This window comes from Bombina bombina, chromosome 4 (assembly GCF_027579735.1).
Source record: "Bombina bombina isolate aBomBom1 chromosome 4, aBomBom1.pri, whole genome shotgun sequence".
Taxonomy (NCBI): Eukaryota; Metazoa; Chordata; class Amphibia; order Anura; family Bombinatoridae; genus Bombina; species Bombina bombina.
The window spans coordinates 660,766,910-660,838,998 of NC_069502.1; positions in this window are offsets into that span (position 1 = coordinate 660,766,910).

Below are 72,089 nucleotides of genomic sequence, written 5' to 3' on the forward strand. Positions count from 1 at the left end.
TTGACCTGTGCTGGCTCATCCTATCTCTAACCTTCCTGGTAGTCTCGCCTAAGTATATTAAGGAACATGGGCATTTGATCAAATAGATCACATACTTGGATTCACATGTAAATAAACTATTGATAGTATATCTTTTCCCACTATGTGGGTGGTAAAATTAATCTCCTCTAATAATGGAATTACAACTCGCACAATTAAGGCATGGGTAACTACCTGTGACTTTCTTACCAATATAAGTTTGTTCAGCTTTACGTTTTGGACCTATATCAGTAGTGACTAGATAATCTCTAAGATTTTTTTACTCTTCTATGTGCTAACATTGGGGATATTTTAAATTCAGGGATATCTTCATGACAATCACGTAGTATATTCCAATGTTTATTAATAGTGATGTCCCGAATAGTTCGCCGGCGAATAGTTCCCGGAAAACATAGCTTGGGAAAATCGATAGCTAGGCTAGTGTATTCAGTGTCCACTACAGTCCTGAAAGACTCATCTAATCTCTGCTGTAAGGACAGCACCCCAAAAATCCCTTTTTAGGGCTAGAACATCAGTCTGCTTTTTTTTTTTTTTCCTGTGTAAACTAATTGCAGTTGCCTGCCTGCCAGCGTGTGTGTCAGGCTCACAGCGTATACTGTGCCCACTTGCCCAAAGCCACCACTCATATCTGGTGTAACAGTAGTGTACATTTAAAAAAAACAACACTTTTTTGACTGTGAAATAATAGCAGTCAGTTTCCTTTACGTGTGTGCATTTCAGGGCCTTCCAGGGCACAGTGTCACACCAGTGCAACTCATATCTGGTGTAACAGTAGTGTACATTAAAAAAAAAACTAGAAATTTGACTGTGAAATAATAGCAGTCAGTTTCCTTCACACGTGTGCGTTTCAGGGCCTGCCAGGGCACAGTGTCACACCAGTGCAACTCATATCTGGTGTATCAGTAGTGTACATTAAAAATAAAACTAGAAATTTGACTGTGAAATAATAGCAGTCAGTTTCCTTCACGCGTGTGCGTTTCAGGGCCTGCCAGGGCACAGTGTCACACCAGTGCAACTCATATCTGGTGTAACAGTAGTGTACATTAAAAAAAAAAAAAAAATTTTTGACTGTAATAGATTGAATAGCAGTTAATTGTCTGCAAGCGTGTGTGTCAGGCCTACAGCGTCTACTTTGCCAACTTCTGCCAGTACACAGTGCCACTCATATCTGTTGTCACAGTAGCTTGCACGCATAGTACCACTAATCGAAAAAAAAATGACAGGTAGAGGCAGGCCACCCCGCAGGGGCCGTCGTGGTGCTGTGATTCCCTTTGGCCCTAGAATAATGCCCAGTGTTCAGAGGCCATATACCCTGAACTCGAAAAGTTCTGAGGACATAGTTGACTGGCTAACACAGGACACCCAATCTTCTACAGCTTCCGCTCGGAACCTTGACGCACCATCCTCCTCCAGCTTAGCTTCGGGCACCTCTCAAGTTACCACTCGCCCGCCTGCCGCCACCACCAACACTAGCACCCAGCCGCTTCACTTGATCTGTCAGAGGAGTTATTTACACATCCATTGGAAGAAATGAGTGATGTGCAACCATTATTGCCAGAGGATGTAGATAACAGGGATATGTCTATCAGGCAGCATTACACGCATGGACGTACGGTGTGATGATGATGATGTTGTACCCGCTGCTGCTTCCTTTGCTGAGTTGTCAGATACAAGTGAAGCGGTTGATGATGACGATGCATCCGTGGATGTCACGTGGGTGCCCGCTAGAAGAGAAGAAGAACAGGGGGAAAGTTCAGATGGGGAGACAGAGAGGAGGAGGAGACGAGTTGGAAGCAGGGGGAGGTCGTCGCAAGGAGCTAGTGGCACAGTCAGACAGCATGCATCGGCACCCGGGGTTAGCCAGACAGCACGCCAATCAACGCATGCTGCTGCCACCACCAGAATGCCGTCATTGCAGAGCTCAGCAGTGTGGCATTTTTTTTGTGTGTCTGCCTCTGACAACAGCGATGCCATTTGCAACCTGTGCCAAAAGAAACTGAGTCGTGGGAAGTCCAACACCCACCTAGGTACAACTGCTTTGCGAAGGCACATGATCGCACATCACAAACGCCTATGCGATCAACACATGAGTACAAGCAGCACACAAACTCAAAGCCGCCATCCTCCTCCTGGTCCAGCATCTTCAGCCACGTCAACCACTGCTGTCCTCCTTGCCCCCTCTCAACCATCCGCCACTTCGTCTCACGCCTTGAGCAGTTCCTGCTCATCTGCCCACAGTCAGGTGTCTGTCAAGGACATGTTTGAGCGTAAGAAGCCAATGTCACAAAGTCACCCCCTTGCCCGGCATCTGACACCTGGCTTGTCTGAACTCTTAGCCTGCCAGCTTTTACCATACAAGCTGGTGGAGTCTGAGGCGTTCCAAAAATTTGTAGCTATTGGGACACCGCAGTGGAAGGTACCCGGCCGAAATTTCTTTGCACAAAATGCAATCCCCAACCTGTACTCGATTGTGCAAAAGGAAGTAATGGCATGTCTGGCACACAGTGTTGGGGCAAGGGTCCATCTGACCACTGATACCTGGTCTGCAAAGCATGGTCAGGGCAGGTATATCACCTACACTGCGCATTGGGTAAACCTGCTGATGGCTGCCAAGCATGGAATACGTGGCTCTGCAGAGGAGTTGGTGACACCGCTAAGACTTGCAGGCAGGCCTGCTGCCACCTCCTCTACTCCTCCTACTCCATCCTCTTCCATAACCTCCTCGGCTGAGTCCTCTTCTGCTGCTGCGTCTTGCTCCACATCAACGGCACCCCCCCAGCTCCCCTGGTACTATTCCACATCCCGGATACGGCAGTGTCACGCCGTCTTGGGGTTGACTTGCCTGAAAGCAGAGAGTCACACCGGACCAGCACTCCTGTCTGCCCTGAACGCACAGGTGGATCAGTGGCTGACTCCGCACCAACTGGAGATCGGCAAAGTGGTTTGTGACAACGGAAGAAATTTGTTGGCGGCATTGAATTTGGGCAAGTTGACACATGTGCCGTGCATGGCACATGTGTGTAATCTGATCGTACAACGCTTTGTGCATAAGTACCCAGGCTTACAGGATGTCCTGAAGCAGGCCAGGAAGGTGTGTGGCCATTTCAGGCATTCCTACACGCCCATGGCACACTTTTCAGATATCCAGCGGCGAAACAACATGCCAGTGAGGCGCTTGATTTGCGACAGCCCGACACATTGGAATTAAACACTCCTTATGTTCGACCGCCTGCTCCAACAAGAAAAAGCAATTAACGACTATTTGTATGACCGGGGTGCTAGGACAGCCTCTGCGGAGCTGGGAATTTTTTTGCCACGTTACTGGACGCTCATGCTCAATGCCTGTAGGCTCATGCGTCCTTTTGAGGAGGTGATTAACCTAGTCAGTCGCACCGAAGGCACCATCAGCGACATCATACCATTTGTTTTCTTCCTGGAGCGTGCCCTGCAAAGAGTGCTGGATCAGTCCGTAGATGAGCGTGAAGAGGAAGAGTTGTGGTCACCATCACCACCAGAAACAGCCTTATCAGCATCGCTTGCTGGACCTGTGGCAATGCTGGAAGAGGATTGTGAGGAAGAGGAGTCAGAGGAGGAATGTGGCTTTGAGGAGGAGGAGGAAGACCAAACACAGCAGGCGTCCATGGGGGCTTGTTGTCACCTTTCGGGGACCCTTGGTGTTGTACGTGGCTGGGTGGAGGAAGAGACCTTCAATGACATTAATGAGGACAAGGAACGGGACATGGCTAGCTTGGTATCCAACCTTGTGCAAATGGGGAGTTTGCGGTTGTGCAAATGGACTGTTTGCGGTTGTTTGTGGTGCGTTAAACGGGGAGTTTGGTCTGTCACTATGAAGCAGGCATAACCCTTACACTACCTGATCAATACAACATCATACCTAATGTTTTAAAGCACGTTATTCCAAACAATTTAGGAATGTTTGGTTTTAATCCATAAAGGGCATAAATCACCTGACTCTGCATCAACTATGTAATTTTCCATGGGAGTTTTGCCATGGATCCCCCTCCGGCATGCCACAGTCCAGGTGTTAGTCCCCTTGAAACAACTTTTCCATCACTATTGTGGTCAGAAAGAGTCCCTGTGGGTTTTAAAATTCGTCTGCCTATCGAAGTCTATGGCGGTTCGCCTGGTTCGCCCGTTAGCGAACATTTGCGGAAGTTCACGTTCGCTATTTGCGAACGGAAAATTTTATGTTCGCGACATCACTATTTATTAAGTATCTTATGGATTCGCTCACTATAGGGATTAAATTGTGTTACAAATACCATACGTTTGGTATCTTCCATTTTCTTTTTTCTTGTCTCTCCTGTACCTATCTCTAACATCTTTTCTTTCAATAGTTCCCTAGGTTATCCTTTGGATAAACCTATTTAGGGATCCAATTTTGCCCCACCATATTCCAAAGACGTCATCTATGAAGCGCCACCAAACAGTGTCCATTTCTCTAAAGGTTTCATTTTCATAGACAACACGTTCCTCAAACTCACTCATAAATAAATTGGCATATGATGGCGCGACATTGGACCCTATAGCAGTCCCCTTCTTTTGGACATACCAAGTATCTTGAAACAAAAAATAATTCCAATACAGTACTATTCAGAGTAAATTTTCAATAAAATCACACTTAGACTCTGTAAATCCTTTGTTATTAAGGTTTTTAGTTATAATTCCTATGCCTGTCTCATGCTTTATTGCTGTGTATAGACTTTTAACGTCCATGGTAAATAAAATTAAATTTATCAGAACTCAATACTAAATTCTTAGCTTTATTCAAAAAAATCTCAGGTGTCTTTTAAATATGATGACATCTTAATCACCTCAGTTTGCAGTATCTTATCCAAAAACTTTGAAATATTAGTGTATACCGAATCTACACTGGAGACTATAGGTCTCCCAGGGTTTTTTTTAGTATCTTTATGGATATTAGGTACTGTATAAAATATGGAAGTTCTAGGGTATTTACTAGTCAAATAGTCTACAAGTTGTTTATCAAGGTGACCATGCTTTAAACCTCTGTCTAAGATAGTTTTTATTTCTCTTTGTATTTCAACAATAGGGTTTTGCAATAACACCTTATAAGTATCAGGGTCATTCAGCTGTGAAAGAATTTCTGAGATATAATGTCCCCTGTCAAGTACCACCGTAGCACCCCCCTTGTCAGCCCCCTTCAGTATGATATTGGGGTTCTTTTTTAGACTCATTACTGCTTGTCTATCAGTTTTACTAAAATTGTTATTACCCTTATGCAAATATTTATCAAAGACTTTATAATGCTTAGCTTTCGTTTTTAATTTATCCATTTCTTTATTAACCAAGTGACGCCGGCACCCGGGAGAGCACAGATTCTTCAGCAGCGTCCCCTTTGGAAGCAAGCCAAGAGGAAGGACTCAATTCTCAGTATGACCTGATTAACTTCTGGTAGTATAACTATAAAATCAAAATAGTATCCATTCAATAGAGAACAAGATACTTATTTATCAGACTTGTGTTGTAAGTATCATGATAAGCAAGATCTGATCCTTCTTATAACCATTTGGTCTCCAGTGCAGATGATAAACCTCCCCCCCCCACTCCTCCCCCCCCCCCAAACTCTATGTATAATTAAAGTAAAACCAACGGCCACTTTGATTCTAGTCTGGGTGTGTAGTACCTTAGGATTATAGGAGGGTATAGGTAAGGGTTAAACAGGCGTGCGGCACCATAATAAGTAAAGATAAGGTGAAGTGCAGAGTAACAGTATTATAAATAAATTGGGGAATAAATAGTATAATTCCTCAATATTGCATAACTATGTGTATATCAATAGCATATTTTAAGAGTCCGTAGATATAATGTACCTTAGGTGCGAGATAAGTAGCAAGTGGGCCATATGAAAGGTCCTGAAACAGTTAATAAACTTGGAAGATCTGTTTTGGTGGTTCATGGGCAAATCGCACAGCTAGAGTTTGGTTTTAAGGGAGCACTATACCAGTGCTTTTTAATGGCTTGGAGTATGGCATTGAGCCGAAACATGTCAGCCGACTCTGTGTTCTTGTTTGGGGAACCCTGTTCAGTACCCCCCCCCCCCCCAAAATGTATGCTGAATATTACTTGTTTTAATCTTTTCTAATAAATGTGGGTTTTACACAGATCCGGTGCTCATTTTCAACTTTTTCTATTTCCATATACTAAAACAAGGCAATGATTATACCTCAGGTAATACTTAGCTTTAAATATATTTATACACTGGCACGTAGATAGATTACAGTAATCACACACAGAAGGGACTTCATTTCATCACATGACTAACACTTTGTGGAAGATGTTTCAGCAAATCTCATCACAGCAGGAACAGGACAATGGTATATTCCCACAGACGCCGCACAAGATGATGTTGAATCTTCAGGTTTTTTTGGGGGGGGGCGGGGATTTCTTGTCCTGAGTGTTTAGTTAAATATTGGCTAACAGTTCAATAAAAATTTTAAATTAACCTGCTTCTTCCTTCTCACCAAATCACTCTGTGTACAGTTTTTCTGCGCTCTGCCTTTCTCTGTTTTGCCTTGGAAGACAGTAAAAATTATTATTTTTCAACAAACAGTTATGTTGCTGCATATTGTTTACAAAGTTATACAAAACAAATATGAACTAGTCTTAATAAGAGTTCTAATAATGTGGTTATATAGCTGAGAAGAAAAATAATATTATAAGATACTATCAAGACCAAAGTGTTCACAGTAGAAAGGCAAACAAGCCTTAGTTTTATACAAAATCTGGTAGTATGAGTATATATTTTATTCTGCACGCAACAAAAACAGATTTAATATCTGCTCATACTTTTAACTGTTTGGTATTTGTGTACAGAATTGTGAAAAGTTTCTATCCCTTACATTATTTTTTGTTAAAAAGCATACCTAGATAGGTACAGGAGCAGCAATGCACTACTGGGAGCTATCTGGTGATTGGGGGCTACACATGTAAGCCTTTTGTCATTGGCTCACCAGATGTGCTCTGGTAGCTCCAAGTAGTCCATAACTGCTCTGGAGCTAACTTTAGCTATGTGATTAACCCCTTGTAGGGCTGATCACATAGTTATATGGTAGGAGTAATATAATAATCAGATGCTCTAACACACTTTTATAAATAGTTATTTTTATAGTGCAAACCCTAAAATATTAAAATTTATGGCTGGCTGTTACCTTTTCACCTATTAATCCATCAGAATTCCTGTTCTATTTGCAGGGTTTTCAGATTCAAAGCCATTCTAATCAATCAGAAAAACACTTTGCCAGCATTTTTTTTTTAAAGAGACAGTCTACACTAAAAATGTTTTTGTTTAAAAAGATAGATAACGCCTTTACTATCCATTCCCCAGATTTGCACAACCAACATTGTTATATTAATATAACATTTAAACCTCTACATTTCTGCCTGTTTCTAAGCCACTAAATAAAGAAAAAATATGGAGGGTCTCCAAATATGCCAAAAAATATCTTTTAATGTGAAAATTCAAGACATAGCAGGGTCAAAAAAACCACAACGTTTTGGGGCACATGCCCCTTAATCATGTGTTAAACAACTGAACAGATTCACCTGTTTAAATTGGCTCCTGGGACTTAAAGGGACAGTCAACTATAAATTAAACTTTCATTATTCAGATAGGACATTTAATTTTAATTGACTTTCCAATTTACTATTATCATCAAATTTGCTTTTTTCTCTTGGTGTTCTTAGTTTAAACTAAACATAGGTAGGCTCATATGCTAATTTCTAAGCCTTTGAGGGCTGCCTCTTATCACATGCTTTTTAAATCTCTTTTCAACACAAAGAGACAGAAAGTACAAGTGGGCTATATAGATAACACTGTGTTCAGGCACAGAAAGTTATTTAAGATCTAGCACAATACAATGCTAAATTTAAGACAATAGATAATAAACAGTCACAGTCATGTGATCAGGGGGCTGGAAGAAGGTTCCTAGATAGAAAGTAATCACAAAGGTAAAAAGTACATTAATATAACTGTGTTGGTTATGCAAAACTGGGGAATTAGTAATAAAGGGATTATCTATCTTTTAAAACAATAACAATTCTATGGTTGACTGTCCCTTTAATCCTTACATTCTATATACAAAACTTCTATTGTATCAAATAGCGCCATCTAGTGAAATTAATATAGGCAAATCTAAAAAATACAAAACAACTATGAAGCCTCCAGAACATATTATGATACTCTAATATAGTGCATAAACTTAATTAGAGTTAAGATTAATATTTAACATTTATAGATAAAAAAGGGGGTCACTTTGAATTAATGGACCAATTAGTTGTCAACAGTAATCAATATTAATAAAATACTAACCAATCAATATCTCTATTCATCCCCTTCGGTTCCAGGGTATCGAGATGGAAAATCCAAAAGGTCTCACGCTGTTTCAGCAATAGATCCCTATTGCCACCCCTTCTGGGAATTTTAATTTTCTCTATAACCTGGAACCGAAGTTGACTAATTTGATGTCCAGCTGATAAAAAATGATGTGCCACAGGGGCTGTTATAACATTGCACCTAATATTACTCTTATGTTCAGTAATGCGGTCGCGGACCCTCCTAGAGGACTCCCCAGTATAGGCCTGCCCACATGGACACGTGATAATGTATATCACATAATTGGTGCTACATGTAAAATGCTCTTTACAATAATATTTACGGCCAGTGTGGGAATGTAGGAAATATGGGCTTCTGATAATTGAGTTGTAATTAACGCAACCAAGGCAGGGAAAACAGACCAAATTTTTCTAAGTAATGTAATGTTGGGACAGAGTCTTGCCAGAACCAATGTCAGCTCTTATTAGAATATCTCTCAAGCTTCTACTCCGCTTTTATGCTGGCATTGAAAATTGACAAAACTCTTCCACATCTGGATTACACTTACTCAATACATCCCAATGTTTACGAATAATACTAGACACATCTTGACTCTGTCTTGAATATTTGGACACAAAAATGATTCTCTTCACGTCTTTTATATTTTTAGACTGCTGTGGCTTTAAGAGGGAATCCCTATCCATAGGTAATATATTTTTAGACTGCTGTGGCTTTAAGAGGGAATCCCTATCCATAGGTAATACTGTTTTAATGGTGTTTGATATTAAATCACTAGGGTATCCCCTTTCCAAGAATTTTTGCCCCATTTCAGAGAGTCTAATAGGAATTTTCGACTCCTCTGTTACAATGCGTTTAACCCGCAACATTTGACTTTTGGGCAATGATTTAATCAAAGACGGATGATGGGCGCTATTGAAAAACAATAGATTATTCCTGTCAGTATCCTTCCTGAATAAATCAGTCTTGAAACCATATCCATCTTTAAATATTGTCACGTCCAAAAAGTCAATGCGTACCTCACTGTAAGATAACTTAAATTTAATATTGAATGTGGAATTATTCAACTCTGCAATGAACAGCTCAAGGTCTCCAACGTCGCCCAGCCATAACCCAAAAATATTGTCAATATAGCGCCATCAGGTGGAGCCATACCGACAAAATAACGGGTTTTCAAAAACAAACTTATCCTCAAACAGATTCATAAAAATATTGGCATAATTAGGGGCGACGTTGGAGCCCATGGCTGTACCCTGTAACTGTAAATAAAAACAGTCCTCAAACAGAAAATAGTTATTATGCAATATGATCTCTAATAGTTGCATAGCAAACCAAAAATGTGCCCTTGAATAAATGCCACTAGATAATAGAGCATGTTGTACAGCCCCTAATCCACTGACATGTGTAATAGATGTGTACAGACTTGCAGCGTCAAGACTGAACAAAATGAATTTATCAGTCTGAAGCTGCAAGTCATTGAGTGTCAATAAAATCCATTGTGTCCCTCACAAATGTACTTGACTGCTCAACCAGGGGTCTCAATATCTTATCCAAAAATATGGACACATTAGAAAAAATAGAATTGGTCCCGCTACAATTGGACGTCCTGGTGGAGCATTCAAGGACTTGTGGATTTTAGGCAAGATGTATAAAACAGGAGTGATGGGATCCTTCACTGTCAGAAATGTGGCTGTTTTATCATCAATAATACCATTGTTCGATGCAAACTTGATGGTCATCTGTATTTCCCTACCAATTTTAGTAACAGGGTTACCTTGAATTACCTTATATACATTACCAATATGCAACTGTTGACAAATTTCATTTCTGTAGTCTACCTTATTCAAAATGACTGTAGCCCGCCCTTATCAGCTGGCTTCAAAATCAATTTCTCATTAGTTTTCAAAGCTTTAAGGGCCAGCTGGTCAGCAGAAGTAAAGTTAACTAGTTTTGGCTGCTTATTAAATTTTTGATGGTATACTCTAGATTGCAATTTATCTAAATCTGATAAAACTAGTTGTTCAAATGTTTCTATACTATGATGAATATTAGTTGGATAGAACAAATTTTTATTGAATAAAGCCAAATTCTTAATACTAATTGGTTTACATATAGATGACATAGTATCCATACAGAGGTAAATCACACTTTTTCTTACCCTTCAAATTGCCAACTAGAGATGATAAATTATTTTTACTAGAGTCCTTGTAAACAATGTCCATCCAATTATCGTGCCAAAACTTCAATCTAATACTCTGAAAAAATCTATGTACTGTATGTCCTTCCTAAGATTGAAAAAATTGCAATCACTGTAGGGACAAAAAGAAAGGCCTTTTTGTAGAATCGCGGACTCTCTCTCATTTAAGTGACAATCCGATATATATTTACAACGATAGATTGTTGCGAGATCTGGTCATTCTGTTCGTTGACACTTTGCCGGTTTTCTGTGTTACCTGACAGTGCGGATCAGGTCCGCAAGACCTCGCTGAATGCGGAGAGCAATACGCTCTCTTTATTCAGCATTGCACCAGCAGCTCTTATACGGAAATAAGGTACCTCTCCAGGAAGCCGGTGTTTATCCTCTTATACGGAAATAAGGTACCTCTCCAGGAAGCCGGTTACACTGAGCACAACTTAATATTTAAACCAATTTTCAATAACACTCTAAGATAATCACATGATAGCCTAACAGTACTGGTACATGAATGTGGTTTAATTGACATACCAGGAACTTGCCATGTTTTTTTTTTTTTTTTAAATGAATTAGAATAACTAGGTACCAACGGATTGTTAAAGGTTAGCTTCAAGATAATGAGGCAGGACTACAAAGGTGTCTTATTGGGAGATATGGAGTGCTCTTTAAATTGATATTGTAGTGATGCACTGTTCTTAATCAATATGAGGGAGTATAGAATGAGATGGGAACTCTGACCCTTCAATATGGGATACATAGTATGACTGTTTTTAGTTTTGTAGTATTAAGTATGGGGGAACAAACAATCTCCTACAGTAAAAAAAAAAAAAAGGGGGAGATCTAAATTGCCCATACAGGTAACATATGTAATATCAAGATACAAGCTTGGCTTCTTCACGGGATATTATCATAGTGAGTGTTCTAAACACTGATTGAGGTCTTCTAAAAGTGTGATAAAGAACTGTGAGACAGGGTTTTTGAAATATATCCTATAGGTGTAAGTAATAATAGTATGTAGGAAATGTTTTGCAGGAGGCCTTAATATTTCACTGGGAAGGGGTAATGGGAGCATTATATTTCCTTTGAAGGTATATGAATATATGGTGCCAGAAGAGGAATGTGGAGAAAAATAGAGTGTGCCCTATGAAATGATCCTCTTAAGGATCAGTTAAAATGACAATGGAAAGTAAATAACATGGTATAGTAGAATGAGAATATCATAATACAGCATTTACATTACATTTAAATAAAATGTCCTACCAGAAGTGAGGGTATCATAAGACAACAGTACAATAACATAAACAACTAAACATATAGAACAGCTCCCTTATATATAAATACTTTTGGATCTTAGGGTTCAGCAGTAAGGTTATAGATACAGGTGGTCCCAACTAGGACTGTTAATAATAGCATATATGGTAGCAATATGTTTTATAGGGCTGGGTCCCAATGACCACTCCATATTCGGGCTGTGTGGCCTTCATGTCGAGTGAACTTATTTACTAGAACAGCAATAAGGGTCAATTAAATACAGGCAGCTAGCAATTACCCTACTCCTAACTTGATTCAGGGGATCAGCGTTCCCCAGCGATACCATGTCCAGATGGCAGTGATCATTAAGGGAGAATGAATACAGGGGACCGGAATCTTATTTCCGTCATCTGTCCCATAATTCTCATACCAAGTTGTGGGTAAGAAGCAGTGTTGCCCCCGCCAAAAAGGGTTTCCCTGAAGAGTTATCTCCGATCCCAGATCTGAGAGTAAAGTGTTTTGGCCTCTCAGCTGGTGGTAGGTAGTGAAAGGTCCGATCTGTTCTAGAGTTGTCCTGAGACCAATATATCTTGGCTTTCCTAAATGCTCATCTTGGGTGCAGTGGTCTCTATGTAGGCTCTCTGCAGCAGCGCTCATCAAAGGAAGTTCCTCTGGAAGCTGTTCGGTCTCGCAGTTTACTATATCTCCTGCCGACTTCATAGGGAGATCAACAATGTGCGGTAGATGCTGGGGCCCCTGAACACCTCCGCTGCTGTTACTATTTTCAGCTGGGCTTGGGACTATCTCTGTCGAGGTTACATTTTGGTCAAATTGATGGCCACAGTCCTCAATATGAATTGGGAGTCCGGATGAATCTGCAGTCTTACAGCCATGAGGGTGGAAAGATGGCCGCCGCTTACGCAGTGTCAGAATAGGCCTCCGATCCTAACTTGGAGTTGTAGCTCCGGTAGTTAAATTTAGCCTTCACCAGTTGCTAGATAGGAGTCCAGGATATACTCAAGGAATATCTCTAGGTTCAACTCTGTTATAGACAGTATATAGAGTTGATTATAGGTAAGTCAGGACCAGAGCAACAGGATTATGCGACCATACTTGTGTGCTGCGGACTCCGCACCCCCACCTTCATTTTTACCACAACTAAACACCAGGGGGTCAGGTGGTCCAGTTAGCATGCAAGGTGATTTTAGCTGACCATGCCCTGTCCGCAGCACTCTGTCCATCCCATTGATGACTTGAGAGAGACTTGAGAATCCTAACAACAGCAAACGGTCAGTCAAGAACTTAAGGGGTACTCACTCGATATGAAATAATTTCTATGTGTTGAAATTTCATATGATTTATAAGTGCTAGCTTAAAGTCACACTGAACCCAAATTTTTTTCTTTTGAGCATGCAATTTTAAGCAACTTTCTAATTTACTCCTATTATCAAATTCTCTTCATTCTCTTGGTATCTTTATTTGAAATGCAATAATGTAAGTTTAGATGCCGGCCCATTTTTGGTGAACACACTATGTTGTTCTTGCTGATTGGTGGATAAATTCACCCACCAATAAACAAGTGCTTTCCATGGTCCTGAACCAAAAAATTGCTTAGATGCCTTCTTTTTCAAATAAAGAAAGCAAGAGAACGAAAAAAAATTAGAAAGTTGCTTGAATTTCAAATTCGGGTTCAGTGTCCCTTTAATCTAAATAAAATGTGCTGCATAAATAAATATATATTTATTGAAAGCAGCACATTTTATTTAGTTAATTATATTTCCAAAATGCAAATCACTCACATTAGCAGAGCTATCAATGTTTTGCTGTTTCTAATGTTATTTTTTGTGCCGAAGCTGATACATATGATATTTAAGCATCTTATATTACAATGTCAAAGTGTTTATTGTTCCTTTAAATCACACATTTAAATTATTAAATATGTATTTAAAGGGACAGTCTAGTAAAAATTAAACTTTCATGATTCAGATAGGGCATGCAATTTTAAACAACTTTCCAATTTACTTTTATTATCAAATTTGCGTTGTTCTCTTGGTATTCTTTTTTTTAAAGCTAAACCTAGGTAGGCTCATATGCTAATTTCTAAGCCCTTGAAGTCTTCCTTTTATATCAGTGCATTTAGACAGTGTTTTACAACTAGACAGTGCTATTTCATGCGTACTCTATAGATAACATTGTGCAAGTCTGTCTAAAGAACTGACATAAGGGGGCAGTCTGCCGAGGCTTAGATACAAGGTAATCACAAAGGTTATGCAAAACTAGGGTATGGGTAATAAAGGGATTATCTATTTTTTTTTATTTAAAATGCTGGAATAGACTGTACCTTTTAAATATGATCATCATAATGTTAGTTTATGATAACAATTAAGTGTTTGTTAAAAAAAATGATACAAATAAATTTACTCAAAATAATCTAAAATTGTCAAAGGAATGTGTATGAAATAAGTGACTAACTGGAAAAAAGCCTGCCTTTATACACAGTGGACAGTCATCAAAGCTCAGTTATTTAGCCCACGTCTCTTGTTTTTGCTTTAGCTGCATATCTTTAGTTTCAGTGAAAAGCTGTTAAAATCCTTGTGAAAATATCCTAGAATCATCTGAAAAATTCCTGTTTGTTATAATTTGTTTTTATTTGTTTAACTAGACTAGATGTCGACTCCCTGTTATATTGGTGACCAACTTGAACAAAATTCTAATAGATTAGAATGGCTTAGAAAAAGAAGCAAGAAATCATCTAAGCTGCCATATGTATAGGGACAGTAAAGTCACAATTAAACTTTCATGATTCAGACACAGACAGCATGCAATTTTAAGCAACGTTCTAATTTACTTTTGTTATCAAATTTGTTTCATTCTGTTAGTATCTTTTGTTTAAAGAGACATTCCAACCAAAATTGGAATCCACATGGATCCTTTTGAATTTTGAATAGAAGCATTTGTGCTATATACATGTATTAGCAAAAATGCTTCTAGTAAAAGCTTTAGCTGTTTCAAAAGTGTATTTAAGTATGCACCGTGCACCAGCATTTTAAGCACAGCACTTGTTCAGAGAACCTAAGGTGCTTGTACCATCTGGTAATGACTCAGTTTGTTAATTGCTGACATGATACAAGCCCAACTGGCTCCATGAGCAGCTGTAGTATTTAAAATATTGGTGCACAGAGAATATCTAGTTATGCCTCACATGCGCGTGCAGAGAAAAATGTTAACATTTAAAAACAGTTATAACTTTTACTAGAAACATTTTTGCTAATACTTGTATATTGCAAACATGTTTCTATTCAAAGATGTAATGCATCTATGTGCATTTACATTTTGACTGGAATATCCCTTTAAGAGTAAACCTAGGTAGGCTTATAGGACTTTGCATGTATTTAGCAGTCTATGGCATCAGTGTGTGCAAACTGGTGCCACAATAATTATGTTCCAATGTGTCTACTCTGTCTTGTATTTATTTATTGTACCCTCTTTATGGTGCTACAGAATCTGTTTGCACATTACAAATAAACACTATAATAAGTAATCACATTGGAATTCCAATGAACTGAAGCATTTGCTTGAAGAGGCAGTTTTATTGATGTACCACTAGATGGCATTGTATCATTATATGCAGTAGTAATAGACGTGAACTAGCTCATTATAATAGAAGAGCTTCCTACATATTGCTATATTTTGGATGTTTATATACACCAACCTTCAATGTTTAGTGAGTGCTTCCTTCACTTTTGTCAATTTCTGATCACAACATTAGCTCTGGTAGTTTCCATGCAATGTGCTAACGTGGCAGCTCTGGTATGTGTGTAATAATTGTCAACACTAAATTGACCTTCATAGAATATTAGATATCTGTGATATTTATATGTGGTGAAATAAGGTACCCTTGACAGATTACTGCATCACACCCCTCACATTTGCAATATCATCATCGTCATGGTTCACTACTCTTTTAAAAAAAAAATAATCTAGTCCTGAGTAATCAGGTTAAACAATGAGTATTGTGGATGAGCAAGCACAGTGTTAAAACAGACCCCACCCATTGAATATTTATTAAGAGAGTCACATTGTGGGTTCATTGGGTGTTAAAGGGACAGTTTAATCAAAAAAACTGTCCCCTTTAATTTGTTTTCAATGATCCACTTTACCTGCTGGAGTGTATTAAATTGTAAAAAGTATTTCCATTAACCTTATATTGGCAACCCATTTGATTAGGTTGTGGCTTCAAAACACAAAATCAGCTAATTCATATACACAAATAAGCCTTAAAAAAGCAAATCTCATACATGTTATACTCTGCAGCTGGTAAAAAAAAGTTATTGGAAACACATTAAAGGGACAGTCAATACCCATGACAACTTTATCCGATACCTTAGATCAACAAAAAAAAAATGAGCCTGCACCGCATCCCATCTTCAATAACACTAACGTTAGGTGGCTAGTCTTCAATGAACATTTAGTTTTCAGAGGTAGATATGGCCGCCAAACTCCCCCCACTGTTACGTAGGAGGCTTCTTCTCTAAGTCTTCAGCCAATGAGAATCAAATCCTCAGCTAGATTCTTTAGCCGCGTTCACGGAGACACTTCTATTTCTAATAGCGAGCGTACTACAATTATATAGCGCATGCGCATTAGAAATAGAACAGTGTCCCTGTGAACGAGTATTGATTAAAAACAAGAAGGGGACGGAGGAGGAGGGGGAGGAGTTTGGCGGCCATATCTACCGCTGAAAACTAAATGTTCATTGAAGATTAGCCACCTAACATTAGTGTTATTGAAGATGGGATGCGGTGCAGGCTCATTTTTTTTGTTGATCTAAGGTATGGGATAACGTTTTCATGGGTGTTGACTGTCCCTTTAAGGGAAAAACTATTTTATAGTATACTGTCCCTTTAAGAAAGGCACAGAGCTGGGTCTTTCATTTAGGATTGATTACACTAGAAAGGTTGCAGTTAAAGGACCATTAAATATAGTAGAATTGCATAATAAATAAATGCATAATAAAAAGACAATGTGATAGTAATTTCAAATGAGTTGTACATTTTTTTCTGACACATTTCAAAGTTAGTTCTATTATCCCTCCCCCTGCATCATGTGACAGCCATCAGCCAATCACAACCTGTTGGTGCTTTACAAAGAAATAATAATAATAATATACGTACATACGGTGAAGTCTTGCACATGTTCAATAGGAGCTGGTGCCTCAGAACATCTATAAATATTGTGCACATTTTGATAATGGAAGCCGATTGTAGTTTCTTAAAATTATGTGCTCTATCTGAATCATGAAAGTTCAATTTTGACTTTAGTGTTCCTTTTAAGATTCATTAAAATGCGCAGGGTCTCAGGATTTACTTGGAGAGGGGATGGGATTGATTCATCAGTGGTTAGGGTTAAATGCAGAGAAAGATTTCATTTTACTGTTATGTAACCACATTTATTACTGTAGCAGCCCAAAACAGTTTCCCGGAATTTTCAAGTTAATGTATATATATATATATATATATATATATATATATATATATATATATATATCCAGTGCTCTACACAGTGCCTGGGAAGGGTAAAAAACAGACAGAAAGTGCTTAAAAAAGCAATGGTATTAGAACATGAGGTCCACCACCTTTTCCATCAGAACCTTTGATATCAAGTTTTGCACTCCTACATTTTATGGTCCACCTTTTTATTTATATATATATATATATCCCTATGCACTCTCCTATCCTTAGACCTAACAGAGACTCTCCAAGTCTTATGTTAACCAAAAGTGGTAACTGCCTTAGAGAGCCCAGATTCACAAAGGTTTGGATGAGGTTCAGAGAGCACAGCTGCTAGACACACTTAGGCCCTTCAGCATTGTTTTCACTGGGGAAACTAGGTAGGACACACCTAGTTACCCATCATGTGGACACTTGGGATCACCATTCTCTCAGGCAGGCAGCTTATAGGGTGGCTATGGAAGTGAGGACTGGCATAAAAAGGGAAATAGAGGAAATGCTTGAGCTAGGCATTATTTGCAAATCACAAAACCCCTGGGCCTCACCTGTAGTGTTAGTCCCTAATAAAGACAAAACCACTAGATTCTATGTGGATTACAGGAAGTTTAATTTAGTGATCACCATAGATGAATTAATAGATAAGCTAGCTGGGGCCAGATTCATTAGTATTATGCATCTAAACTGCTGTTGGTATTGGAAAACACCCTTTCCCCAGAGGCACAAGCGAGATCAGCATTTGCCACTCCCTTTGGACTTAATTAATTTAAAGTAATGCCCTTTGGTATGAAAAATGCTCCTGCCACCTTTCAGCGGTTAGTTAGTTAACCACTTGTTAGAAGGGCAGGAGGGATACACTCAAGCATACCTCGATGACTTTGCAGTATTTAGTGATACTTGGGAGGAACATTTAACACACTTAGTCAGTGTACTGCACCGCATTGCGGCAGCTGGGCTAACCATAAAACCTGATAAGTGCCAGCTGTGCATAGCAGAGGTCCAAAATTGGGGACATAGAGAGGGCGAGGAAAGGTATGCTCAGAGCACAGTAAAAGTGATAATGGCTTGGCCACCCCCTAAAACTAAGAAGCAGGTTAAGTCCTTCCTAGACATGGCAGTGTAGTATAGGAAGTTTGTGCCCCAAACTTCGCGCAAAAAAACTCACTGACCTCTCTAAAAAATCCCTCCCACAGAAACTTATTTGGACACCTGGCAGTCAAGAAGCTTTTGACTTAATCATAGAAAACAGATCTTTTGCGCTTAAACAGCTAGACACTTTCACACTGGAGTTATACTGACTAACTATGATAAGTGGTGTGTTAAAAGACGTATAATAAAGTTACACTCTCTTCACTTTGAGGTAATAATAAAAAAAACTCTCTTTACTTAATAAAAAACAAGAGGTTTTACTTAATTAGTAAGATCAATTCCAATTACACATTAAAAAATAAACATAAAAAATTAAACATTAAAAACCACTGGTGGTGTAGGATTATACCAATTTTAAAACTTGTAGAATATCTAAGTACAATGATTAGCAAAATAATATATAAAGTGCAATTTTGCAACTATATAAAGGGCATCTAATACATGCGCAAGTAAGACAAAACGTATCTCCACTGTCTGTTTTTAACAAACAACAAGACATATATAAGAGCAAATAAAAAACACTCCTATTAGGAGAGAACACTAAGGCCTAGATTTGGAGTTCGGCGGTAAAAGGGCTGTTAACGCTCCGCGGGTTTTTTTCTGGCCGCACCATAAAATTAACTCTGGTATCGAGAGTTCAAACAAATGCTGCGTTAGGCTCCAAAAAAGGAGCGTAGAGCATTTTTACCGCAAATGCAACTCTCGATACCAGAGTTGCTTACGGACGCGGCCGGCCTCAAAAACGTGCTCGTGCACGATTCCCCCATAGGAAACAATGGGGCTGTTTGAGCTGAAAAAAAACCTAACACCTGCAAAAAAGCAGCGTTCAGCTCCTAACGCAGCCCCATTGTTTCCTATGGGGAAACACTTCCTACGTCTGCACCTAACACTCTAACATGTACCCCGAGTCTAAACACCCCTAACCTTACACTTATTAACCCCTAATCTGCCGCCCCCGCTATCGCTGACCCCTGCATATTTTTTTAAACCCCTAATCTGCCGCTCCGTAAACCGCCGCCACCTACGTTATCCCTATGTACCCCTAATCTGCTACCCCTAACACCGCCGACCCCTATATTATATTTATTAACCCCTAACCTGCCCCCCACAACGTCGCCGACACCTGCCTACACTTATTAACCCCTAATCTGCCGAGCGGACCTGAGCGCTACTATAATAAAGTTATTAACCCCTAATCCGCCTCACTAACCCTATCATAAATAGTATTAACCCCTAATCTGCCCTCCCTAACATCGCCGACACCTAACTTCAATTATTAACCCCTAATCTGCCGACCGGAGCTCACCGCTATTCTAATAAATGTATTAACCCCTAAAGCTAAGTCTAACCCTAACACTAACACCCCCCTAACTTAAATATAATTTTTATCTAACGAAATAAATTAACTCTTATTAAATAACTTATTCCTATTTAAAGCTAAATACTTACCTGTAAAATAAATCCTAATATAGCTACAATATAAATTATAATTATATTATAGCTATTTTAGGATTAATATTTATTTTACAGGCAACTTTGTAATTATTTTAACCAGGTAAAATAGCTATTAAATAGTTAAGAACTATTTAATAGTTACCTAGTTAAAATAATAACAAATTTACCTGTAAAATAAATCCTAACCTAAGTTATAATTAAACCTAACACTACCCTATCAATAAAATAATTAAATAAACTATCTACAATTACCTACAATTAACCTAACACTACACTATCAATAAATTAATTAAACACAATTCCTACAATTAAATAAACTAGCTAAAGTACAAAAAATAAAAAAGAACTAAGTTACAGAAAATAAAAAAATATTTACAAACATAAGAAAAATATTACAACAATTTTAAACTAATTACACCTACTCTAAGCCCCCTAATAAAATAACAAAGCCCCCCAAAATAAAAAATTCCCTACCCTATTCTAAATTAAAAAAGTTACAAGCTCTTTTACCTTACCAGCCCTGAACAGGGCCCTTTGCGGGGCATGCCCCAAGAATTTCAGCTCTTTTGCCTGTAAAAAAAAACATACAATACCCCCCCCCAACATTACAACCCACCACCCACATACCCCTAATCTAACCCAAACCCCCCTTAAATAAACCTAACACTAATCCCCTGAAGATCTTCCTACCTTGTCTTCACCATCCAGGTATCACCGATCCGTCCTGGCTCCAAGATCTTCATCCAACCCAAGCGGGGGTTGGCGATCCATAATCCGGTGCTGAAGAGGTCCAGAAGAGGCTCCAAAGTCTTCCTCCTATCCGGCAAGAAGAGGACATCCGGACCGCATTCCGATCAGCCAATAGAATGCGAGCTCAATCTGATTGGCTGATTGGATCGGCCAATCGGATTGAACTAGATTCTGATTGGCTGATTCCATCAGCCAATCAGAAAATTCCTACCTTAATTCCGATTGGCTGATAGAATCCTATCAGCCAATCAGAATTCGAGGGACGCCATCTTGGATGACGTCCCTTAAAGGAACAGTCATTCGTCGTTCAGTCGTCGGTCCGGATGGATGTTCCGCGCTGGAGGTCTTCAGGATCCTGCCACTTCGCTCCGGATGGAAGAAGATCGAAGATGCCGCTTGGAGAAGATGTTTGCCGGTCCGGATGTCCTCTTCTTGCCGGATAGGAGGAAGACTTTGGAGCCTCTTCTGGACCTCTTCAGCACCGGATTATGGATCGCCATTCCCCGCTTGGGTTGGATGAAGATCTTGGAGCCAGGATGGATCGGTGATACCTGGATGGTGAAGACAAGGTAGGAAGATCTTCAGGGGATTAGTGTTAGGTTTATTTAAGGGGGGTTTGGGTTAGATTAGGGGTATGTGGGTGGTGGGTTGTAATGTTGTGGGGGGGGTATTGTATGTTTTTTTTTACAGGCAAAAGAGCTGAAATTCTTGGGGCATGCCCCGCAAAGGGCCCTGTTCAGGGCTGGTAAGGTAAAAGAGCTTGTAACTTTTTTAATTTAGAATAGGGTAGGGAATTTTTTATTTTGGGGGGCTTTGTTATTTTATTAGGGGGCTTAGAGTAGGTGTAATTAGTTTAAAATTGTTGTAATATTTTTCTTATGTTTGTAAATATTTTTTTATTTTCTGTAACTTAGTTCTTTTTTATTTTTTGTACTTTAGCTAGTTTATTTAATTGTAGGAATTGTGTTTAATTAATTTATTGATAGTGTAGTGTTAGGTTAATTGTAGGTAATTGTAGATAGTTTATTTAATTATTTTATTGATAGGGTAGTGTTAGGTTTAATTATAACTTAGGTTAGGATTTATTTTACAGGTAAATTTGTTATTATTTTAACTAGGTAACTATTAAATAGTTCTTAACTATTTAATAGCTATTTTACCTGGTTAAAATAATTACAAAGTTGCCTGTAAAATAAATATTAATCCTAAAATAGCTATAATATAATTATAATTTATATTGTAGCTATATTAGGATTTATTTTACAGGTAAGTATTTAGCTTTAAATAGGAATAAGTTATTTAATAAGAGTTAATTTATTTCGTTAGATAAAAATTATATTTAAGTTAGGGGGGTGTTAGTGTTAGGGTTTAGACTTAGCTTTAGGGGTTAATACATTTATTAGAATAGCGGTGAGCTCCGGTCGGCAGATTAGGGGTTAATAATTGAAGTTAGGTGTCGGCGATGTTAGGGAGGGCAGATTAGGGGTTAATACTATTTATGATAGGGTTAGTGAGGCGGATTAGGGGTTAATAACTTTATTATAGTAGCGCTCAGGTCCGCTCGGCAGATTAGGGGTTAATAAGTGTAGGCAGGTGTCGGCGACGTTGAGGGGGGCAGATTAGGGGTTAATAAATATAATATAGGGGTCGGCGATGTTAGGGGCAGCAGATTAGGGGTACATAGGGATAACGTAGGTGGCGGCGATTTGCGGTCGGAAGATTAGGGGTTAATTATTTTAAGTAGCTGGCGGCGACGTTGTGGGGGGCAAGTTAGGGGTTAATAAATGTAATACAGGGGTCGGCGGGGTTAGGGGCAGCAGATTAGGGGTACATAAGTATAACGTAGGTGGCGGTCGGCAGATTAGGGGTTAAAAATTTTAATCGAGTGGCGGCGATGTGGGGGGAGCTCGGTTTAGGGGTACATAGGTAGTTTATGGGTGTTAGTGTACTTTAGGGTACAGTAGTTAAGAGCTTTATAAACCGGCGTTAGCCAGAAAGCTCTTAACTCCTGCTATTTTCAGGCGGCTGGAATTTTGTCGTTAGATTTCTAACGCTCACTTCAGAAACGACTCTAAATACCAGCGTTAGAAAGATCCCATTGAAAAGATAGGCTACGAAAATGGCGTAGGGGGATCTGCGGTATGGAAAAGTCGCGGCTGAAAAGTGAGCGTTAGACCCTTTAATCACTGACTCCAAATACCAGCGGGCGGCCAAAACCAGCGTTAGGAGCCTCTAACGCTGGTTTTGACGGCTACCGCCGAACTCCAAATCTAGGCCTAAATGTCTTATTAAGTGTCTCTTTTGAGGCTCCGTTATATATCTTTTTAGATGAGTGTCTTAGAACTCAAAATTTGGTAATGTTCCAAGTTAACAGGCTCCAGTCTGATCAGAATGTGACAGAAAATTCCGTAGTACAATTCGATATCAGAGCAGCTTCCTGTTCAGCTGTTGCTGGAAAAAAGACACTCATGAAGAAACACCTATAAAAGAAGTAAAGGAGCACACTAGAAGTATCTTGATAAAGGCTGAGGCTGAAACGCATAGATGGTACTCAAAGGTCTGTTGTTTGCTTGACGAATCTAAGCACCACCATTTGCTGTAAGGAGATCATGTGAAAAAGTGACGTCACAAACCCAGAAGAAGTCGACGAAAGACACGAGGAGAACACCAACTTGAGCCACTGAACCGCTCCGTAGAAGACAGCTCCCACTAAATACCTAGATCACACAGGAAGGGGGGTAAATGGTCTGTCAAATACAGGTTTATACCACTACACAACAAACACCCAAAGTGGAAAAAGAGGTAAGTCATCTGTGAAGAACGGAGGGAAGGTGTACACTTGAAGATACTCTGATATCGAATTGTACTACGGATTTTTCTGTCACATTCTGTCACAGACTGGAGCCTGTTAACTTGGAACATTACCAAATTTTGAATTCTAAGACACTCATTTAAAAAGATATGTAACGGAGCCTCAAAAGAGACACTTAATTAGACATTTACTGTTCTCTCCTAACAGGAGTGTGTTTTATCTGCTCATATATACGTCTTGTTGTTTGTTAAAAACAGACAGTGGAGATACGTTTTGTCTTACTTGCGCATGTATTAGATGCCCTTTATGTAGTTGCAAAATTGCACTTTATATATTATATTGCTAATCATTGTAAAATTGGTATAATCCTACACCACCGGTGGTTTTTAATGTTTAATTTTTTATGTTTCATTTGTAATGTGTAATTGGAATTGATCTTACTAATTAAGTAAAACCTCTTGTTTTTTATTAAGTGAAGAGTTTTTTCATTATTGCCTCGAAGTGAAGAGAGTGTAACTTTATTATACGTCTTTTAGCACACCACTTATCATAGTTAGTCAGTAACTCCAGTGTGAAAGTGTCTAGCTGCTTAAGCGCAAAAGATCTGTTTTCTATGATTATACTTGTAATTTGAGTAGAACTGCAGAGAGCTACTCCATTTGTCTTTTTTTGCCCGACACTATCATCCTTTAACTCCTACCCTAATTTGCTTTACTGGTTTAAGAAGCTTTTGACTACCTGAAATGTGCTCCTGACTTTAAGTAAAGGTTTGCAGCACAGAAAAGATGACTCTAATTATGGGTTGGGAGCTGTACTAAGTCAGGTAAATGAGAAGGTTGAAGAACTTCTTCTTATTTATTTAAGAAGAAAACTGCTTGCACTGGAAGTGGTCTATGCCACTGTGAAGAAAGAATGCCTAGTCATAGTTTGGGCATTACAGAAGCTGCCACTTTACCTGTACGGTTGGCAATTTACTGTAATTACTGACCATAATCCCCTGCACTGGCTACATAGGGTGGCTGGCGAGAATGGCAAGTTACTTCACTGGAGCTTAACTCTACAGCAGTAAGAATTTACCACACAAGAAAGGACAGTAAACATGGTAATACAGATGCGTTATCACACCAAGGGGAGAGCTCCCTTTGATACGCAGCTGGAATGGCTTACGTGCCACCTCCCTTTGCATCTCTTATTTGGGTGAGGTGTCATGAAGACCTCATGATTTAGCTGTTAAAGGATGCTTTTTTTAGCTTGGGTGCTAAAAACATTTGTTTCTTCAGAAGAAATGTGTTCCTGTGTTTTGTTTTTTAGATAAGCCAGAACCCTCAAATAGTTTGTAAGATCTACAAGAGAGAACTTTATGGCCTAGGGTCAGTTTATTGCTCCAACCTGTTAGCACAGAGTGATAGAACACAGTACCTCTATCCAGGCACTAACCCGAGGTCATTGACAAGACAACCAGCCTTGCAAATAAATATTCTTTTATAAGTCATAATGCCTTAGAACAATAAAGAATGCAAAATATATGTTGTTTGGTATCAAAATGTTCCCTGTGGCCTAAAAACTGTATTGGGCTAGCAGGCAGGTAAATTTAGGATTTGCTCTACTTTAGAATGTAAGGTCATAAATGCTGGGAGGAGGACAATCTCACCCACATCCAACCCAGAGAGGCTGGCTTAGGAATCTGAGTTGATTTTCTTCTGTATAAAGTGGTGAAATCACGCAATAATATTGCCATTCTACATGGGAAGCTGTTCATAATAGATTGACCATATTTTTCAGTTTCCATTTTCCTGGAAGCAGCCACTATAGTTATTAGGTTCTGTTATTTCTCCTTTTTATTTTAAAAATGGTTGTACAATTTTATTTGTTAACATATTTTCTTAATAATGCACTGACTTGTTTTTTATTCATAATAAATATTCCTTTATTGAGTTTTGCCTTTGACTAATATTTGAACCATGCTACTGAAATAGATAGTATTAATACTGTGTTTTTAGATACATTTTTACTAAATTGTATTTTTACTAAGATTTCCCATAAAATAAATCTTAAATGGTGGCAGCTTAGAGATAGTTTAGTGTGAGTAGAGTTAAAGGGGCGCTTTGGGCATTTTTTTTAGGTCTAGAACAGACTAGAGAGTGTTGTTAACCCTTGCACCCACTGAACTAAGTCACAGGCTTGCCTGGAATTACTAGACTGTGACAAATTGGTTAAGGTGGAAAGGGTCTACTAACCCTTTCTGTGCCAAACAAGTGACTGGTGCAGGGTTGCCTAAGCCTGATTCATCACAATTTAAAAAAATAATAATATATATATATATATATATATATATATATATACCCTTATAACAGGCCATTAAAAAGGCATAGAGACCCTATGACCTCTTGTTTTAAAGCCCCTAAACATCTCTTTAAAATATAGCCCCTATATACATTTTAATTAACAAGGTTATAGTGATCACCTGAAGTGAATGAATGTCCATTTATTTACATAGAGGCTCATGGGAGCCCCTATGTGCAAAGCTACGTAACTAAACTAAATTCCCTTATTTATATGAGGATAACACCTTCTTTTTACAACAGAGTTTAGGGGGGGCATATTACACTCACTATTACTTATAACCTTGTTTATTAAAATTGTAATAAAAAAAATAATTTCTTTCTAATGACACGATGAGTCCATGGATCATCTAATTACTATTGGGAATATCACTCCTGCCCAGCAGGAGGCGGCAAAGAGCACCACAGCAAAGCTGTTAAATATCAACTCCCTTCCCTCCAACCCCAGTCATTCTCTTTTGCCTACGTTAGAGTAAGGAAGTGGTAAAGTTAGGTGTCTGAAAAGATTCTTCAATCAAGATTTAATTATTTTATTTGCAGTACTAGTATTTGCTGTTTTTTCCTCCAGGGTGTAGCTGTCATTTCAGTCTCTTCAGTAGAGCATTGGTGGCTTTTAAGCAAAGAGAACTTGTGGGACATAATTCTCAATGTGCCTCCCTTATATTTAAATAAATGTGCTGCCCTTATTATTACTTTTCCACAGGTCCATGTGAGGGAGAGGACCTCTCAAACCTAGTGAGCTACCTTGCTGCCAGGCAGATTTTATGAGGTAAGTGCTAACTTTATTTTCTTAAGCAGTATTAAGAAAAAAATACTTATGGCACTTTATTATTTCCCTGATATGGGACTTTGACTACATTACACTTAGACGTGTTTTTAGGGTATTATTTAAGGCAGTATATTGCAGGCAGGGACTTGAGGAGACTTGGCTCAATGTTTGTGACATTTCTGTTAGTTATTAATGGAGTTTCACCGGTAATGTCATATAGACGTTATTTTTGACACGCCCATGATGGGCGGGGCTCGTGTGGCAGTAAAATTAGCAGTTATGCACTTATTATTCTCTCCCTTTCTGTATACGGAGGAGAGAATCAATGTGAAAAAAATTGTGATAGTGGTGAATAAATGTGGTGGTGAATTCTTTGATCTGTAAATGTTCGTATTGGTCTTCAACAATATGTGCAAAAATATCCTAAAAACCTGTGGAAAAAAATGAACAATACTGCAAAATATAATCCCACAATAGAATCAAATACAGGTAATAAACTTACTTTGGTTAAGTCGACGCATTTCGGCCTCTGTGTTAGGCCTTTATCAAGACCTTGATAAAGGAGTCTTGATAAAGGCCTAACACAGAGGCCGAAACGCATCGACTTAACCAAAGTAAGTTCATTACCTGTATTTGATTCTATTGTGGGATTATATTTTGCAGTATTGTTCATTTTTTCCCACAGGTTTTTAGGTTATTTTTGCACATATTGTTGAAGACCAATACGAACATTTACGGATCAAAGAATTCACCATCACATTTATTCACCACTATCACAATTTTTTCACATTGGTTTTACAACTTTGCCATCACTTTTTGGATGTTTTATAAGTGAATTTATATTGTTTTTTTATTGAATTTCCATTGATCTTCGAGTTTATATTTTTTCCACATTTTTTTCACTTGTTGATTCATCATTTTTATTTCAAACCATCACGGATATTTAGGATATGACTTTATATGACAATTAATTGGACTTTGTACCCTGTATGGACTTGCCGTTTAAAAAACAGGACAACCATTACTCCAAGACATTTTGTACTATATATGTTTTTATCTGTTTTTATTTAATTTTATTTAACTATTGTTACATGGATCCATGTTATACACTGTAATTTTTCTTGACATGTATTAAATCATATATTTATGTATATTACACATTAATATATCAATCTAATTTATAACCCCATCACCTCAGCCTTTATTGGCGCTCACCTCCTCACTACATTAACTATTTATTTTTGAGTCCACCCCCTGAGGGGAGCTAGAGGTATTTTGAAATTAGCGCAGGGTCCACTCACTACTGCTGTTTCTACGGAGGAGAGAAACATTGCAACTGGCTATTTTTTTGTCATAAAACGATCATATGGCATTATTTGTACAGCTCTGTGTACCTCTGCTTTTCACATTCACATATTTACCAGTATCAAGCAAGGTAGGCACCTCAGCAGAGCTATAGCTGAGGTGTAGTGGCTGTTTTTATTTTTTGGTAACCTTATTGTATTTCATTAATAAATAAAGCTGTTCCGTTTTGCATTGCATCAAAAATGAAGCAGTTTCCTTTTAAAATTTAAAGAAACAGTAACGTTTTTTTCTGTTTCAAATTTTTATTAAATTTAGATATTTTTAAAGAAGATCTAGACTCTGTTATAGATTACAGATGTCCTTTATGTTTGAATGCTAATATTGAATGTCCAATTCCTTTTTGTTCCTCATGTGTTGAGAGAACATTACATTTTAAGGATAGACTTTTTGAGCCAATATTGTCTAGGACGGATGCTGTGCAGGAGTCTTCTGACAATATTAAAAAAATGCTGCAGTTTTCTCCTCAGGTGTCCCAAATTTTATTACCCATTAATACAGTGCCATGCACTTCCTCTCAAGCTCTGTCTGGAGTTTCTTTGCAAGACATTGCTCCCCTAATGTCCTCTGCAGTTTCTGATGCGTTATCTGCTTTTCCAATGCTACAGGGAAAGCGCAAGAGGAAGAGTAAAGATTCAGTGTGTAAGGTTTCTGACAAGGTTGTGACTATCCCGAATGTCCCCTCCCATAGGCAGGGGCGGTTCTACACAGGGGCCCACAGGGGCCAGTGCCCCGGAGCCAGTGCCCCTATAAAAATGTCCCTGCCCCCCCCCTGAGCTGGCCACTGAGCTGACTGAAAAATACCGTACAAGATCAAGGCTATTTATCTGCTTCCCTGTCCCTGAAACACTGTCTTGTCAAAGACTGGGGTTAACAAAGTGAAGTAAAACTTGTGCCCCCTCCCCTTTCAGAGATGTGCTACAGTTCCCGGGTTGTTGTGGGGACGGGGCGTCTTACAGCTGCAGTCTGCAGACAAGAGTTCCAGAAGTGTCACTGGTTGGTTTTGCAGACGTTCTCTCTAGCCTGTACACTGTCAGAACAGAAGAGATGTAAGTCTGCCCTCTCACCTCCACAAATCTATAATGACTGCTGGAGTGTTTTCCTTATTTTTCTAATGTATGTAAATAATTATTTGACACCATCTTCATTGAATGTGATATATGAACTATATATCACTAGTTAAGTGCATAGACTTCTTTTATTTATTCTCTTTTTTTCTACTCAGTGTGTATGTATGTGTTTATGTATGTGTATGTGTATATATATATATATATGTATGTGTGTGTTTATGTGTATGGATTTGTGTGTGTGTGTATATATATATATATATATATATATATATATATATGTGTGTGTATATATATATATATATATATATATATATATGTGTGTGTGTGTGTATGTACGTGTGTATGGATGTGTGTGTGTGTGTATATATATGTGTATGTATGGTGTGTGTGTGTGTATATATATATATATATATATATATATATACACATATATACACATACACACACACACATACAGTATATATATATATATAAATTTGTTTCCGTTTTTTAATGTGCCCCCCTGATTAAACACTGGCCCCACCTTGGCCCCCCCAGTAAAATTTGTCTAGAACCGCCATTGCCCATAGGTCTGAAGAGGAGGATTCTTCGTTAGCATCTCATGGTGATATCTCAGATTCAGATAGTGTAATTCCTTCCTCTGATGTTGAAGTTGTATCCTTCAGGTTTAAGCTAGAGCTTTTAGTTTACTACTAAAGGAGGTTTTGGCTACTTTGGAAGACTCTGACACTACTGTCGTTGTCAACCCTAAGAAGTCTAGTAAATTTAACAAGTATTATGATGTACCTTCCATGCTGGAATGTTTTCCCGTACCAGATCGGGTTACAGAAATTATTGTTAAGGAATGGGAAAAACTGGGTATTTCTTTTTCTCCTTCTCCTATTTTTAAGATGTTTCTCATTGATGACTGTTTCAAGGAGTCTTGGCAAAGAGTCCCCAAGGTGGACGGGGCTATATCCACTTTAGCTAAGAGAACTACTATTCCCATAGAGAATAGCTATTATTTTAAGGATCCTATGGATAAGAAACTGGAGGGTTTTCTTAAAAAGATATATGTTCACCAGGGTTTACTATGGCAACCTGCGGTGTGTATTGCTACCGTCCCTAGTGTGGTGGCATACTGGTTTGATGAGTTGTCTGATTCTATTCAAACAGAGACTCCTCTTAAAGAGATCCAGGATGGGATCAAGGCTCTTAAATTGGCCAATTCTTTTATTTCTGAATCTTCCCTTCAGGTTATCAAATTAAGAACTAAGATTTCTAGTTTTGCCATTTTGGCTCGCAGAGCCTTATGGTTGAAATCTTGGTCTGCTGATGTGTCATCTAAATCTAAACTTTTTGGCTATTTCTTACAAGGGGAAGATCTTGTTTGGGCCAGCTTTGGCTGAGATTATTTCTGACTTTGCTGGAGGAAAAGGACATTTCCTTCCTCAGGTTAAAAGAAATAAGCAGAAGGGACGTCAGAGTAATTTTCGTTCTTTTCGAAACTTCAAGGGTAAACCTTCCTCTTCCCCTACAAAACAGGAAAAAGCCCGCTAATTAGTCAAAATCAGCATGAAGGGTCTGCCCCTGATCCGGTACTGGATCTTGTGGGGGGGGGGGGGGGGCAGACTTTCCTTTTTTGCTCAGGCTTGGGTTTCGGGATGTTCAGGATCCTTGGGCGATAGACATCATGTCCTAGGAATACAAACTAGAATTCAAGACCTTTCCCCCCAGGGGCATATTTCTGCTCTCAAGATTATCTGCTCTTACATTGTGTTCTTACATTGTGTTTTAGATCTATCCAAAATGGGGGTGATAGTTCCTGTTCCAGTACAAGAACAGGATTTGGGATTTTACTCCAATCTGTTTGTGGTTCCCAAGAAAGAGGGAACCTTCAGACCAATCTTGGATCTCAAAAGTCTAAACAAATTCCTCAGAGTACCGTCCTTCAAAATGGAAACTATTCATTCCATTCTTCCTTTAGTTCAAGAGGGTCAATTTATGACAACAGTAGATTTAAAGGATGCATACCTTCATGTTCCCATCCACAGGGATCATCACAAGTTTCCGAGGGTTCTCATTTCAAGACAAACACTTCTAGTTTGGGGCTCTTCTATTCAGCCTTGCTACAGCTCCCAGAATTTTTTTCAAGGGTTCTGGGATCTCTGTTGGCAGTGCTCCAGTTACAGGGTATTGCAGTGGCATCTTATCTGGACAATATTCTGGTTCAGGCCCAGCCTTTTCAACAAGCAAGCTCCCACACGGAGATGCTCTTATCCTTCCTGCAGTCTCACGGTTGGAAAAGAGTTTCTTAATTCCATCCACAAGGGTAGTCTTCTTGGGAACCATAATGGATTCCATATTAATGAAGATCTTCCTGACAGAGGTCAGAAAATCCAAGATTCTAGATGCTTGTCTTTCTCTTCAATCCTCTCCTCAGCCATCTGTGGCTCAATGTATGGAGGTAATTGGTCTGATGGTAGCCACCATGGACATTATCTTGTTTGCCCGTCTCCACCTCAGACTGCTGCAGTTATGCATGCTCAGACAATGGAACGGGGATTACGTGGATTTGTCTCCGTGAATTCTTCTGAATCAGATGACAAGAGATTCTCTTCCTTGGTGGTTGTCTCAGGATAATCTCTCCCAGGGAACCTGTTTTCGCAGACCCACCTGGGTAATAGTGACAACGGACGCCAGCCTGATAGGTTGGGGAGCAGTCTGGGGCCTTCTAAGGGCTCAGGGGACATGGACTCGGGAAGAGTCTGTTCTCCCTATAACATTCTAGAGCTAAGAGCAATCCTCACTGCTCTTCTAGCCTGGCCTCAGTTAGCTTCTGCCCGGTTTATCAACATAACCTCAGACCTTTCACCCGGGGGAATGGGAACTTCATCCGGAAATGTTTTCCAACTTGATTCTCAAATGAGGACAACCGGATTTAGATCTCATGGCATCTCATCAGAATGCCAAGCTCCCGAGGTATGGGTCAAAGTCCAGGGACCCTCAGACGGTTCTGATAGATGCTCTGGCAGTTCCTTGGAACTTCAGTCTTGCATACCTATTTCCTCCGTTCGCTCTCCTTCCTCGAGTCATTGCTCGGATCAAGCAAGAGAGAGCATCAGTGATTTTCATTGCTCCGGCGTGACCTCGCAGGATTTGGTATGCAGACCTAGTGGAGATGTCATCTCTTCCCCCTTGGAAACTTCCTCTAAGGAAGGACCTTCTACTTCAAGGGCCCTTCCTTCTTCCAAATCTAGTTTCTCTGAAGCTGACTGCTTGGAGATTGAACGCTTAATTTTATCTAAGCGCGGTTTTTCGGAGTCGGTCATTGAGACCATGATTCAGGCTCGCAAGCCTGTTACCAGGAGAATTTACCATAAGATATGGCGCACATATCTGTATTGGTGTGAATCTAAATGCTACTCTTGGAGTAGAGTTCGGATTCCTAGAATTTTATCTTTTCTCCAAGAAGGTTTGGAGAAGGGTTTATCTACAAGTTCTTTGAAGGGTCAGATTTCTGCCTTATCTATTTTGTTACATAAATGTCTGGCAGAGGTACCAGATGTTCAATTGTTCTGTCAGGCCTTGGTTAGAATCAGGCCTGTGTTTAAACCTGTTACTCCTCCCTGGAGTTTTAATCTTGTTCTTAAGGTTCTTCAGCAGGCTCCGTTTGAGCCTATGCATTCCTTAGGTATTAAGTTGTTATCTTGGAAGGTTTTGTTTCTTGTCACTATTTCTTCTGCTCGTAGAGTCTCAGAGCTCTCGGCTTTACAGTATGAGTCTCCTTACCTTATTTTTCATTCAGATAAGATAGTTTTACGTACTAAGTTAGGATTTCTTCCTAAGGTGGTTTCAGATCGGAACATTAATCAGGAGATTGTTGTTCCTTCTTTATGTCCTAATCCTTCTTCTCATAAGTAACGTCTTTTGCACAACCTAGACGTGGTGCATACCTTGAAATTCTATTTACAGGCGACTAAGGATTTTTGTCAGTGTTCTGCTCTGTTTGTAGTTTTTTCTGGGAAACGTAAGGGACAGAAAGCTACGGCTACTTTTCTTTCTTTGTGGCTGAAGTATATAATTCTTTTGGCCTATGAAACTGCTGAACAGCAGCCTCCTGAGAAGGTTATGGCTCATTCTACTAGGGCGTTTTCTTCTTACTGGGCATTCAAGAATAAAGTTTCTGCGGAACAGATTTGCAAGGCTGCAACTTGGTCCTCTCTTCACACTTTTTCTAAATTCTATATATTTGATACTTTTGCCTCGGCTGAGGCTTCTTTTGGGAGAAAGGTTCTTCAAGCAGTGGTGCCTTCGGTTTAGGTTCCCTGTCTTGTCCCTCCCGTATCAACGGTGTCCTCTAGCTTGGGTATTGATTACCAATAGTAATTAGATGATCCGTGGACTCATCTTGTCATTAGAAAGAAAACAAAATTTATGCTTACCTGATAAATTTATTTCTTGACACGATGAGTCCACGGCCCGCCCTGTTTTTTTAAGACAGGCTTTTGTCATACCTGATAAATTTTATTTATTTCTTGACACGATGAGTCCACGGCCCGCCCTGTTTTTTTAAGACAGGCTTTTATCATACTATAAACCTCAGACACCTCTGCACCTTGTTGCTTCCTTTCTCTCCTTTTACTTTGGTCGAATGACTGGGGTTGGAGGGAAGGGAGGTGATATTTAACAGCTTTGCTGTGGTGCTCTTTGCCGCCTCCTGCTGGGCAGGAGTGATTTTCCCAATAGTAATTAGATGATCCGTGGACTCATCGGGGCCTATCTATCAAGCTCCGTATGGAGCTTGAGGGCCCTTGTTTCTGGCGAGCCTGCAGGCTCGCCAGAAACACCAGTTATGAAACAATGGTCTAAAGACCGCTGCTCCATAACCCTGTCCGCCTGCTCTGATGAGGCGGACAGGAATCGCCGGAATTCAACCCGATCGACCCCCCTGCTGGCGGCCTGCAGGGGGCGGCATTGCACCAGCAGCTTTCAGCTATGTCTGTCGGACCGACAGACATTTCATAAATAGGCCTCATCGTGTCAAAAAAGAAATTTATCAGGTAAGCATAAATTTTGTTTTTTTCATACTTTTCGTTGCAGGTTTCTTACATATCATGATATATACATAATATAATGATATAGTTTGAATCTGCTGGGTCTCCTGGAAAGAAAAAGATTTATAAAATGTGTCAGCTTCTCACTGAAAAATGGCCTGAGCAGCATCTAAGGACTGCAAAAAAGATTAACATTGGGGTGAAAATGACTCAGCAGTTAAAGGATTTATGTTCAATTATTGAATGTCAGGGTGGAGTAAATGCACTAAGGTGTTTACCTGGGATGTCTCAGTGCATAAGCTATATGTTTTATTTGTTTCATTCTTTTTCATTCTCTGCTCAGAGGAAATTTGATAGATGGAGAATTGAATAAAGACACTTGGTCACTGTCAGTATTATGTTCCAAAGTGATCTAATACAAATATAAGAAAAGGAAAAAACTATCTATACACTGTAAAAAATACCAAAGTATCTGAAAAGTGAAGTGTATACCAAATGTATGAGTGTTTTAAGGAGCTATCTTATTTATCACCAACTATATGAAAATAAGACTTACTCGGTGTGAGGATCTTATCTTAATACATAAATGTTTGACTAATACACGAGAGAGGGAGCCATAAATGCTTTGCCATTCCTATCAGTATTTGTTCAAAAGTGCATCATGTGGATTTTCACAGGGTTGTCAGACCTGAAGTCACTCCGCAATCCATTTGAAAAGCTTTTCACTCTATACAGGGGCCAAGTCCACAAAGGCATTTTAGTTCTTTAGAAACATTATGTGCATTATTACAGGATGATACCAATAGATCTATACTTAGCTTGGACCTATTGAAATCCAATTTTAACCTTTACAGGGACATTAAACACTAAGGGACAGATTACGAGTGGAGCACTAAATATCGCTTTAGTGAAAGCGATATTTGCTATAGGAGCCTCGTTTTCATGATGTGAGATGCAGCAAAGGGGGTAAGTAGTGCAGTGATGGCAGCAAAGTGTAAATATACATGTATATGATTATATACATATATATGTGTTAATATGTGTATATACACATATTAACACATACATATGTATGTATTTAAGCATATACATATATATTTACACTTTGCTGCCATCACTGCACTACTTACCCCCTTTGCTGCATCTCACATCATGAAAACGAGCAAATATCCAGTTCCCATAGACCACAATGTAAAGGGACTTTTCAGTGGCGTTTTTTTTTTTTTAACACATTTTTTATTTGGGGGCATTTGGGGCACAAATTAACCTCTGATCTCTGGTTAGTTTTATAAGTGCTAATTGCTACAGCGAGTTTGTGGAAGCAATAACCAGCCACTTGTAACGGCTGGTTAATTATTATGCGCATGCAAACGACAAATTTGCCCATTTGCGGATGAACGATAATTTACGCTATACTTTGTAATCTGGCCCTAAATAAATGCTAGATAGAATGAAGCATTCAAAGAAAAGACACGTCTGAGAATAGCATGTAGATATTGTAGTGTTATTGGTTGTTAAATATTGACAAAATAAGTGTAAAGTTTTTGTGTCTTTAAAACAATGGGTGCGACCATGTTGTAACTTAGGTTACCTTCTCTGAGGTGGCCAGTTAGAAATAGGTCGCTAAAATGTGTAACCAATGACTGTGTGGAATATAACAGCTTTCTGCACTTCCATTTCTAACAGCAAATGAGAAGCTCACAGTTTCAGAATAGAATTATACGAAAAAGGAGACAGAATAAAAAATGAAAGTATATTGCAGACTTTTTTTTATATGTATACAATTGATCAATTTATATTATCATCTCAAGGTGTTTAATGTCCCTTTAAGTGGAAGAGTTTGTCTTTTCACATGGAATTAAAATTGTGTTGTTGCACATCAAAAAAACAGAAACATCCATAGTCCTGGAAAAGCACATTTTTTTATCTTTGTGAACCTGCCAAACTGTTACTGAAAAAAATAGCTTTTTACTTTCTGATTGATAATTAAATGGGAACAATAAAGGGACATTTTAGCAAATACAACTTTTATTCATAGAGGAATGTAATTTTTCACTACTCATTGTGAAGCACTATGGGCCAATGGAGCATAAAATTGCAAATGGTATGGGGTGGTAACATTTCTGGAGTGCAATCCATACCACGTCTATTTTTACTCTGCTACTGTATAGCAGCAGCAGGCAATACTCAAATCAAGTTATCCTTAAAGCAGAGAGACAAGTACAAAGGATCATTAGAACTGATCTGGTTCATGACCGTTCGAAAGCACTACCCAACTTTAACACAAGTTTTCAAGGTGTAACTTTTGTTACAGAATTTAGTACTCAGTATACAGAGATCTGCAAGATTGTTTAAAAACATTTTAATTTTCTATCGGCAGATGACAAACTTGAAAAATGTGTTAATGATGGGTTACGCTGTTCTTATAGGAGAACAAGAACATTGGCTAATGTCTTATCACCCTCTTTTTTTTTTTTACCAGAGCTGAACAAACCGATCAGCTCTTGGCTTACACAAAAGGGCCTCTATAAATGTAAACAAAAGTGTTGGGTGTGTGAGTATATCACAGTGTCTAATATGTTTAAATCTGAAGTCACTGGGGAGATCTTCCCCATTAATAGTTGCCTGAAGTGTACTTTGACTTATGTTATCTACCTACTTACCTGTATACTTTGTCACCTACAATATGTAGGCCTCACTACAAATGAGATCAAGGTTTGCATCCAAAACCATTTATCTACAATACAAGCAGGAGAAGCCAGGACCCCTTTGGTTAGACATTTTGCTCAAGGGACAAGGGTTCCAAACGGTCTGAATTCCGAATATGATTTACTTAACTTTTGGAAGTAGTGTAGCTGTCCTGTTCCGTGCGTCTCCCTATTCCGCAGCACATTGATCTTTATGGTCTTTATGATCTACATGATTGTTATGTACTTAGACATATACATATGCTCTTTTGGTATATACACGTCTCATTAACTTTGTCTTATAATAGAGCATATGATGCCACATTAGTTAAATTTTTCTACTCATTCTATACCTGCCGATTTGCATATTCTACTATGCTTATGTTTGAGATTAAGATTTAATCTGATTATTATCTTATCTTTTCAAATATTTAATTTATACTGCTTGCATACTATATTATTATATTTGTGAGAAAATTGAGTAGCCTGATTCAAGTTGCTTTGTATAGGCAGTGATCTTAGGAGAGAGAAGTGTAATCATAATGAATTACATGCATGTAAGGTATCTGAATTACATAGATTTTCAATTTTACTCCAAAGAGCATATGTACATACATATATATCCATCTATGCATTGTGTCCCCATATATACACATATATATGTCTCTAAAAAGAAAGGGGCAGGGTGGCGCAGAAAACTCAAACTAAAAAATATATAATGAATAAATAAATAAAATATAATACAGTTTATAGTAAAATATTATAGCAATATGGAGTTATAAAAATATATATATATTTTTATATACTGGCTAGATACTTCCACAAATCTGGCATTAAATAAACAGATATTTTTGAAAGAAGCAATCAAATTTATTTTGGAAAAAAACTATTTCCTATTTGAAAATGACTATTATGTACAGGTTGGCGGAACAGCTATGGGCACTAAATTTGCCCCTAGCTACGCCAACCTGTACATGGGATTTTGGGAGGAAAAATATGTATGGCATTATAACCCATTCTATGATAATGTTGTAATCTGGCTAAGATTCATTGATGATATAGTTTTGATATGGAAGGGAGGGGAAGATTCCCTGACCCAATTCTTCAAACATCTCAATGTTAATGACATGAATCTTAAGTTCACTGAAAAACATAACAAGGAGGAAATAGAATTTCTGGACCTTACCTTATTTCATCAAGATAGTACCATAAAAACAAGACTATTTACAAAAGAAACAGATAGTAATGGGTACATTCATGCTTCCAGTGGCCACCATGTGTCCTGGATAAAGAATATCCCGGTGGGACAAATGGAAAGAATAAGAAGGAACTGTACAGACTATGATGATTATACAATAGAAGCAGATAAATTGACTAAAAAATTCCTGGAAAAAGGATACAAAAAGAAATGGATTGAAAAGGCGTATAATAAGGTAGAAGAGAAATTCAGGCCTAAAGACATATCTGGCCCTTTAATACCAGATAGAGAAAAAGAATCTGGTGAAAATAAAACCTGTTTTATCTCTACCTACAATGAAGGATCAGAAGGTATTAAACAGATCCTGAAAAAGCATTGGTACATCCTTCAGAAGGATGATCTATTGAGGGATAAGATAGGGATTAAACCGACCTGTATCTTTAGAAGGAATAGAAACCTAAAAACCATTATAGCCCCAAGTCTATTGAAAGATACAAAAAGAAAGGAGAATTGGCTAAGTAAGGAATCTATAGGATTCTATAGATGCAATAGATTGAATTGTGTATCATGTGAGAGAATGTACCATGGAAAAAAAACCTACGAAGAGTATTACCTCCACTTCAAATGGCAAGGAATGTAGGATAAAAAACCTTGTCAACTGTAAAACCACATATGTAGTATATCTATTACAATGTAGTTGTAATCTCCAGTACATAGGGAGAACGACCAGACCATACAAAAAACGGCTCTATGAGCATGTGACCAACATTAAAGAAGGTCTGAAATCCCATAACCTGTCCGAACATTATAGACGGATACACAATGAAAATCCTGAGTGCCTGAGAGGTACGATCCTAGAACATGTCAATACTGGAATTAGGGGTGGTAATAGGGAAACTCTCCTTAGACAAAGAGAGACGTACTGGATCCATGCATTCAACACTAGGGTCCCAGCTGGACTAAATGTGGATATAGATATTGCTGCTTTCCTATAGATCCACTTTTAACTGCTTTCTAACCGTTAATATCGATATATATATATATAGATTTTTTATTATTATGTATTTCATATTTTGACCCCATTTTTAGGTTGAGGTTTATTTAATTGATATTTATCTATATTTTATAGTATCTTTTTAGAAATATTAAGTATTATAAAACTTAATCAATTAATATATGTCTATTAACAGACATATATTTATATTTTACATTTTTATTATTCTTAATCTACACCTAAAAACTGATATTTCCGTTATTTCTATATGATGTCTTTTAATCGATATATATCCCTTTTAATACATGCTGTGTTATGAAATTTCCCTTTTTATAAATGTAATATTTTATGGAGTCTTTTAAGTATTTTATGTGATTTTATTGTGATGAAAATTGTTTAGGTAAAATAATATTTGTATGAAAGAATTATTTATCTTGTTATATACAAGTATTTTCATTTTGTTATTATAGCATGTGTGTATATAATATATTACATAGTTTAAAGATGCCAATGTTTTTATATAGATTCTAGCGTAGTTTTAGTATGGTCTGCCCCGCTTGGTATTGACTCGCATATACAGGCATAACCGCTGTCTCGATCTTTAAGGGATCTATGTTGTCTGTATCTATGACAACAGTTAACCCTGAGCCAGAGGTCCTGGTATATGCGCATGTCCGGAAGTACGCCTTGCGTGTCACGGACCCAGGAAATGCCGGCGTGCGTGTCAAACCTCCCGCGGTGGATCTCAAGAAGAATGTAGCTACTTTTGGGTTTACTATTTATAGGTGAGGCCTGTAATAGCCTGTATCTCTGATGAAGAAGGGAATTTAATTCATTTAACCCTTCGAAACGCGTAAGATTTTTTAAGGAAGGCACATTACCTGTTGTATGAATTGTTTGATACTTCTGTAACTGTGGAGCCTGCATTTGCCTTTGAACTAAGATTCCCACTGCGGATACCTATTGAATTCTTGGGCTGCAGCTTTATTACATCTATGTGCTATCTTCATACCTCATTAGTTGAGGTTTTCTATGTGAGTGTACCTTATTGTGTGTCATTTATGTTCCATTAAAGCAGTTTTACACTATGTTTGCTTTTCTGGTTCTCTTTATATGACACCAACACTGGAATTGGAAGTTACTACTTACTAAAGAGAGCACGAGGACATTTGGAGGATTCTACTATCCATATTCCAAGATACAGAAGCCTGCACTCTGGGAGATCCAGTGGATCATTCAATCTTTTCTACAGGGAGTGCCTCACTCTTTTATGAAAGTGCTACATTCTTACCTCATGTGATTGAGGTTCATTCAAGTAAGTGCACATCTAATAGGGGACTAACATCTGAAGACTTTGCTCTCCGTATTTTGATGTGCTCCTGATTACCTCTGAACGTTTAGGATTTCTTATAGCTTATGGACATTTGTTACACTATACACTATATATTATATTATTTATTTTATATATATATATTTTTATAACTCCATATTGCTATAATATTTTACTATAAACTGTATTATATTTTATTTATTTATTCATTATATATTTTTTAGTTTGAGTTTTCTGCGCCACCCTGCCCCTTTCTTTTTATGTTCTTTATTGAGGAGTGATAGGTCTCCTCTGCTATTTTGGGTTTTGGCAGCTGGATACTTCTTACTGAAAATATATATACCTTTATGAGGTGCTGGGTATAGAGTATATACCTTGTGGCATAGCTTTTATTTGACTGTGAGCGCCCAGGAGTGATTCAGTGGATTCTTTCTACTGGTTCATTTATCTTTTGTCTTTATATATATGTCTCTGACTATGATTTTCTTAGGCTCAATAGGATGTAATTTATAAGGTCTTAAGTCCACCTAATGGCATTACCCTGCTGCCTTAAATAGGTAAGCAGGTGTTTTACTTACAACTATGATTACGACCTAAGGGTCGAAACATGTCAGCAGCAGTTTGTTGCAAGTGTGTGGAGTATTTGTGACCCATGGATGTTGTGGGTTTTTTAACCTTGAAACTAATAAATATGAAGGTTCTTTTTACATCATCTGCCTACCGTTCTTCTTCTTCATTGACTTGCATATTGTCAGGCATCAGAGACGTTTTTTGCCCCTGGAGTCCCATGTTGGCTGTTATTACAGCTTATTGAAGTCTTGTGCCTAGGGACTAGCCGATCGATGCTGATTGGAGCTAAGGGATCATGTGCCATAAACCACCCCTTCCTGCAATGTAGTATGCCGGAATGCTGGAATTGTTTCTCCACATGGATGGAGGCTGCTGACAAGCACCGTGCAATGGAATGCAGGTGAAGATGCAGGTGAATACGCTGTCCTAACCTGGGTTGGTCTAGCAGTCAGTGTAGGTCTAAGGACTATCGTTGTTGTTGTAGCAATTTCTGCTGTCACTACCGCTGATCTATACCACCGGAGTTACATCTTGGATCACATATCCACTGTCCTGCAACCACGATGAATTGTTGCAGTTCTTTCTGTTTTCCTGGCATGTTCTGGGTGTTTCTATGTTGTGATCCCGCAACCTGGAACTGCATTTCAGGGTCTCATCAAAACTAATCGTTGGGACTTTACATCTACACTTGTATATACATACATCCTGTATTGCTTTGGTTTTCATATCCCAGAATACAATTACTTTGTGGCACTGTGGACTCTTACATTATTAATATTATTTTTCAGGTGCATGACTGATAGCACCTTTTTCTGACAGTTTTCCATATTTACAGGGGCATTATACAACTTATACAACTTATACTTTCCATGGAGGGCTCACAATTTTATTCATTGAGATGCCTTTATCAGCAAGGGACTATTCAGGCACAGACATTACTAAAATATTCTCCACAGATAAAGCCAATTACAGCTTATCTGGTTTATTTGAGGAAATTAAGAAACTCCTTATTAAGGAGCACAAGTTACAGTGGGATATATGGACAATGGAGACATATGCTAAACTTGAGATAATTCCTCGTAGTCTACGAATTAACAAATGTCCTACTTTTGATGTTTCTGATGTGGACTTTGTTAATTCCTGGAATGGTATTCTTTCAGAATGTTCTATTCACCTAATGGTTTTGTTAAATTCTTAGAAACTGCATTTATTGAATACTGTTAGAGATTAAATTGGCCTCTTACAGGCAGAGATGAATAACAAACTAACTGATATTAATTTTTCTAGATTTGATGCTATACTTAAAAGTGGCGTGGAAGAGGCCAAACAAACAGTCCTTGTGACCAAACACACCAAGTTTGTTAGAGATCAGTCAGATTATACTAACAACAGTGTTTATATTTGGAGATGCTGCAATAGAAGTTCATCTAGAAGGAATTTTAATAGAAGTAGATCTAGAAATATACACAATAATAATAAAAAAAAGGGTCAACCTAACTCTACACAAAATCCCCAAAAGGTTACTTATTCAGATAGTGAATTTGAGTCAGGCAAAGATGCAGGGGCATCAGGGGGAGAGGAACCACAGAAAAGTATTTTGAAAACTCCTCACACATATATTGAGCCACAAGCTACTACTACTCAAGCCATGAGTCAAGTACAGGTAGTTAGACCTAAGGACACACAATCTGGTTCAAACACCTCTAATTCTAAATATATTTATATTAGTGATACAGTAGCCAATACTCATGTACAGGATTCTAATGTTTCAAATGAAGACAAAAGAAACCTGGCGCAGGTTTTTTGCCTTCCCTCACAGAAAACAGGGATAGGACAAGGAGCACAGGGTGGACAGGACTGGTATCAGCTGAGAGGGAAACAAAAGTACAAGTAAGCAACAATGTTGTTAATTTGTCTAACCACATATTAACACCCTCCTAATTATCTGTCCTTAGCTATGGTCTCAACTTTTCACCCACAAACAATTTTGACATCTTTAGAACACTCTTAGATGTTAATAAACTAATAAGGAACATTACATTGAAAAAATACTATCAGGATACACCTTACTCATTGGAGGGTAGCATAGAATACCCAAAAACGGAATTTACTTCTACAATGAAGAATTCAACACATGAATCCACCTTTAGAGAGGTGTGTGATACACTAACACTTGAATACCTCCTGAGAGAGGGTATCCATGAAACGAATCCTAATGCTATAAATTCTCACGGAGGGTTTAAAAATCCCTCAGAGTTCTATCCCATACAAAATAGAGGACAAACTTTAGAAACTTTCTTTAAGCGGGTTGAACGGGATCTTTCTGAACTCAGATCAACCAATCACTATGCTAAACCAAACTTGACGAGGCGAGACAAGTTGGCTCTTGATGAATTGAGCAGTCGAGAGGATATTGTTGTCCATTCAGCAGATAAAGGCAGCTCTATTGTTGTTTTGAATAGAGCAGACTATGTTAAAGAAGCCTTTCGCCAACTAAATGATACCGACAACTATACCCTTCTATCTGTGGATCCCACCAGTACCTTCAACGTGAACTATTGAGTATCTTGGATGATTGTTTAGAAGGTGGGCACTTTGACTTTAAAACCTTTGAGTTTCTATGTGTCGATCATCCTATAGTGCCCATCTTTCACCATTTGCCCAAGATACACAAGTCCTTCAATGAGGTCAAGAGATGCCCCATAGTCAGTGGGATAGGTTCCTTGATGGAACACGTGTCCCAATGGCTAGACAGCATCTTACAGGCTTTTGTAATATCTTTATATAGTTATCTTAGCTGTACTAAACATGTGATAAATATATTGGAAGGCATGAATTGGAACTATGATTTGTTACTCACAATTACTTTAAATTTGAAGGGGAGTTCTATCTCCTATGCCAACCTTTTTATGGGTTGGTGGGAGCTGTCCCACATCTATGGAGATAGTAACCCCTATAGGCATCTTGTGCGTTGTTATGGACGTTATATAGATTACCTACTTTTGATTTGGCTGGGCAGTGACTCTGAGTTTTCAGAACTTATTGAGTATATGAATTGTAACACCATTGGCATTAAGTTTACTTCTGAATTACAGAAGGATGTTATTAACTTTCTCAACATCTCCTTAGAGGGGACTATGAAAGGGAAAATTATCAGTAACATCTACAGGAAACCATCAGCAGGTAATACACTAATGCATTCCAATAGTTGTCACCCTCGTCATGTCCTCTTTGCAGTAGCAAAGGGTCAATTTGTTAGGGTTAAGCGTAACTGTACCCTTGAGAAAACATTCCAGAAACAATCTATAGAGCTCAGTAATATATTGAAAAAAGAGGATACTTAAATCAAGTTATCCTTAAATCAGAAAAACAATTACACTAGAGGGCCTCTATAAATGTAGACAAAAGTGTTGGGTGTGTGAGTATATCACAGTGTCTAATATGTTTAACCCCTTGAGTGCTAATGACGGCTCAGAGCCGTCATTAGCACTCAACTAGCTTTTTTGCAATATGGGGGCCCCCATCCGTTCCTACCCCGATGATTGGGCCTGCATAGTGACTGGCATTGCCGGGGCTTCCCGTTACGTTCGGTGACGTCACGCGCAATGACGTGATCACGTCACCGTGCAACTTTATTTAAAATTGTCAATACAAAGTATAGGGAAAGGGGGCATGCTGCTTAGAAACCTGTTTCTCAGGGATCTAAGCAGCTACAGACCCCCAAGACCCACCATTGGAATGGTATAAGTCTTGGGGATCTGGTGGGGGGAGTAAAAAAAATAAGTTTTTTGAAAATAGTAAAAAACAGAAAAATATTAAATTCAGCTTAGCACTCAAAGGGTTAAATCTGAAGTCACTGGGGAGATCTTCCCCATTAATAGTTGCCTGAAGTGTACTTCGACTTATGTTATCTACCTACTTACCTGTATACTTTGTCACCTACAATATGTAGGCCTCACTACAAATGAGATCAAGGTTTGCATCCGAAACCATTTATCTACAATGAAAGCAGTAGAAGCCAGTACCCCTTTGGTTAGACATTTTGCTCGTTGTCATAATAAAAATGTCCACAGTCTGAGATGGCAGGCTATAGAAAGGGTAACATGCCCCCCGAGAGGAGGTGATCGTCAGAGGTTGCTGCAGAAGAGGGAGATGTATTGGATCTTTAAGCTTCAGACAAGGATTCCGACCGGTCTGAATTGAATATGATTTAATTAACTTTTGGAAGTAGTGTAGCTGTCTTGTTCCATGCGTCTCCCTTTTCTGCAGCACATTGGTCTTTATGATCTACATGATTGTTCTGTACTTATATATATATACATATGCTCTTTTGGTATATACACTTCTTGTGTACTTTGTATGTCCTATAATAGGGGATATGATGCCATGTTAGTTAAATTTTTCTTACTCATTCTATACCTGCAGATTTGCATATTCTACTATGCTTATGTTTAAGATTAAGATTTATTCTGATTATTATCTTATCTTTTCAAATATTTAATTTATGCTGCTTGCATACTTTATTATTATATTTGTGAGAAAATTGAGTAGCCTGATTCAGGTTGCTTTGTATAGGTAGTGATCTTGGGAGAGAGAAGTGTATTCATAATGAATTACCTGCATGTAAGGTATCTGAATTACATTTATTTTATTCAAGAGCGTATGTACATACATATATATCCATCTATGCCTTGTGTCCCCATATATACACATATATAAGTCTCTTACTATGATTTTCTTAGGCTCAATAGGATGTAATTTATAAGGTCTTAAGTCCACCTAATGGCATTACCTTGCAAATTTAAGTTTTTATCCAATCAAGTTTTTCCTGCTGCCTTAAATAGATAAGCAGGTGTTTTACTTACAGCTATGATTACGACCTAAGGGTCGAAACATGTCAGCAGCAGTTTGTTGGAAGTGTGTGCATTATTTGTGACCCATGAATGTTGTGGGTTTTTTACCCTTGAAACAAATAAATATGAAGTTTTTTTAACGTCATCTGCCTACCGTTCTTCTTCATTGACTTCTTATGTATATATATATATATATATATATATATATATAATGGGGCCAATTTATCAAAGTGCGAGCGGACATGATACAATGTAGCGTATCATGCCCACTGCACATCAATATATGCCGACAGCATACGCTGTCGGCATTTATCATTGCACAAGCAGTTCTTGTGAACTGCTTGTGCCCCTGCAGATTCGCGGCCAATCGGCCACTAGCAGGGGGTGTCAATTAGCCTGATCATATAGGATCGGGTGGATTGATATCCGCGGCCTCAGAGCATTCGGAGCTTGATAATTCGTACCCAATGTATAATGTGCAATACAATATTTGTTTATCCCTCAGATAATAGACTGTGGCAAATAACACAAACACTAAGCTGATGGAAAACTTGTGCTCAAGTAGTTGAGTTTTTGGTCAGGTTCTTTGCTATACACCTTGCATGTGTTTGAATGCACAATAGCAAGCAATAACAGTTAATACCTGTCTTTCAAAAATGATAAATGCAAAAGCGAAATTTCAGATGCATGAGGGCAACATTTAAAAATAGGGTTGCACCAATACTAGTATCGGTATCGGTACCGATACCATGTACTGGCACCAGTACTTGTACTCGTGCAAATGCACCAATATTTAAACAGATACCTCCAGATCTTAGATTATACCCATACGCCATCTTGTGGTGTTTTTTCAAACTTCATGTTCCGATTTCATTTTTAGCTGGAGTGGTGACTTAACTAAAAATTGTTCACTTCTGTTCTGCCAACAAAAATTGCTATTTTTTGTATTATTGTACGTCTGAGAGCAGTGCTCCAAAAATTGCTATTATACAGCTGGAAGCCTACCTGGGAGAGATTACTGTATCTCATGCAGACAAATCCCTGAAGTACTGGGCAGTTAATAAACTTTAATTTTTTTAATGGCCCAAAATATCTTTTTACCCCATGCAGTAGTGTGGAAAGTGAAAGACTGTTCAGCTTAGCGACAAACATCCTTACTGATAAAATAAACTTATAACTGGACATGCAGAGATGCTTCTGTTCCTTATAAATAACTTGCCACTAACTTTTTAAAAATGTATTCTAATTGCTTGATTGCCTGTTATACTGCTAGTTCTCATCTTGCACAATTATGCTCAAAACATACTGTACTCTGAGGAACAACCTTAGATTTTATAATTGCAGGAAGACATATTAAGTTAAATCCTATGAACACTCATCCTACAATTATAGGACTAGATTTAGATTACTTTTGATTGGTAAGGTTTACCAATGCTCTGTTCACATGTCCAACTCCATAGACTTTAATGGAGTTGAACATGTAATGAGCGCAATGGTAAAGCTTGTTATGTATTGTTTTTATTATTAATATATTTTATTGTAATATTTTTATTTATAAATATGTTCTGTGAAATTTTTTCGAGTTTTTACAACTTTGTGACAAGCAAATAAAACTGTTTTATTATTTCAAAATGTCTTTTGAGTTACAGTTCTTCATGATTATAAAGAAGCTGTCTTTAATCATTAGTCTGTATTGTGCTTGAGAAACTGTCACACAACATTAAAAAAAAAAATACTGGTAATAAAAATATGCAGTAAAAATGTATTGTTTAAAGTCAACACCAGAATTTTTGTTGTTCAAAAAGAAAGATATTCCTTTTATTACCCATTTCCCAGTTCCCAGAACAAAGCAAAATTGGTGATAAAAGTAAATTGTAAAGTTGTTTAAAATTACATTACCTATTTAAATCATGAAAGTTTTTTTTGGACTTGACTGTTCTTTTAAGTCATAAAAAATTGTAACAAAATTATATTGCAAAGATAATACTTTATGGAAAAATGAAAATTATGGGCTAGATTGTGCAACTCTTGATCGGTTGGGGGATTTGTGGGGAATGTGTGTGAGAGTGGTATTACCTGTAAGAGAGGCAGTGCCTTCCAGAGGACAAGTGAGAATGGCAGGACCTGTGTTTAGTTGAATGAGCGGAGTGTGAAGGGGGTGAGAGAGACTATTTGAGTTGGTGCAGGTGAGTAGGAAATAAAAGGTCACCTGAAAGAGAACCTGGTAAGACTTATGAAAGGTTCTTAGACCATCTTGAATGTCAAAAATGTTCTGTTTTTAGGAATAAGGGATGCTGAAACAGTAGAGAGATAAAGGCTCACCCATCTAAGCCTGGATGATTTTATGACCAGGCACACTGTTCAGTAACCATGAGGGAAAGAGTAAATTCAGTCTTCTATTAAATATGAACCTAACACACATTAAACTATTGTACTATTGATACTAATATCTAGATTGTAAGTTTCCCATGGGAATAGGGCCTTCAATTCCCCCTGTATTTGTTTGTTACATTTTGTGCGGTGTCTTATATTGTATTGTATCACCATTGTAGTTTTATCTTTGTTCCCATGGACATCGCTGCAGAATCTGTTGGCCCTTTATACATTTCTAATTTACAAATCATGTTTTTCATGTTGTCATCTTGTTAAGATCTTATCTTGATACAGTAAGATTGTTCTTTCAGTACAGCTTCAATAAATTATCAACCTATGGCCTGTTTAGTTTTAATCAGCCACGGAATTCTGTGTAGAAACACAATAATGCATTATTTTTTTGAAGAATAAATATTATTCTGTTTAGTTATATATCGATTGGTTCTATTACTTCAAGTTATTTATTTATTTTTGGTAGGGGGCCCAAAATGTGTATTTTCTGAGATAAGCAAAGAAATACATGTAATAAAATAAACAACTCAACTGTGGGTGGATCTTGTCCATGCTGGGACATGGCTGCTCAGTGAGTGAGCAATAAGGGACCGTAGCTCCTGGTGGTACCCAGCTTACCATGGTCAAATCAAGGTACTATTGAAGTGAAGGTCCCATTTAACTTTTAAACACAGTTGTTTAAAGTATGCAGGAAGTAGGGATTAGGGTTCCCTAAAAAGAAATGCTTATTTAGCACTCTTTGCCCAGACCAACTTTGGAGGAAAAAAATAACTTAAAATTTAACTTTTATTATACAATTAAAAGATGGGTAAACACAAACATATTAAAATCCCTATTGTGGGCTAAAGAGATATATCAATTAAAGCGTGTCCCTAAATATGGCTATTTGGCCTATTTGCGTTAATATCGTCTTAGGCGACACAATTTGTAAATATAGATTCTCTAATATGTATTCTGTATCTGTGGTCCCTGGTGTGCCCGTTGTGAATCTTTGTCTATTTGACTGATTCCTTTAAGCATGTAACATTGTATAGTTTGTGCTGCTTGGTTAGCAAAGGTTCTATGTATACATTGTAACAGTTTGCGTAATAATCTTGAGTTGTTTATACTATTTTCTTATATTATGTTTGACTGCTTGGTACTGCTGGGCTACAGTTTGTTCCTGGTGATCTAATATGCTTACACAGTGACTAACAATTCTGTTTGTTTCTATACAGCATGCAATATAAGCATCTATTGGGTAACTGCTACCGCATTATTCACGTTGAGCGTGTATCAAATTGCGCGTGTTATTTGCTATTTGAGGCAACACTATATAAAAATAGCCTGTCTCAAGTTGTGCATCTGTAATTGTTGGATAACATCTATCAGCTTGAATGCATATGCTGAAGTGTGTTAACTACTTGATAATATATTTGAGCATAGTAAGTGATTATCTACATTAACACTAGCTCAAGATGCTTAGTGTGTACCTATAACACTGAAGTTATGCTTCACCATTCATAGTTTTACATATGATTTAACTTGTTTATGATTCAGATGTTGCAAACAGTTTGGGCAGTATAGGGTTAATGTCTTATGCTATGACAAAATTAACTGTGCGTTACCAGTCCTATGATTTCCTTCACAGTTAATAAAGGTTTTGAGGTAAAGAGAATAGTTCACTATGCTGCTTGCATTCACAATCTTACATATAGTCTGACTTATTTATAGTTTGAGTATCACAAACAGTTTAGGTAGTGTGGAGTTTATATCTTTACCTTTGCAAAGTTTGACTGTGCGTAACATATAACTTGTTTATAGTTTAAGTATCATGAACAGTTTAGGCAGTGTATAGTTTATATCTTTACTTTTGTAAATTTTTACTGTGCGTAACATGTCCTATAGTTTATTTGGACCATTGGTAAAGATTCTAAAGTAAAGAAAATAATTCCCTGTATTACTTGCGTAAACCGTTTTACGGCCACCATGCATAGATATTTTGACCTTAAAAAAGTTTAGAGTTTTCTATTATTCTAATATCAACTTTAGCTTAGATAGATTTATTTTAAAATACAACAACAATTAGGGACCCCATTGTCCCTCTCAACCCCCCTTGACGCGTTTTGCCTGTTAAGGCTTATCAAAGGCTTACTATGCGTAAATATATTATCAAGTAGTTAACACACTTCAGCATATGCATTCAAGCTGATAGATGTTACCCAACAATTACAGATGCACAACTTGAGACAGGCTATTTTTATATAGTGTTGCCTCAAATAGCAAATAACACACACAATTTGATACACGCTCAACGTGAATAATGCAGTAGCAGTTACCCAATAGATGCTTACATTGCATGCTGTATAGAAACAAACAGAATTGTTAGTCACTGTGTAAGCATATTAGATCACCAGGAACAAACTGTAGCCCAGCAGTACCAAGCAGTCATACATAATATAAGCAAATAGTATAAACATCTCACGATTATTACGCAAACTGTTACAATGTATACACAGAACCTTTGCTAACCAAGCAGCACAAACTATACAATGTTACATGTTTAAAGGAATCAGTCAAATAGACAAAGATTCACAACAAGCACACCACGGACCAGAGATACAGAATAAATATTAGAGAATCTTTATTTACAAACTGTGTCGCCTAAGACGATATTAACGCATATAGGCCAAATAGCCATATTTAGGGACACGCTTTAATTGATATATCTCTTTAGCCCATGATAGGGATTTAATATGTTTGTGTTTACCCATCTTTTAATTGTATAATAAAAGTTAAATTTTAAGTTATTTTTGCCTCCACAGTTGGTCTGGGCAAAGAGCGCTAAATAAGCATTTCTTTTTAGAAAAATATTCCTGCATATTTTGAAATTAAATGCTAGCACCACTCCTCATGGGAATTTTTTTTTTTACTGATACTCAAATATAAAGTATCTTAAGAACAAACATAATTCAGGAGCTTGCCTTTATAGTGCCCTTGTCACTTTGTGTGTTGTACAGTTGTTTAAAGATCTGACAAATACGGTGCCTGTAACTTGCTCCTGTGGAGTGTATAGAGTAGCAGCTGCTCAATTTAAACTATACCATGTGGCTTTAATATACCAGCATTAGCAGCTACCCAGAAAAGCTGTGACTGAAGTTCTTTGCCATAGCTCTGCTGCCTTCATTACAGACACAGATATCCAGTGACAGTCTGCTTCAGAGAATAACAATAGTTGTGTAAACAGCCCTGGGGAAAACAGACAGCACACACAGCACATTAAGCTCCATATTAGGAATGGCTGGAAATCATTGTAAGAGTTGTGTCTTCTCTATTATTGTCCCTATTTACAGACAGCCGAGCTAGATATTTGATATGCAGGCACTGCAGATACAATTAGGGGGATGAAGATATCTAGCTTTCTCCAACATTGGTGTGTCCGGTCCACGGCGTCATCCATTACTTGTGGGAAATATTCTCCCCCACAGGGAAAGGCAAGGAGAGCACACAGCAAGAGCTGTCCATATAGCTCCCCCTCTGGCTCCGCCCCCCAGTCATTCTCCTTGCCGCTCTGAACAAGTAGCATCTCCACGGGGATGGTGAGGAGTTTGTGGTGTTAGTTGTAGTTTTTTATTCTTCTATCAAGAGTTTGTTATTTTAAAATAGTGCTGGCTTGTACTATTTACTCTACAACAGAAAAGTGATGAAGATTTCTGTTTAAGAGGGCTATGATTTTAGCACAAGTAACTAAAATCCATTTCTGTTACCACGCAGGACTGTTGAAACCAGAGAACTTCAGTTGGGGGTAACAGTTTGCAGACTTATCTGCTTCAGGTATGACTAGTCTCCTTCTAACAACACAGGCTAATGCTAGATGACAGTCATTTTTCCCCTCAGGGAAAACGGTAAGCCATTTTTCTTTCACCTCAGCAAAAAAGATAACAGGCTTCCCCTTTTTGATTTTTATGCTGGTAGACACTGTCAGGGGCCAAATCGATTGTTTTTTATTACAATATGATGGCAATTGAAATGTTTTATAAGCTCATATACACTTGGGGATGTTTTTTATTGATCTGGCTTGCTTTAGACACCTAAATCTAGTCAGGAAGGCCCCTTCACTCTAGTGTACTGAGGGAGGAGGCCTCATTTTGGCACTTCAGTTAATTTCAAGGCAGTGCATGCAGTTCCACGTGAGAGGGTCCTGTGGCTCAGAAAGTGACTCCAGAAGGCTTATTTCTGTGGATGATTGACCCCTAAAAAAGGTAAAAGCTGCAGCAATGCTGTAAGCAGGGATTGTGGTATATAAAAACGGTTAAATCCAACAATTAGCTCCGGTTTGCTTGTCTCCATATTTGCTGTGCAATACTTTCTAAGCATTAAGAAACTGGGGTCCAAATTTCAGAAAAATCGGATATTGCCTTCATAGTTTTTTGAACATTCAGAAATAAAGTGTGTCATTTTATTATTTAAACAGTAACGTTTTTGTTTAAAATCGTTTTTTATTGCATTGTTTGCCTGCCTAAATCTGTTTAACATGTCTGTGCCATCAGATAACCTATGTTCTGTGTGTGTAGAGACAAATGTGGTTCCCCCTTCGAGTGTTTGTGATAATTGTTCCATAGCGTCCAAACAAAATGAGGACAGCTCTGTTACATTTCATAATGTTGCCCAAGATGATTTATCTAATGAAGGTAGTGGAGATAGTTCTACATCCTCTCCTTCTGTGTTTACACCAGCTTTGCCCGCGCAGGCGACACCTAGCGTGCCAGTGCTTATTTCTATGCAACAATTAACAGCAGTAGTGGATAATTCTATAGCAAATCTTGTATCCAAACTGCCAGCATTTCAGAGAAAGCGTGATTGTTCAGCTTTAAATACAGATAAAAGGGATGAACAATCAGACGCTGACGATGCTTTATCTATTTTACCCTCACATCAATCGGAATTGGCTGTGAGGGAAGGGCTGTCTGAGGGTGAAATTTCAGACTCAGGAAAAATTTCTCAACAGGCAGAACCTGATATAGTAGCATTTAAGTTTAAGCTAGAACATCTCCGCGCTTTGCTAAAGGAGGTATTAGCTACTCTGGATGACTGTGATTCTATGGTAGTACCAGAGAAGTTGTGCAAATTGTACAAATTTTTAGAGGTCCCAGTGCACGACGACGCTTTTCCAATACCCAAAAGGGTAGCGAACATAGTGGAAAAGGAGTGGGAGAAGCCAGGTGTACCCTTTGCCCCACCTCCTATATGTAAGAAAAGGTTTCCCATAGTAGACCCTAGAAGGGACGCATGGCAGACGGTCCCGAAGGTTGAGGGATCTGTTTCAACACTAGCGAAGCGCACCACTATTCCTATAGAGGAGAGCTGCGCTTTCAAAGATCCTATGGATACAAAATTGGAAGGATTGCTTAAAAAGATTTTTGTTCAGCAAGGGTTCATCCTTCAACCAGCTACGTGTGTTATTACTGTCACTTCAGCGGCGTCCTTTTGGTTCGAGGAACTAGAAAGGTCGCTCCAGAAAGAGACTTCCTATGAAGAAGTCATGGACAGAATTCACGCATTAAAATTAGCTAATTCCTTTATATTGGATGCCGCCTTTCAAATAACGAAATTGGCGGCGAAAAACTCAGGTTTTGCTATAGTAGCGCGGAGGGCGCTTTGGCTGAAATCCTGGTCGGCAGATGTGTCGTCCAAGACTAAGTTACTTAATATTCCTTTCAAGGGTAAGACCCTTTTTGGGCTGGAATTGAAGGAAATTATTTCAGACATCACTGGGGGTAAGGGCCATGCCCTCCCACAGGATAGGCCTTTTAAGGCTAAGAACAAGTCTAATTTTCGTTCCTTTCGCAATTTCAGGAACGGACCGGCTAATAACTCCACTGCCGCTAGACAAGAAGGTAACGCGGCCCAGCCCAAACCCGCTTGGAAGCCCATGCAAGGCTGGAACAAGGGTAAACAGACCAAGAAACCTGCTGCTGCTACCAAGACAGCATGAAGGGGTAGCCCCGATCCGGGACCGGATCTGGTAGGGGGCAGACTATCTCTCTTCGCTCAGGCTTGGGCAAGAGATGTTCCGGATCCCTGGGCACTAGAGATAGTCTCCAAGGGATACCTGCTAGAGTTCAAGGGACTTCCTCCAAGGGGAAGGTTCCACCTGTCTCGCTTATCTTCAGACCAGATAAAGAAACAGGCATTCTTACATTGTGTAAGAGACCTATCAAAGATGGGAGTGATAAACCCAGTCTCCTCCGGGGAACAAGGTCTAGGTTTTTACTCAAACCTGTTTGTGGTTCCCAAAAAAGAGGGAACTTTCAGGCCAATTCTGGATTTAAAGATATTAAACAAGTTCCTCAGTGTTCCATCCTTCAAAATGGAAACCATTCGGACAATCTTGCCGACAATCCAGCAGGGTAAATATTTGACTACCGTGGATCGAAAGGATGCGTATCTGCATATTCCAATCTACAAAACTCATCATCAGTTCCTGAGGTTCGCCTTTCTGGACAAACATTACCAGTTCGTGGCTCTTCCATTCGGTTTAGCCACCGCTCCCAGAATTTTCACAAAGGTGCTAGGGTCCCTTCTAGCGGTCCTAAGGCCGAGGGGCATCACTGTAGCACCTTATCTAGATGACATCCTAATCCAAGCGTCGTCTCTTTCCAAAGCAAGGGCCCACACAGACATTGTGTTGGCTTTTCTCAGATCTCACGGGTGGAAGGTGAACATAGAAAAGAGTTCACTGTCACCGTCCACAAGGGTTCCTTTTCTGGGAACAATAATAGATTCTGTGGAAATGAAGATCTTCCTGACAGAAGTCAGAAAGCTAAAGCTTCTAAACGTTTGTCGAGTTCTTCATTCTATTCCTCAACCCTCCATAGCTCAGTGCATGGAAGTAATAGGACTAATGGTCGCAGCAATGGACGTGGTTCCTTTTGCTCGAATTCATCTAAGACCATTACAGCTGTGCATGCTCAATCAGTGGAATGGGGACTATACAGACTTGTCTCCCCAAATTCAAGTAGACCAGGTAACCAGGGACTCGCTTCTCTGGTGGTTGACCCAGGATCACCTGTCTCAGGGAATGAGTTTCCGCAGACCGGAGTGGGTCATCGTCACGACCGACGCCAGCCTCTTGGGGTGGGGCGTGGTCTGGGACTCCCTGAAAGCTCAGGGCCTATGGTCTCGGGAAGAGTCGCTTCTCCCGATAAACATTTTGGAACTAAGAACAATATTCTATGCGCTCCTGGCTTGGCCTCAGCTAGCGGAAGCCAGGTTCATAAGATTTCAGTCGGACAACATAACGACTGTTGCGTACATCAATCATCAGGGGGGAACAAAGAGTTCCCTAGCGATGAAGGAAGTAACCAGGATTATCCAATGGGCAGAGAATCACTCCTGCCATCTATCTGCTATTCATATCCCAGGAGTAGACAACTGGGAGGCGGACTATTTGAGTCGTCAGACTTTCCATCCGGGGGAGTGGGAACTCCACCCGGAGGTCTTTGCTCAGTTAACCCAATTATTGGGCATTCCAGACATGGATCTAATGGCGTCCCGTCAGAACTTCAAGATTTGTTGCTACGGGTCCAGATCCAGGGATCCCAAGGCGACTCTAGTGGATGCATTAGTGGCGCCTTGGTCGTTCAACCTAGCGTATGTGTTTCCACCGTTTCCTCTCCTTCCCAGGCTCATAGCCAGGATCAAACAGGAGAAGGCCTCGGTGATTCTGATAGCTCCTGCGTGGCCACGCAGGACTTGGTATGCAGACCTGGTGAATATGTCATCGGCTCCACCATGGAAGCTACCTTTGAGACAGGATCTTCTAGTACAAGGTCCATTCAAACATCCAAATCTAGTTTCTCTGCAGCTGACTGCTTGGAAATTGAACGCTTGATTTTATCCAAGCGTGGGTTTTCGAATTCTGTGATAGATACTCTGGTCCAAGCCAGAAAACCTGTAACTAGAAAGATTTACCATAAAATATGGAAAAAATATATCTGCTGGTGTGAATCCAAGGAGTAAGATTAAAATTCCAAAGATTCTCTCCTTTCTCCAAGAAGGTTTGGATAAAGGGTTGTCAGCTAGTTCTCTAAAAGGACAGATTTCTGCTTTATCTGTCTTGTTACACAAACGACTGGCAGCTGTGCCAGATGTACAAGCTTTTGTTCAGGCTTTGGTTAGAATCAAGCCTGTTTACAGACCCATGACTCCTCCTTGGAGTCTAAATTTAGTTCTTTCAGTTCTTCAAGGGGTTCCGTTTGAACCTTTACATTCCATAGATATTAAGTTATTATCTTGGAAAGTTCTGTTTTTGGTTGCTATTTCTTCTGCTAGAAGAGTTTCTGAATTATCTGCTTTGCAATGTAATCCACCCTATCTGGTTTTCCATTCAGATAAGGTTGTTTTGCGTACTAAGCCTGGTTTTCTTCCAAAAGTTGTTTCCAACAAGAATATTAACCAGGAAATAGTTGTTCCTTCTCTGTGTCCGAATCCAGTTTCAAAGAAGGAACGTTTATTACACAATTTAGATGTTGTTCGTGCTTTAAAGTTCTACTTAGAAGCAACAAAAGATTTTAGACAAACCTCATCTTTGTTTGTCGTTTACTCTGGTAAGAGGAGAGGTCAAAAAGCTACTGCTACCTCTCTCTCTTTCTGGCTGAAAAGCATTATCCGATTGGCTTATGAGACTGCCGGACGGCAACCTCCTGACCGAATCACAGCTCACTTTACTAGGGCTGTGGCTTCCACTTGGGCCTACAAGAACGAGGCTTCTGTTGATCAGATATGTAAGGCAGCGACTTGGTCCTCTCTGCACACTTTTGCCAAATTCTACAAATTTGATACTTATGCTTCTTCGGAGGCTATTTTTGGGAGAAAGGTTTTGCAAGCCGTGGTGCCTTCCATTTAGGTAACCTGATTTGCTCCCTCCCTTCATCCGTGTCCTAAAGCTTTGGTATTGGTTCCCACAAGTAATGGATGACGCCGTGGACCGGACACACCAATGTTGGAGAAAACAGAATTTATGCTTACCTGATAAATTACTTTCTCCAACGGTGTGTCCGGTCCACGGCCCGCCCTGGTTTCCTAATCAGGTTGAAAATGTTTTTCTTTATACACTACAGTCACCACGGCACCCTATAGTTTCTCCTTTTTCTCCTAACCGTCGGTCGAATGACTGGGGGGCGGAGCCAGAGGGGGAGCTATATGGACAGCTCTTGCTGTGTGCTCTCCTTGCCTTTCCCTGTGGGGGAGAATATTTCCCACAAGTAATGGATGACGCCTTGGACCGGACACACCGTTGGAGAAAGTAATTTATCAGGTAAGCATAAATTCTGTTTTTTTTTGTTTTTTACGTTTCTTAATGTTCTCTGGAATGTAAAAGTCCTCCATTTCCATGAGTATTTATGTTCTCCTGCATACGTGACACCCTTTTCTAGTTTCTCTGTTTTTAATCCACTATCTATTTTGCACTCATATTTAAAAGAGGAGAAGGGAGAGGAGGAACAAAATAAGAAGAAAATAAGAACCTTTAACATTGCTTTATACTAAGTATATCATGCTGGTGTCTTCAGCAAAGTTTAACTGGATCACACTCTTGTGGCCTAATATAAAATTGCATTATCTTATATACTGAAAAGACATTCTAGGCCTCTAGTTTTAGTAGATAATGGCATCAAGAAAGCTAACTAAATCAGAGAAAGTGACAAAAAAAAACATCATCTACCCCAGTCTCAGTTTCTTCCAAAGTCAAGATACAGGGCAATTTGGAACAAGAGCCTAAACACACAGACACTACAGACCTCAGTACTTTCTACACAGATACTGCACATTCCATGCATCTGGATCAATTGACACAAATTCCTAACAAAATGAGTGAACTCCTTTCTAAATCGAACTTTGACTTCCTGAAAGATTTCATTAAAACAAAAATCTCTGATCCTAAAAAAGATATCACAGATATAGGCAATCTAGTGGAAGCTTTGGAAGACTCTCAAGAAACCACCTCTAAAGAAATAAAAGATCTATGTGTTCTACGTGATATACATGATCTCTTATTCATGGACTTCAATAAAATTGAAGATCTAGACAATAGGGGCCACAGAAACAGCTTAAGAATCAGGGGAATACCTGAATCAATCAGCCCTTCAGAACTGGAAAACTGTCTATAATTTTTATTTAAGAATTAACAAGACAACCTTACAACAACATCAAACATTTCCATAGAAAGAGCACACCAAGCTCTAAGAATGAAACCCTCTGGACAAAACCCGCAGAGAAATGTGATTATAAAGTTTCTTAACTTTAAGGATATAAAGAGTCTATTTAGCACTGATTCAGGAGAAATCCCACCTTCAAATAAATTGATCAAGATTTACAAGAATACTTGGACCTAAGCCCTCTGAGAATTCCCGAAAAGAAAAGCAGCTCAATTTATTACAAAGGTTTTGCAAGACAATAACATCAAATAGTGTTGATGCTCTCCTTTTAGCCTCATTGTGTCTCTGGATGGAAATACTTGGGTCTATAGAACTTTGAGTGACCTGGACTCTTTTTCTACAGGCCTTAACCTTTCATTTCCCGCACCTTTTGAGTCTTCAAATTCTCTGTCTACACAAAGCAATTTTCTTAAACCCAAGGAAAAGTGACCTTATTGGGTGATAGTTCAAGACCCAAGAAAGAAACAAAAGAACTTGCACTCTCCTGCCCCTTTAATCTGAGATGCTGAGCCATAGAGATTTGTACTCTCTCCCTTCATTTTATTAATATGCATAATGTTTTTCTGTTTTCTATTTATGGTTATTTGGAAATCTCCACCAGATGTCAAGTTCTATTATATTGATTATTTAGAAGTTTACCAGTTTTCTTTGAAAATGTAACCTAGTAAAAGTTTACTAAGTCAACCTGGTTTTGCTATTAATATTAACTCACAATTGTTAGTTGTGGAGTTTATATTGATAATCAATGTAAAAGCTATTTGTTTCCTTTTTGTAAATTTTATCTAGTCAACGGCAGTTACATTTTTTTAGACTTATTCTATTTAAACCTCAAGGGCTAGAAAAATACAAAAGAAACACAAACAAAAACATTTTTTTTAAATGTTATGTATTTAACTTGACAGAATAAAAGGTGCAATAGCAGGATTATATTCCTGTTTGGTTATGAAATCTAACTCACAAAAATTAAAATGTATGACTCGTTGCCATTGGGAGGATAAAGGCCATTTAATAGGAAAGTTACTGACTGGGCTAAACTGATTCAAAAGGGACTATCATTTACAACTAGTGTAAATTTGAAAGAAAAAAATATTAAGATAGTTGGGTATATTTATTAAAGTGCGGACTGACATGATACAATGTAGCCTATCATGTCCGCCGCACATCAGTAAATGCTGACGGCGTACTCTGTCGGCATTTATCGTTGCACCATCAGTTATTGTGCTGGTGCAAAGCCACTCCCTGCAGATTTGCAGCCGCTAGCAGGGGGTGTTAATCAACCCGATCGTATAGGAACAGGTCGATTTCTGTCCGCGGTCTCAGAGCAGGCGGACAAGTTATGGAGCAGCGGACTGCTGCTTAATAACTTCCTGAAATTGGCCCCTATATCTTCACCCAAGAAGGTTTAAAAGTATACACTCCAACGCAGAGAATTACATGCTTTTTCATTGTTTTGGGGTTGTCTAGTTGACAGAATACTCCCCCATATGTGGTGGTCATGCCCCAAGGTCCAATGGGTTTGGGTCAAGACCTCTAATCTCCTGAGCAAGATATTTAATAAACAAAATGTTCTTACACTGGAACAAGCTCTGTTACATTTCTCAATAGAAGGTCTATCTAGAACATCCCTAAAATTAATAGCCTTAATTTGTACCACTGTTAAGACTTGTATTGCTAAATTCTGGAAATCTGAGATTCCTCATTCCCCCCGATATGAGGGAAGTATATGTTAATATATGGCAAGAATGGAATGTATGGAAAGATAAAAAATGACTAAAAAAAAAAACACAACAAAAAAGACCGATACCCCTTGATGATCGGAGAATCAGAACTCTACGATGCCCTTTTCTTCTGGGTGCGCTAGCAGATAACCAGGTTTTTTTACTTCTATTTATTCTATTCATTCTTTTCTTTTACTTTCCTATAAATGTTTTATTTAATTGCATTCATTTCCATGCACTAACTCTATCACCATTACATGGTGTTCAATGGAAATGTAAAATGTTTATGACAGAGGAGACAACAAAATAGTAATTTTAAAAGGTAACACTATTTCTATCTCAGTAAAGGATCACTCATTATAGATTAATAATGTTAAATGTAATGGTGAATCTAACCAGTGTATATTTCATGTTGAGATCTACATTCGATGTATGGAACTGAGTTTATAATTCAATAAAATGTATTTTAAAATAAAATAACTTACTCTAGTTATGTACAATAATATATGTTGGGCTTATCTAGGAGTTACTGTTTTCCACACAGTCTCTTTTCTTCTAAGCGTCATTATGAGGCTTACTATGTATATGCCACATAGGATTGTAAAAGCTTTGATAAGGTAAATTGTATTTTTATTATGTTGGTACTTTAGGATTTAATGTCTTGTATCTTTAGTCAATTGGTCAAATGTAATTTTGCTACCTTTTTCCAACTCATACTGCCTTCTGACTGCCATTATTCTACATGTCCTCATGTCATGTTAAGAGAAAAATACTATTAATGTTATCTCAATAAATGATAAATGCCTGAACTCACCAATAAAGAGACCTTCCGCTTTACAATATTTTAAAAGTAAAGATGGTGACATAGTTATGTTACAAAAAGACTAATTTTAAGCCTGAGAGAGAACCTCAATTAATTATAAATTTAGCCAATGCTTCAATTCTTCTCATTCTTCTAAAAAAATGGAGTTGGAATTCTGATAAAAAATAATATTCCCTTTTTAGGAAATAGACACCTATAAGGATAAAGAAGGGGGATTTATAGCTTTGCTAGGTAAATTATATGGGACAATGGTCACTTTAGTTTGGATTTTTTCGACAAATACAAAACAACATTTATTCTTCAGAGTTCCATTTGACCCCAATCTTGATTGCTCCTCAAACTCACCGTCCATACTAGCCAAACAATTGCTCTCAGTATAACAACATACAAATGATTTAGCCGCTCATGATTTTTAGAGACAACTTCACCCCTTAACCAGAGCTTACACATTTTATTCCTCAACACAAAAAAACTACTCATGGATAAATTATCTGCTATTAGATGTAACTAGCTTTTCATTTATTATTGATTCCAAAATTCATCCTTGCACATAGTCTCATCACTCTGCAGTAAGCTGCTCTCTGAGATGGCCAAATATGCCTCAAAGAGAATTTGTTTGGAAATTTGATAATGCGCTATTAGGAGACCCATTAGTCACTGAGAGACTTGAGAATTCTCTTAAAGAATACTTTTTACATAATGTATTCGCAGTAGAATAGTATAGGAAGCACATAAAAGCATATTACGTGGGAAATGCATTAGCCTTAAAACCTTGTTACTTAAAACAGAAGAGATCTAAACTAACAGACAGATTAAACCAAATCTCAACACTTGAATCCAATCATAAACTGAATCCAGGCAATGATCTTACTCGCAGCAAGTTAGAAAAGAAAAGATTAGACCGGAATATATATTTTATATTGAACTATTTTGATAGCCTTTAAGTTCCATCTCTCTCTTCCGAACAAGAAGATTGTAGATAGCCCAATAAAATTACAGGAGATTAAAGGGATAGTCTACACCTATAGCAACATAACTTCAAACCATAGATTGTGTTCCGATTAGTTAACTCACCCCCACTACCATAACGAGTCCTCTACACCAACTGAGTTATTCGAATTCAAAAGTTAGATTTCTTTCGTTAGAAATGGCTGTCTAGCTCCTCCTATAAACGACATCATAGATACTATTATTTTCAATGATCCAATCAAAAGTTGATCACCGGTTAAAAATCTGTCTCACGCTTTTGTATTTTCACGCATGCGCAGCAGCGTAGGAACCAAAAAAACGAAACTCAAACATATGTTTCATTTGAACACGAATAGAATTATTCGCTGGAAAAGCTATTTAGAGTGTAAGTATAGAGTGAAGCGGCAATCAAATTAATTAATAATGTATTATTTTGCAACTGTTAAAATCCTAATTTTATTAAAGCACAATATTTTGGGGGTTTTTTGTGGAGGCTGTAGGTTCGAGATGCACGGACGGACTTCCGGTTACACAAAACACTAAAGATGCACAGGCGTGTTAGGAGGCTCATTACGTCACTTTGTGCTACATGCACAAGTATGAGCTAACTTAAGAACAGGACAACAAGGTAGGAGGAGAAGTGATTAAGCAGAGTGTGTCGGCCATTTCTAACGTCCAGAATCAAACTTCTTATTTCTAATTACTCGCTTTGTGTAGCAGACTCGTTAGGGTAGAGGGGGTGAGTTAGGACAATCGAAACACGATCTATGGTTTGAAATGATGTTGCTATAGGTGTAGACTGTCCCTTTAAGTTATTAAACAGTTGCCTAATGGCAAAGCACTAGGCCCAGACGGTTTCTCTAATTCTTATTTTATGAAATTTCAGAATATTCTGGTGCCTAATAATTGCCCTGGTTGTGAGTGAGTTGGGAGCTATAAGGAATTATCACTACCAAAATTCACACAATTTTGATTGTATCCTTTAATTTCTTAATGTATAACATGATATTTTACCACTTTTATATCAGATTTATAAATTTTCTTGTTTAGCAGTTTTGTACATACTTTACACATTTATTCACATATACTGAACCGGGAAATATTGTATCTGCAACATGTGCAATTTCACTCATTCAGAACATGGTTCTTCTCATGGAGTCAGGGGCTTAACTACAGGGGTCTCAGATGCCTCAATTGAGACCATACCCACACCTCTATGAACTGTTCTTGTCCCTGCAATCAGCAGTGGCATCATTCCACCTGCATCATGTTTTGCCCCTCTGTGCCCAGCCTAACATTTGAATGAAAGAGTATGGATTTTCCTTTACAATATGGTGGTAGGTTTTCCAAGATGGCAACCACAGTGTTGCTGTACAGAAAAACCTGTAACTATATTTGTACGAGAAAGCAGTCCCAGGCCATGTCCTCAGGCACAGAGTAACCAGGGGAACAGATGACTCACATTCAAAGAGAACTTATAGCAACTCCTCCTACTCCTATTGTGACTGCCGACATGGCTTCATCTGATTTCAAACAGCTAAAAAGGGAGCTTTTGACATGGGGTGCTCTGCCACAGCCTTCTTTCCGTGGGTCCCAGTGAGGTCTAGTTACAGCCCTGCATGGACTGCAATAGCAAAGAAATCAAAACCAAAAATCCTCCAGCTGCTTAAAATATTTTTGCATGGCAATTTCTTATGGATTGTAATAGGGCTCTTTCTATTCTAGGTGTATTGAGTCTGTTCTGGTGTCCGAATCAGATTGCTTGTCACTCCTATCTGTTATACATTATTATACCTACATAGGATGTATCAGCATCTGCTAGAAAAAGTTATAATTGAACATAGTAGTTGCTTCATTTAACAGATGATGCTATATACTGTATTTACATTTAATGGATCAGTAAATACAGTAGATTTGCATAATTAACAAATGCATAATAACAAGACAATGGAAAAGTACTTAGTGTGAACTTCAAATGAGTAATAGATTTGTTTTTCTGACAAATTTCAAAGTCATGTCTATTTCCACTCCTATACCATGTGACAGCCATCAGTCAATCAAAAATGCACATACATATATTCTGTGAATTCTTGCACATGTTCAGTAGGAGCTAGTGACTCAAAATGTGTAAATATATAAAGACTGTGCACATTTTGTTAATGGAAGTAAATTGGAAAACTGTTTAAAATTGCATGCTCTATCAATCATGGAAGTTTTTTTTTTAATTGAGTGTCCCTTTAAGGAAGAAATATGACTCTTTGCCTCATTCTATCTCAATCATCTGCTTTAAGGTATTAAATTACTTTGTTGTAATTTGTGAATTTTATCTGCACTATACAGCTTCCAGTATCCAAAAGAAACATTAGATTGAACCATTATAAAGTTATGAGTTGGATATCATTCAAACATGTTGTCAATATAAACAGCAAGCTATACAATTTTTAAGCTACAAAAGTAAAAATGTATTTGAAAAATCCCTTAATTACATCTATTTTCTATAAATCCCTGTTTTAGCTCTGGGGCAGTTGAAGCTAGATTTAAAAAAAAAATCCCATGTTTTTATATTTAAGGGTTTGAGATTTAGGTTTGGGATTGCCATTTCATAACCCTGCTTACCAAGAGGAATAGCCAATGCAATGGACTAGTGTGTTTTAGACATAGCACCAAAATAGTTCTATCAACTAAGAGATGTTCATAATAAATTAAATGTGAATACAAAGTCATTGCAAATAAATAAACTGAATAATAATGCTTTTCTAGTGACAAATGACACTAGAGACTCATACATTCTTGATTACTGCTGTGCTATGAAAAACATTCAGTTTCAGCAGATGTTAAAAGTAATGACTACTATCATACCTATTATATTAAGTCTGTTCTAAAATAGAAGTCTTGTAAAGGTCATTTTGATATATATTCTTCTGTGAAGTCAAATTTTTCTCTGACGTGCACACACAAAGCCACACTGATACACAAACACTTTAGGAGATAGATAACTATCTAGTTGCATTTAAAATATTGCAAGCAATATTTAATTATTATTGAAATCTTGTGTAAGAACCCCAGTGAGACAGATGAGGAAGAGCCGGAGCTGGACAGAATATTGGGTCTACTTAGGTCCTGTTGGCATTAGGTTACAAGTCAGGCCTATCAAGTTACATGTTTGTTGTTATTTCTTCTCAAGGACAGGGCATTCCAAGAGAGTCACAATTCTTCCCAGTTTTTTCCACAAGCAATATCCTGCCATCAATAGCACCCATAACTGGAAACAAAGGTCAAGATATCTATTTCTGATCCTGAAGGGGCTGTTACTATTTCTTTTGCAAGATGTACCAAGTCCACGGTTTCATCCTTACTTGTGTGATATTATCCTTCCTAACAGGAAGTAGCAAAGAGAGCACCACAGCAGAGCTGTCTATATAGCTCCCCCCTTAACTCCACCCCCCAGTCATTCTCTTTGCTGGCTCTAAGCAGGAAGGGTAAAGAGAAGAGGTGTTAAACTGTTAGTTTTATTTTTATCTTCAATCAAGTGTTTGTTATTTTTAAATGGTACCGGTGTTGTACTATTTACTCTCAGGCAGGACATAGATGAAGATTTCTGCCTGGAGGATGATGATCTCAGCATTTGTAACTAAGGTCCACTGCTGTTCCCACAGAAGCTGAGGAGTATAGGAAAACTTCAGTGTGAGGAACGGTTTCTTGCTAAACAGCAATGAGGTATGTTCAGTCATAATTTCTGCAGAGACTGTGTTAACTCAGAAAGGCTGACAGTATCCCCATTAGGGGAAGGGTAAGCAGTAATCCTAGTTTATAAGGGGCATTACTAGCTTGCATAATGGGCTAATTTCATGGGCACTCAGTTTGATGATATATTGGGCAAACGTTTGTGTGTCTGGGAGTAAAACGTTTTTATATTATGATGGGACATCTGTTTGAGGGTTCATTTGACTTATTTAGGGGTTTTTATAACCCACATGGTTTACAAACAGGGTTTGATGGATTTAGGTAGGCCCCAGCAACATCGAGTGAGATGGGCGGGGCCTATTTTCGCGCCTCAGTTACGCATTTAGTTTATACAGACAAGCAGCAGGCAGCATTTCCAGAGGTCCTGGTACTCTTCTGGAGCCTAAACAAAGCTTTATCCTCATATTTTCGTCCCCTAAGGGCAGGTAGGCTCCACAGCAGAGCTGTGGCAAGGTGCTGACAGGGGTTTTTACCGGTTTGGGGCATTTATCAATCCGGTTTGCTCATTTTGGGGTTTATTGCCTATTTACTTGTGGTGCAATCTTTCTAAAGTGGGTACACTGTTAATTTTAACCTGTTTTGCAGTTTGTGTATGCCTTTTTTCTCTTAAAGGCACAGTACTGTTTTTGAAAATTGTGTTTTTTTCATTAAATAAAGTGTTTTCCAAGCTTGCTTGTCTCATTACTAGCCTGTTTAACATGTCTGACATTGAGGAAACTCATTGCTCAATTTGTTTAGAAGCCATTGTGGAACCCCCTCTCAGAATGTGTCCCACTTGTACTGATATGTCTATAAATTGCAAACAGCATATTTTGACTTATAAGAGTTTGGCATTGGATGATTCTCAGACAGAAGGAAATCAGGTTTTGCCATCTAGTTCTCCCCAAGTGTCACAACCAGTAACGCCCGCACAAGCGATGCCAAGTACTTCTAGTGCGTCTAATTCTTTCACCTTGCAAGATATGGCCTCAGATATGAATACTACCCTTACAGAGGTTTTATCTAAACTGCCAAGGTTGCAAGGGAAGCGCAGTAGCTCTGGGTTAAGAACAAATGCTGAGCCTTCTGACGCTTTAGTAGCCGTATCTGATATTTCCTCACAATGTTCTGAGGTAGGGATGAGGGATTTGCTATCTGAGGGAGAGATTTCTGATTCAGGAAGGATGTTCCCTCAGACAGATTCAGATGTGACGGCATTTAAATTTAAGCTAGAACACCTCCGTTTATTGCTTAGGGAGGTTTTAGCGACTCTGGATGATTGTGACCCTATTGTAGTTCCAGAGAAGTTGTGTAAAATGGACAAATATTTAGAGGTTCCTGTTTACACTGATGTGTTTCCGGTCCCTAAGAGGATTTTGGACATTGTTACTAAGGAGTGGGATAGACCAGGTATTCCGTTCGCTCCCCCTCCTGTTTTTAAGAAAATGTTTCCCATATCTGACACCATGAGGGATTCATGGCAGACGGTCCCTAAGGTGGAGGGAGCTATTTCTACTCTAGCTAAGCGTACAACTATACCTATTGAAGACAGTTGTGCTTTCATAAATCCTATGGATAAAAAATTAGAGGGTCTCCTAAAGAAGATTTTTGTTCATCAAGGTTTTCTTCTTCAACCTATAGCTTGCATTGTTCCTGTAACCACGGCAGCTGCCTTTTGGTTTGAGGCTCTAGAAGAGACTCTTCAGGTGGAGACCCCACTAGATGATATTCTGGACAGAATTAAGGCTCTTAAGCTAGCTGATTCTTTTATTACAGACGCCGCTTTTCATCTTGCTAAATTAGCAGCAAAGAATTCAGGTTTTGCCATTTTAGCGCGTAGAGCGTTATGGCTTAAGACCTGGTCGGCTGATGTGTCATCTAAATCTAAGCTTTTGACCATCCCTTTCAAAGGTAAGACCCTATCCGGGCCTGCACTGAAAGAGATCATTTCAGACATCACTGGGGGGAAGGGTCATGCCCTCCCTCTAGATAAGTCAAATAAGACAAGGACCTACAAAATAATTTTCGTTCCTTTCGAAACTTCAAGGGTGGTCCCACTTCCTCTTCCCCTGCTGCAAAGCAAGAGGGGAACTTTGCTCAATCCAAGCCAACCTGGAGACCTAACCAGGCTTGGAACAAGGGTAAACAGGCCAAAAAGCCTGCTGCTGCCACTAAGACAGCATGAAGGGGTAGCCCCCGATCCGAGACCGGATCTAGTAGGGGGCAGACTCTCTATCTTTGCTCAGGCCTGGGCAAGAGACGTTCAGGACTCCTGGGCCATAGAAATTGTAACCCAGGGGTATCACCTAGATTTTAAAGATTCTCCTCCAAGGGGGAGATTCCATCTTTCTCAATTGTCTGTAAACCAGACAAAAAGAGAGGCATTCTTACGCTGTGTAGAAGACTTTTTTAGAACAGGGACAATGTTTCTACTCAAATCTGTTTGTGGTTCCCAAAAAAGAGGGAACCTTCAGACCAATTCTAGATCTCAAGATCCTAAACCAATTCCTAAGAGTTCCATCCTTCAAGATGGAGACCATTCGGACTATTTTACCAATGATCCAGGAGGGTCAATATATGACTACCGTGGATCTAAAGGATGCGTATCTACACATTCCTATCCACAAAGATCATCACCAGTTCCTCAGGTTTGCCTTTCTGGACAGGCATTACCAGTTTGTGTCTCTTCCCTTCGGGTTGGCCACGGCGCCAAGAATCTTCACAAAGGTGCTAGGGTCCCTTCTGGCGGTCCTAAGGCCACGGGGCATAGCAGTGGCGCCTTTATCTAGACAACATCCTAATTCAAGCGTCGACTTTCCAACTAGCCAAGTCTCACACGGACTTAGTGTTGGCCTTTCTAAGATCTCATGGGTAGAAGGTGAACATGAAAAAGAGTTCTCTTATTCCTCTCACAAGAGTTCCATTCCTGGGGACTCTCATAGATTAGGTGGACATGAAAAATTTTCTGACGGAGGTCAGCAAATCAAAGATTTTAACCACCTGCCGAGCTCTTCATTCCATTCCTCGGCCGTCAGTGGCTCAGTGTATGGAGGTAATCGGACTTATGGTAGCGGCAATGGACATAGTTCCCTTTGCTCGCTTGCATCTCAGACCACTGTACCTATGCATGCTCAAACAGTGGAATGGGGATTATGCAGATTTATCTCCTCATATAAATCTGGATCAAGAGACCAGAGACTCTCTTCTTTGGGGGTTGTCACAGGATCACCTGTCCAGGGGAATGTGTTTCCGCAGGCCAGCGTGGGTTATAGTGAAGACGGACGCCAGCCTACAGGGCTGGGGTGCAGTCTGGAATTCCCTGAAAGCACAGGATTTGTGGACTCAGGAGGAGGCCCTCCTACTGATAAATATTCTGGAATTAACAGCGATATTCAATGCTCTTCAGGCGTGGCCTCAGCTGGCTTCGGCCGGATTCATCAGATTTCAGTCTGACAACATCACGACTGTAGCTTATATCAATCATCAGGGGAGAACAAGGAGTTCCTTGGCGATGATAGAAGTTTCCAGGATAATCTGATGGGCAGAGACTCATTCTTGCCATCTATCAGTGATCTATATTCCAGGGGTAGAGAACTGGGAGGCAGATTTTCTAAGTCGTCAGACTTTTCATCCGGGGGAGTGGGAGCTCCATCCGGAGGTGTTTGCTCAACTGGTTCAGCTATGGGGCACACCAGAATTGGATCTGATGACGTCTTGTCAGAACGCCAAACTTCCTTGTTACGGATCCAGGTCCAGGGACCCTCAGGCAGTACTGATAGATGCTCTAGCAGTACCCTGGTCGTTCAACCTGGCTTATGTGTTTCCACCTTTCCCTCTCCTTCCGCGTCTGATTGCCAAAATCAAACAGGAGAGAGCTTCGGTAATTTTGATAGCGCCTGCGTGGCCACACAGGACTTGGTATGCAGACCAGGTGGACAGGTCATCTCTGCCACCATGGATTCTGCCACTGCGTCAGGACCTTCTGATTCAAGGTACGTTCAAGCATCCAAATCTAATTTCTCTGCAACTGACTGCTTGGAGATTGAATACTTGATTTTATCAAAGCGGGGTTTCTTTGAGTCGGTCATAGATACCTTGATCCAGGCTCGAAAGCCTGTCACCAGGAAAATCTATCATAAGATATGGCATAAATATCTTTTTTGGTGCAAATCCAAAGGCTACTCATGGAGTAAGATCAGGACTCCTAGGATTTTGTCCTTTCTTCAAGAAGGATTGGAGAAAGGATTGTCAGCTAGTTCCTTAATAGGACAGATATCGGCTTTGTCTATCCTATTGTACAAGAGTCTGGCAGATGTCCCAGACGTTCAGGCTTTTTGTCAGGCTTTAGTTAGAATCAAGCCTGTGTTTAAACCTGTTGCTCCGCCATGGAGTCTAAACTTAGTTCTTAATGTTCTTCAGGGGGTTCCGTTTGAACCCATGCATTCCATAGATATTAAAATTCTATCTTGGAAAGTTCTGTTTCTAGTTGCTATCTCTTCAGCTCGAAGGGTTTCTGAACTATTTGCATTACAATGCAACTCGCCTTATCTTGTTTTCCATGCTGATAAGGAGGTTCTGCGTACCAAACCTGGGTTCCTCCCTAAGGTTGTTTCTAACAGGAATATCAATCAGGAAATTGTTGTTCCTTCTCTGTGTCCTAATCCTTCTTCTAAGAAGGAACGTCTGTTGCACAACTTGGACGTGGTTCGTGCTTTGAAGTTTTATTTGCAGGCAACCAAATATTTTCGTCAATCATCTTCTTTGTGTGTTGTCTATGCTGGAAAGCGTAGAGGTCAAAAGGCTACGGCTACCTCTCTTTCCTTTTGGCTGAAAAGCATCATCCGTTTGGCTTATGAGACTGCTGGACAGCAGCCTCCTGAAAGAATTACAGCTCACTCCACTAGAGCGGTGGCTTCCACATGGGCTTTTAAAAATGATGCTTCTGTTGAACAGATTTGTAAGGCTGCGACTTGGTATTCGCTTCATACCTTTTCCAAATTTTACAAATTTGATACTTTTGCTTCTTCGGAGGCAATTTTTGGGAGAAAGGTTTTGCAAGCAGTGGTGCCTTCCGTTTAGGTTCCTGTCTTGTCCCTCCCTTCATCTGTGTCCTAAAGCTTTGGTATTGATATCCCACGTGGACTCGGTACATCTTGCAAAAGAAAGCAAAATTTATGCTTACCTGATAAATTTCTTTCTTTTGCGATGTACCGAGTCCACGGCCCACCCTGTCTATTAAGACAGATAGTATTTTTTATTGAAAACTTCAGTCACCTCTGCACCTTATAGTTTCTCCTTTTCTCCCTTGGCCTTTGGTCGAATGACTGGGGGGGGGGTTAGAGTTAAGCTATATAGACAGCTCTGCTGTGGTGCTCTCTTTGCTACTTCCTGTTAGGAAGGATAATATCCCACAAGTAAGGATGAAACCGTGCAATCGGTACATCGCAAAAGAAAGAAATTTATCAGGTAAGCATAAATTTTGTTTTTTCCTGTCTTCTCTTCTGATGTCCATTTTCTAGATTTAGCAGAGTCTATTTCTGCTAATTCTTTGCCCCACTTGTTTCTTCAGCTTCTTAACCCCTTAGTGACCAGAGCACTTTTCCATTTATTTACTTTGGGACCAGGGCTATTTTACATTTCTGCGGTGTTTGTATTTAGCTGTAATTTTCCTCTTATTCATTTACTGTACCCATACATATTATATACCGTTTATTTTTCGTCATTAAATGGACTTTCTAAAGATACCATTATTTTCATCATATCTTATAACTTACTATAAAATATTTTTATAAAATATGATGAAACAATGGAAAAAAACACACTTTTTGATCCCCAAAATCTGTTACACATCTACAACCACCAAAACACACCCATGCTAAATAGTTTTTAAATTTTGTCCTGAGTTTAGAAATACCAAATGTTTACATGTTCTTTGCTTTTTTTGCAAGTTATAGGGCAATACGTACAAGTAGCACTTTGCTATTTCCAAATTTCTTTTTTCAAAATTAGCGATAGTTACATTGGAACACTGATATCTGTCAGGAATCCCTAAATAACCCTTCACATGTATATATTATTTTTTAGTAGACAACCCAAAGTATTGATCTAGGCCCATGTTGGTATATTTCATGCCACCATTTCACTGCCAAATGCGATCAAATAAAAAAAAATCTTTAATTTTTTCACAAACTTTAGGTTTCTCACTAAAATTATTTACAAACAGCTTGTGTAATTATGGCACAAATGGTAATAAATGCTTCTCTAGGATCCCCTTTGTTCATAAATAGCAGACATATATGGCTTTGGCATTGCTTTTTAGTAATTAGAAGGCTGCTAAATGCCGCTGCGCACCACACGTGCATTATGCCCAGCAGTGAAGGAGTTAATTAGGTAGCTTATTGGGTTAATTTTAGCTTTAGTGTAGTAGACAAACCAAAGTATTGATCTAGGCTCATTTTGGTAAATTTCATGCCACCATTTCACCTCCAAATGCGATCAAATAAAAACAATTGTTAACTTTTTCACAATTTTAG